Source organism: Pogoniulus pusillus, chromosome 8 (genome assembly GCF_015220805.1).
Source record: "Pogoniulus pusillus isolate bPogPus1 chromosome 8, bPogPus1.pri, whole genome shotgun sequence".
In the NCBI taxonomy this organism is placed as follows: domain Eukaryota; kingdom Metazoa; phylum Chordata; class Aves; order Piciformes; family Lybiidae; genus Pogoniulus; species Pogoniulus pusillus.
In genome coordinates, this window is record NC_087271.1 from 41429878 (window position 1) to 41500241 (window position 70364).

General features: G+C 49.6%; 2 protein-coding genes across 2 annotated transcripts; both read right to left on the reverse strand.

Moving 5' to 3' along the window:
* Positions 1 to 1280: 1280 nt before the first annotated feature.
* RXRG (retinoid X receptor gamma) lies at positions 1281 to 25999 on the reverse strand. Its single transcript, XM_064148238.1, has 10 exons — positions 25624 to 25999; positions 15624 to 15883; positions 11110 to 11254; positions 10279 to 10458; positions 6985 to 7145; positions 5794 to 5923; positions 4981 to 5113; positions 4144 to 4235; positions 3259 to 3364; positions 1281 to 1745 (listed from the first exon to the last, which is right to left on the reverse strand). Exons 1-10 carry the CDS (start codon positions 25670 to 25672, stop codon positions 1598 to 1600), a joined length of 1404 nt encoding a protein of 467 aa, XP_064004308.1. The 5' UTR covers positions 25673 to 25999; the 3' UTR covers positions 1281 to 1597.
* A 31691-nt stretch (positions 26000 to 57690) lies between these two features.
* On the reverse strand, positions 57691 to 64116 carry SELE (selectin E). The gene is made up of 11 exons (XM_064148330.1): positions 64074 to 64116; positions 63340 to 63419; positions 62541 to 62927; positions 61775 to 61882; positions 61459 to 61644; positions 60643 to 60828; positions 60350 to 60535; positions 59887 to 60072; positions 58352 to 58459; positions 57876 to 57897; positions 57691 to 57764 (listed from the first exon to the last, which is right to left on the reverse strand). The coding sequence occupies exons 2-11, from the start codon at positions 63374 to 63376 to the stop codon at positions 57707 to 57709; spliced, it is 1464 nt and encodes a 487-aa protein (XP_064004400.1). The 5' UTR covers positions 63377 to 63419; positions 64074 to 64116; the 3' UTR covers positions 57691 to 57706.
* Between the last annotated feature and the right edge of the window lie 6248 nt (positions 64117 to 70364).

A 70364-nucleotide genomic window follows, 5' to 3' on the forward strand; every position in this document is an offset into this window, starting at 1 on the left:
ACAATCTCTTGCAGCAAGTCAGACTCGAGCAAAGCTTTTACCACAAGCAGATTGAACATTTTTCTGTCTTTGCATATTTCTGTTGTAATGGGGGGAGGAGAAGGGAGGGGAGGAATTCACCTTTTCAATTAAAAACCTTGCCCACTGCTTTTCATCTCTTTTTGAAATTGTCCAGGTTTTTTCAGGGTCACCAGAAAGGGAAAAAAAAAAAAAAAAAAAAAGAAAAAAGAGAGAGAGAGAAAGAGAAAGAAAGAGAGAAAGAGAGAGAGAAAGAGAGAAAGAGATTAATTAATTTTGATTTTCATCAGTTTTTTTGTTTCCTCCTCTTTTGATTCTCTTTTTCCTTCTCACAGTGAAAGATCAGAGAATGAATCTTGTATCCCCACGTGGGAGCTTTAACAAAATGTTTCATTTTCCTCCTTCTTTCTTCCCTGTTGTCACTACTCCCTTCTCCTCCACAACTTCCCCGAGTCGCAGCACTGCAATCTGTCACATGGACAGACGAAGCACGGCTGCATCTCACTGCACTGTCTGCTGAGAGGGTCAGAAGGGGCAGATCACTTAACACTACACCTGTTTTATGAATAATAATACAGACAGTTTTGCTGGGTTCCTGGGAGGACATTTTTCCCACCAGGATAAGCTCTGCATATTGAACAAATTAACGTCTTTAACTCATTTGACTCTGGTTAGCTTGGTTGCAATGGGAAGCTCCAGCAGTGCCATTTGAGCAGGGGAAAGACTAGGCAGGCTTGTTAAGACTGTCTTCAGCTTTGCTACTCTGAAAGGTTCACCTATGGAGGTATGAGATTGTAAGTTTGGGTTAGAAGCACAGAGGGGAAAAAAATAAAGGTAATTTAATGAAGCTTCAGAAAAATGTAAATTATCACTGAGCACGCCAGGTTTGGGTTACCCCAAAAATGCTCTGCCTGGACCAAACTGAAGTACTTTGGTTCTTCCCTAAGTGTCTGGACTAAGCGTAGAGGAAGGGGAAAAAAAAACAGTCCTTGAATTACTCTAAAAATTTAAATTGTTCAAAGAGTCCAAGAGTTCCTGTTTAAGAATCAAATGCTCCAAGCAGCAAGTTTCTCTACATCTCTCCTTAGCAGGAGCAAGGAGTAACAATACAGATCAGAGGACTCTATCCGTCAGCAGGAGCAGCAGTATCCCAAGTGAAGATTCTGCCCTGATTTGTGCTGCCCAAGATTTCAGGAGGGTACTTCAGCTAGTTTCCAAGCTGGACCTGTGACCGCAGCAAAAGAGGACACTGCTCTGCCAGCTCCAATCAGTGCCTCTCTCATGTATCATTTTATTTGTTTTGTTGGCTTTTATTGAGAGTGAAAAAATAATTTAAAGCAGTTATCTGTACAGGGGAGCAGGAGAATGGTTAACTGGTCAGAGGATCTGTAACCCTCCATTGCCAGGCCAGGGAGAGTTAGAGGGGGTGATTTACAGCTGTACAAAACCACAACAATCCCACCAAGGGGGAGGGGAGGGTGAAGGACAGTTCTTGAGCTCTCACAGGCTCAGAAAATATAGGTGGGAAGTTGTGCAGGGGCATGGTGGGGCAGAGTCTGGCCAGAGAAGGGCCAGATCCTCAAGTGACCTGCAAGGGTGTCTCCAGCATCTCCATCAGGAAGGTGTCAATAGGTGTGTCCCCAATCAGCTTGAAGAAGAAGAGATGCTCCAAGCATTTCAGCCCAATGGACCTCAGTGCCGGCAGACGCAGAAGGAGTTTGGCAAACCTGGAAGACAGCAGAGTCAGAAGCACACAGGAAACAATGTCTGCCTTCTCCCACCTCTTTCCAAACCTGCCCCAGGAGTTCAGGAGCGGAGAGCCCAAGTTCTCCCAAAATGAGGAGTTTGATCACAGGATGTCAGGGGTTGGAAGGGACCCAAAGAGATTGAGTCCAACCCCCCTGCCAGAGCAGGACCATAAAATCTAGCTCAGGTCACACAGGAACACATCCAGACAGGCCTTGAAAGGCTCCAGAGAAGGAGACTCCACAGTGTCTCTGGGGAGCCTGTACCAGTGTTGTGTGTTCCTTACAGTAAGGAAGTTTCCCCTTGTGTTGAGGTGGAATCTCTTGTGCTGCAGCTTACATCCATTCCCACTTGTCCTATCCCAGGGAGCAGTGAGCAGAGCCTGCCCTTACCCTCCTGGCCCCCAGCCCTCAGATATTTATAGATGTTTATTAGATCCCCCTCTCAGTCTTCTCCAGACTAAAAAGCCCCAGGTCTTTCAGCCTCTCAACACCAGGCAGTGCTCCAGTCCCCTCATCATCCTCTCTGCTGGACTCTCTCTAGCAGATCCCTGTCCCTCTTAAACTGGGAAGCTCAAAACTGAAGGCAGTATTCAAGATGAGGTCTCACCAGGGCAGAGTAGAGGGGGAGGAGAACTTCCCTTAACCTGCTGGACACACTCTTCTTAATACGCCCCAGGATCCCACTGGCTCTCCTGGCCACCAGGGCGCTTGAATCTAGCGCATTTATAACTATTTGCTTGTTGAATAAATCCAGATTCTCCCCAAGACTTTAACTAGTGACTTCTGAATCCTTCCTGAAACTGCCTTCAAAGGGCAGTTTGTGCCTTCCTCTCGAAGGGGGTGCAGAATCCCTCAGAAGTGCCTCTCCTGCTCCGAGATGCATCTGGTCAGGCGTGCAGCAGGCTCCTCTGCCCCTTCCCCATGTCCCACATCCAGCGCTCACATCCACAAGCAGCAGAGGCTGCGGGCGCGCATCGCCCGGCTGGAGGCGATGGGGACAGACGCAGCCGGCGGCGTTTCGAGAGCTCGGCCAGCAGAGGGCAGGATTGGATCGAAAAGCGAGGCAACCGCATCCCACCGGCACCCGACAGGCCCTGGCTCAGGACCACAGAGCCATACAGAATCTCAGTACGGTGGGGTTTGGAAAGCACCTCTGAAGATCGTCTACTCTACCCACCCTGCTAGAGCAGGGTTACCCAGAGTAAATCACCCAGCAAAGCGTCCAGGTGGGTCCTGAATGCCGCCCGTGGTGGAAACTCTACAACCTCTGCGGGCAGTCTGTTCCAGTGCTCTGCCACCCTTGAAGAATATCACTTAGAACACTAAGAGGACAGACCAGTCTGCAGGGGCTCTGGGCTGCTCAGGCAGTATTGGCTAGTGTCATGCTCTTGCTTTGAGGGTGGCTCAAGTAGTAGACTTCAGCCTCAGCCTCCTCTTTCCAAGGTGGACGTTGTGCTGCCCTGAGCCACCTGCCTTGTGCAGGAACACTCACCGCCCGGGCTGCTCAGGGTACTTCTGCTTTGTGTAGGCTTCCAGCGTGGCATAGACCTTCTCCCTCAGCGATTCCACTTCCGAGGGGCTGGACAACCCCTTGGCATCTGGACAAGGAAGAGAATGCAAGTAGAATTATAAAACGTTTTGGGTTGGAAAGCACCTTTAAAGGTCTCCTATTCCAACCACCCTGAGGTGAGTAGGGGCATCAACTAGAGCAAGTTGCTCAGAGCCCTGTCCAACCTCACCTTGAATGCTCCCAGGAATGGGGCAGTCTACTCCTTCTCTGGGCAGCCTGGGCCAGTGTTTCATCACCAGCACTGCAAAAAATGTCTCCCCTCTATCTAGTCTACATCTCCCTTTTTTAGTTTTTTAGTTCAAAACCACCATTCCTTGTCCTGTCACAACAGGCCACACTAAATAGTCTGTCCTCATCTTTCTTATATGTCCCCTTTTAAGTATTAAAAGGCAAAATAAGGTCTCCCTGAGCCTTCTATTTTCCAGACTGAACAACCTCAGCTCTCTCAGCCTTTCTCCACAGGAGAGGTATTCCAGCCCTCTGATCATTTTCATGGCTTCCTTTGGATCCGCTCCAACAAGCCCATGTCTTTCTTGTGCTGAGGACTCCAGAGCTGGACACATCACTGCAGGTGGGGTCTCCTTCTTCCAGGTAGGGAAGGAATCCCTGCAGTGGAGACCTTTCCCCTCCCAGCAGAATGATCTAGTGCATGGGCAGGACAGGAGTTGGGTTTTCTTTAATCATGTGCCCAGGGGCTGGGACAAATTTGTCTGTAGTCCTGATGCTGTCCTAGTCCTCTTCCTTGTGACCTGCCATGGCCCAGATGGTGTGCATCTCACCTGGGACTGCCCCAGGCCTCATACTTACCTGGGTTAAACAGGACAATGGCTCGAAGGCATCCCAGCTCTGACTTATCCATCTGCATGTCTTTCATTTTTGACACCAGCTCTGTCAAAACCCTGCATGTGGGAGACGTGAGCAGGCAGACAGTCAGAGACAGGCACAGAGAGCAAGGCTAGGGGCTGAAAGGCATGTGGGACAGGCAATGGAAATACCCTCAAAACCTCTCTGCAGGAAGAGGCAGCTTTGAGGGACAGCCATGCCACATACTGCTCTTCCACATGTGCCATCACGAGCATTAAATGTGCTCCTGTTCTCACTTTGCTCAGCACACAGCCTCTCTGCTCAGCTGGGACTATGGAGAACAATTTGCATTCACTTGAGGAAAGCTGCATGGGTTCTTCTCCACATTTCACTGAACAAAGCTCAGGCACTGCCATGTGCCAGCTGTCTAAGAGTGGTAATGCAGCATCCTGCTAGGCAGGGAGCAGGCATGACACAGACAGTACATGTGCAGTCATTGTATGAGCAAGCTCAGCTTTAAGGCTTTGCCAGCTAAAGCTCTTGCTGATGAGTATTAGCCCTAGATCCAGTTACAGCAAACTCTTGAGAAGGCAGAGAAGCACTCCTCCTCCTGCACATCCAGCCAAAGATCTGCAACTACAAATCCCCTTCTAAAGTGCTTTCAACCTGTTCTTGGTTTCTAAGCCAGTCATGCCTCTGCTTCTCATTCTAATCTATTTCTGCCCCAATTCACCATGGGTTTGCTCTGCCTCTCTCTAAGGACACATTTCCCATGCAGAAGGGAAAGACAGAGCCAGCCTGGCCACCACCTCTAGGGGATGGCAGTAACAGGCTACGTACCTGTCAAAGATGGAGCCCACGCCAGCACTGTGAGCACTGCTGCGGTGCACATGCAAGCCTGTGGCCAGAAGGATGCCATCCTGCACCGACACAGAGCGATGGGAGAAAGAGGCGATGAGCAGCTCATTCCAACCTGTGAGAGGAGACATGCAGGACACAGGAGAGGTAACTCAGGAAAACAAAACGAAACAACCCAAAAAACCAACCAACAAACCAACCCACGCGACACCACCAACCAAACAAAACCAGCCAACCAAAAGCCATTAAGGAATGCATAAACCAATGAAGCAGGAAGCTGGTTTCTCTCTTCTGACTTCAAACTCAGCTCACAGGACAGATAGGACCCTAGATACCAACTGCAGCCTTGCCAACACTGCAGGGCTGGCAAACTGTGACCAGCAGAAAGGAAGGTGCACAAAGGGACACTTTTTTGGGGGGCAGGGGTGGAGCCAGAAGAAGAAGAAAAGAGAAAATATTTGGTTTCCTCTTAGGAAAACATATTCCTTGCATCAGCAACCCCTTTACATTATTTTGCACGTTACACACTGATGTGTCCCATGCATAGTAAGTTCTGTAGTTACAGCAATTGCATTAACAAGACATGTTTATTCCCTTTGCCCTCCTACATATCTGCGTGAAGAGGGGAACAAGCTGCAGATTACACTGCCAATGGCACATCTTGCCCTGTGACAGCAGAGAGGGTTCAACTCAGGCTCTCATATTCACCACCCAGTCTGGGTGGCATAGTACACAGGCCAGAGAAAGGACAGGGGTAATGGGAATAGCCCCAGAGGTCACAAGTGGGGACATTACCTGCCCGGAGGAGAATGACTTGATCTTCCAGGGTCAGGTCTGAGAAGTGGGGGATTCGCTTGGCCCACTCGACGAGTGTGAAGAGCTGCTTATCAGCAGCATGGCATATGTTGGTGACAGGGTCATTTGTCTAATTAAGAGCAACATCAAAATGAAAAGCACAGAGGAAAAGAGAATCTGTCACTGAAAAAAATCTTCGACAATCACTACCTGCACTGAAAACAGCATTGGATCATGTTAACTGCACTCAGAGGCACAAGGACTGCCAATAATCTCACCTGTGCACTGATGGGAAGGTAGTCATTACTAATGTCCCCTCTACAACCAGGCAAATCCACTGATTACTCAGCTTCCCTGTTTGCTTGCTGCTCTTTGCAAAGCATGCCCTGCACAGCAGGCTGCAGTCCTGCTCCCCAGGGCACATCTCAAAGCCATCAGCAGCAGTTTTATCTAAACCATTAAAACGGTAGCAGTAAACCTGTTATGTCCAGCTCCATTCTAGTCCTGGTCACTGGGGCAGACAAGCACTGTTCAGGGCTGGGCAACTACTGAAGCCAGCACAGGGCTCAGACTCAGTGGCATCCTGTTACTCTATCTGCTCAGGGAAACCAAAATGGAACTGGAAAAACCACTGTGCAAATAATCTCTGGACTACTTTCTTGTTGTCATTCAGAGGAGATTCAAAAGAAAAATTGTTGTGTCTCTTTAGTTTGGAGAAGAGGAGACTGAGAGATGACCTCAGTAATGTTTATAAATATGTAAAGAGTGAGTGCCAAGAGGCTAGAACCAGGCTCTGCTGGGTGATGCCCAATGGCAGGACAAAGGACAATGGGTGGGAGTTGAGGCATAGGAAGTTCCATGGAAACAGGAGGAAATGTTTTTTCCACTGTGAGGGTGACAGAACCCTGGAACAGGCTGCCCAGGGGCATTGTGGAGTCTCTCTCTCTGGAGATATTCGAGACCCACCTGGATGTGGGTCTATGTGATCTGCTATAGGTGATCCTGCTTTGGCAGGAGGAGTGGACTGGATGACCTTCCAAGGCCCCTTCCAGCCCCTAATATTCTGCGATTTTCAGGCAGTGCAAAGCAAAAACCCCTTGCAAAATGCTAACTGCTCACATGGGGTCTGTCTTTTCAAATCACACCTCAAGTGTTCTTGTCTCAAGCTGCAGGCAATGCAGTGCCCCTTACCGAGCTTTCTGTGGTCATGTCGCTGTATGCCTCTGTCTTGGGTTCCACTGCCAGCTCAGCTTCCAGGATCCTCTCCACGGGCATGTCCTCACTGCCATTGCTTGTGGACTCAGCCTCATTCTCATTTCGCTCCCTGCTCCTCTGCCTCTCCTCCTGCACAGCTGCAGGACAGAAATATGGCTCTTTACACCCACACCAACTCTTACCTGCCTGCAGTGGGTCCCCTTTTCTCTGGGAACAGGGATGAGAAACCTCCTTAAAAGAGGGAGAGTATGTTTCAAATGTACATGCATCCAGATGGCTCCCCCTGCTGCATCCAAGAACTTCGGTGTTGCTGTAGGCTTAGGGACATTCAAATCCGACGAAAGGTTTTGATCTTCAAGGTACTGGACTAAGTTGTCACTAGATGCTAAGAGGAGGCAGGAGTGACCCAGAACCCAGACACTGAGGTTTGCTGTGCTTATAGTGTGCTTCAGAGTTCCACAGTGGCCAGAGCACCCAGCAGAAGGGCTAGATGGTCCCTTACCCCCAACTAGATCAACACACGCTGCCCACCTCATCCCTGAGCAAAAGCTTACTCAGCCTAGCCCAGCCCTGGTGTCACCTCTCCTTCCACTTCCTCTCTTCCCAATCCTCTCCACCACAAAGCATTCCTCCAAATGCTCCAAGGCCTTCAGTCTCTTCTTATTCACATTTTCCAAAACACCTCCTCTCTGGAAGAACAGCATCTCTGACATTTTCCCCACAACACAGATATCAACTCTCAGGTCTGGTGGGTATTTGGAGGACAGACTGGTGCAGGATGTGCATGTGGCATGCCAAGACCCGTGCTCAATAGAAGACCTGGGTGCACATTTTTGTTGGAGAAATCCCAAAGGGAAATCAGAAGTTCTGCTAAACCCAGAGACCAGCAGGTACTGTATGGGGAAAAGTGTCCCAAACCTACAGTCCAAAAAGTGTCCCACAGTCCCTGTGGGACAGGTAGGCAGCTGGCCTGGCGTCAAAGAACAGCCTGTATGGAGTGACAGGCAGTTACATCTGAGATGGAAGGTTCAGTGGGAGAGAAACCATCTGCAAAGATAGTCCCTGCCATGCTGACCTTGGTGCTTCTCTATTCAACAGCTTAATGGCTTCACTACCCATTAGCCAAGCACCAGCCAGGCAGTATCCAGAGGAGTGGGAAAATCACCAAGACTGAGGGATAAAAAGTCCTTAAAGAGGTGAGCAGACCTGCATAAACACCAGCAGCCAGCAAGGAAGGGCCCAGCTCAGCAAGCCCACAGCTCAGGCAAGCCTGTGGGAGAATGTGCTCCCATTTTCTCAGTTAAGTAAGTGCTGCTGTAAGAAAGGTGTGACAGGCTTTTATGTCAAATGCTTGGATCAAGAGATTTTGTTCCCATTTGTCATTGCACCTCTCCCATTTGTCATTACACCTCTGCTGTTTGAAGTGGTGACAGGAAATAAGCCTCCATATCATCCCTGCCTCACCTGGCTTTATCTTAGAGTGTGTTCATGGGATGAGCCAAACTGTGGCAGGTTCCTCAGTACTGACATTCATGACCACTTTTCAATGCCTGCTACATCCCTGCTTTTCTCCCATCTGGGAGGATGTGCTTCCAGCACTGCCCAGCTGCTAGGGAAGTGGCAGCACCCAAGGAGATGGCTCAGTGGGGCAGCCAGTCCAGTGCTGGTGAGGGAGGGCTACATGGGATGCACATATGTGCCAGCCAGCTGGGGGAAACATTTGTTCTCCTTAGAGCAACGAACAGGAAGAAGCCAGCCAAGTGCTTCTAAAGTCATCAAAAGCTTAGTGGAAGAAAGAACGTGTCAGGAAAATATCAGTCCATCACTCAGCCCCCAAACTCATCCAGGATTCCTTATTTCAAGCTACAATCTGTCCTCTCTTCCTACAGCTCCCCTGTGATTATTACAGCCAAACCCCTGCAGGATCCACCAAGATCCTGGGGTTTGCATTTTCATGCTCTGCAAAGAGAAGCTGCTTGACACCCCGGTAGCCTGAACTACTTTGCACCCAGCTGGAAGGGAGAGCTGTGTCTGGGATTAGATTTTTGATTCAAACTTGACATGTCCCAGGCCCCCCCCACGGCCCTAAGCAGTTCAGGCAGCACAGCACTGAGGGTGGAACAGGACGAGGCTTAGCCTGTGCCCAAAGTTACAGCTCCTTTCCCAGGCTCTGCCCTGCAAGTCTGAGTTCCCGCACAGGGAAAAGCTTGTGCGGCCTCCGAAAAGGAACGGCTGCACTGCCTGCTAGCGTTCAGCTCTGGAGGCGATGCAGTTGTCCCGCCCAGGGCAAAAGCAGCTGAAATGCTGTGCTAATTGTCTCCACGCGTCAGCGCTTGCAGGCAGCTCAGCGGTCCTTGCTCCACCCAAGCGGGAGAAGCTAACCGCAGGGGGCGCCCTCGGGCAGACAAACACCTCCGGACTCGCCTTCCGCTGCAGCGGAGGCAGAAGAAACTCACTGGGCGATAGCTCATGCAAGGGCTTTCATGCTCCAGGGCTGGGTGGGAGAGCGGCGGCGCTGCAGGAGCTGCTGCAAACACACACTGCCCTTGGCAGCTCTTGGAGGCTTCCTTCAAGATAGTGCAAAGTGCCTCTAGATCCAACTATCTCAGGCCAGATCCTTGCTCCAGATCAACACCTTAGGTGGCTTAGGTCAGAAACACAGTCCTTTGGGGGCTGCGGTGAGCGAGGGTCAAGTATGGAAGAGGCTGCATGAACTGCTTCCAGACAACTGTCTCCTGCAGCATCAAAACACCACAGCTCTGGCACGGCTCACCTCCAAAGGTGAGGCTGGGTAGGAATGGCAGAGCTATACGATTAAATACGAAAATAAATAATTCACTCTTGTCTTCCAGTGCAGGAATTAGGTAATGATAAATGAAGCTGGCAAGCTGAGGCTGCTCTTCACACAGGAAACAAGCACACTGCAGGACTTCTCACTGCCAGGTGCTGTCCACAGCAGAGGTTTACAGGGGTCCAAGTAGCCCAGGTCATTAAAGGCCACTAGCTAAAGGCAAGTTTGGGTCAAAAATCACTTAACAGATGTGACAGTCACCAGTATGAGTATTTAGGTGGAATGGGAAGAAAAATACAGTGTAATAACTTCCCCATCAGCCTCGCTTCCATTATCAAATGAGATCAAAACCACCCTGAAGCTCTCAGTGTAGGTTCTAAGCATGCTCTAGCCTTGTGAGTTCACCAAGAGCCAGATTTACCCTGATGAATGTAAGGAAAATTTCTGTAAGTGCATTCCTCCCAGCAGCCCACAGGTACCTTCCCTCTTCATGCCCATCGCAAGGCACTTCTGATAGCGGCAGTACTGGCAGCGGTTGCGTTGGCGCTTGTCTATGAGGCAGTCCTTGTTGTCACGGCAGGTGTAGATCAGGTCCTTCCTGATTGTCCTCTTGAAGAAGCCTTTGCAGCCCTCACAGCTGTACACCCCATAGTGCTTCCCTGGGAAGGCAAGGGGAGGGCATCAATTGTTTGGCAGACATCTGCCCTTCCTGCCCATCTGCAGGTACCATCTTGGCAAACCTGACTGGGCTTTAGTGGATTTTCACAGGAATAGTAACCAGTGGCAAAGTAGAAGACCACTGCTTTGCTGGGGGGTCTTTATCCCAGGGGAAGGATGCGAATCCACATCTCAGCTGCAATGCAAGTGAAGAAAAGCCATAGGTAGCAAACGGGCTGCAATGATACAGAGGGGTCTGCAAGGTGCAGAAAAGGCTGCAAGAGTAGGAGAGAAAGCCCAGGCCCAGGCAAAGCCCAGCTAACACAAAGCACAGGTGAATAAGAACGCAGCAATTTTGATCTATTTTCCTTTGATAAACAAGGACGAAATGTAAAATGATGTTTTACATGTCAAGGGGAAGAGCATGGCTTTTAGGTTTGCTGTCTGTTGGGCACAGCACAAATAATCTGTAACACAGAGAGTCTGCCCTTGGGTAAGCCAGACCCACACATGAGTTTGGCCGCAACGTCAGTAAGGCTCCAGCAAGCCTCTGCACTGTTATTTCCTACACAAGCCTTGCTTCAGAGCACCAAGGGAGTTTTTATTGCACAAACCCTTCCCCAAGAAAAAACAACCATCCAAACACTCCCTACCTGAGGACCTGTCCCCACAGATGGCACAGATGTGTTTGGCTAAGGATCCTGGGCTTGTAGATGGATAATTCATGTTCCCAATCCCTGGGAGACCTGGCAAGGGCTTAACATCCTCCAAGCTGCTGACATTGTTCAGGACATTGAGCTGCAGAAGTAAAAGCCACAAGACAGGTGAGAGGGTTGAGACTTTATGGAACTACCCCCAAATTGAGCTGCCCTTGCCCTTGCTGCTCCTGCTGGGCTTGTCCACAAGCATATTCCCAGCAGCTCCATGAGGCTGCCATGGGCAGAGACATTGTCTGGTGAATCCAGATGGAGTGATTTAAGCAGATATCATGTCTTACCCTGCCCAGATGTTGTAACCAAAGCCAAGACTAAGTGGAGCTGGAGAATGGCAAGCAGCAGCCCTCAGCTGCTCAGTTACAGCCTCCAAGCAGCAAGGCTGGTGGAATCCTGCCTGCTTTAGAGGATGCTGATCACTGGCTGCTTGTGGCCTCAAACACTAACAGCTTAGTAAGGGAGGGCTTTGCAGCCAGGCTGCAATTAAACCTGCACTGCTGCATGGCTAGGGAAGCTGTGATGATGCTTTTAAAGCAAGAAAAAAAGGTGTGTTAAGTGGGTTAGCTTCCCTGTCTCAAATCTGCACAAACACACAAAAACAAGGCCAGCTTGGACACTCCCTGGCACTTTTGTTCCCAAACACTTTCTTGGGATGGAGAATGGAGCAGAGTTGGGGTTACCAGATTAAAAAACCAGAGGAGCAGGATGAGCATCTGAAAACCAGCTCCGGTGAGATGCAGGCAAATGGCCCAGAGCCCCCAGCTGAGATCTCTAGAAGCTGCTCATGGCTGCTGCGAGTTAAAGGTTACAAACCCACACTGATTAGAGACCAAAGCCTGATGTTGCCCAGGGCTTCCTTTTATTGCTGTCTGCTTTTAAGACGCTGTTGCCAGGGCAGTGAGGATTAGGGACCATGGAGAACATCTTGTCAAAAGCTGTCTGGGCAGAGCAACATCTCTCCAAAACCACTATCAAATCTTTCCCACCGCCAGGCTTTGAGGGCTGGTGATGGTTTCTCCATCTCTGAGATTGTTTTTAACAGTCCCCCCAGTCTATCACCTGAACAACTTGCCAGCAAAAGGGCGTAAACAAGGACAGAGAACAAGGCTTGGGATGAAAACCCAGCTACAGCCTTCATTACAGTCTCCATGATGTCTAAACCACTGGATTTCATGCATACCGTGGCAAGTTCTCCATTTGCTCTAATGACATGCCCATTTTCCGTGGAAAAGTGTAACATTTCCACAGGGAACTTCAGCAAACAATAGGAAGTATTCATTTTGTTGGGATTTTTTGACATCTCATTAGAAAAATTAAAAAGTGAAGCTTGTTTTCATCTCCTGTCACCACTGTCCCTTGATTTACAAAGCCTTCAAAGACCTGATGACATTGAAAATACAAATTATCCAGCAAAAACTGCCCCACATTAGGAGCCGAGTTGGTTTGCCCCTCTGTGTAGGGAAAAAAATTCCCAGAGGAACAGAGGTTTGCCCTCCCAGTCAGAGACCCAGCCCAGGCACTGGCAGCTCTAAATCCTAATGCTTCAAAATCTGAACCTAGTCCAAGGAAAGGGGAAATCAACCTCATCCTCCCCACAAGTGGTCCAGCCACCTTTTTTACTCTGGAAACTTCCTGGAAAGATGCTGAGTCAGGAGGAATCTTTTATGGCTTAAAATGTTACTCAGAGGTCAGGTGCCACCTTTTCTTTCTCTCTGGCTGCACAGTAACAGGGAGAGAGGGTGTATGGGCAGGGAACGGGCCAGTTTTAGCCATCACTGTCCTTGGAGCTGGACTCCTGTAGGTTAAGTGTAATCATGTATGATATCTGGGGCAACTCCTTGAACCCAAATCCATTAGCTGCCTCCTTGCTGAATCCCCAAGGCCCAACTGTCTCCTTGCATTAGAGGCAACACAAATGAAACCTGCTCCTTGGAGCTGGAATTTGGCACAGTGCCTGGATTAGGGAAACTGCTTCGCAGAGTATCTCCAACACCAAAGGAAAGGCCTCCATGCAGCCAGTGCTGCCACCAGCTCTACCACCACAAAGTACATAGAATCACGGCATGGTAGAGGTTGGAAGTGACCTCTGGGGGTTGTCTAGAGCAACTCCTCTGTTAATGCAGGTATGTCTAGGTCAGACTGCACAGGAATGCATCCAGGTGGGTTTCAAAAGTCTCCAAAGAAAGAGACTCCACAATCTCTCTGGGCAGCCTGCTCCAGCACGTTGGCATCCTTGGTGTAAAGAAGCTCCTCTTTAAGAAACCTCCTGTGTTCTAGTTTGTACCCAGTGCCTTTGTTCTAGTTTGTACCCAGTGCCTTTGTCCTATCACTGATTACCACCACAAAAGGCCCAGCCCCATCCTTCTGACTCCCACCCTTTAGGTATGTATATGCATTATTAAGATCCCCTCTAAGCCTGCTGTTTTCCAGGCTAGAGAGCTTCAGGTCTCTGTTCTCCTCAGGAGACAGATGCTCCAATCATCCTCATGCCCCTCCACTGGACTCTCTCCAGTAGTTCCCGGTCTTTCTTGAACTGCGAAGCCCAGAACTGGATGCACTATTCCAGGTGTGGTCTCACTAGGGCAGAGTAGAGGGAGAAGAGACCCTTCCTCAACCTACTGGCCATACTCTTCCTAACACATCCCTGAATACTGTGAATACATGCCCTGAATGCCTGAATCAATAGAACAAGGGGACACAGTCTCAAGCTGTGCTGGGGGAGGTCTAGGCTGGATGTTAGGAGGACGTTGTTCACAGAGAGAGTGATTGGCATTGGAATGGGCTGCCCAGGGAGGTGGCGGAGTCACAGTCCCTGGAGGTGTTCAAGAAAAGCCTGGCTGGGGCACTTAGTGCCATGGGCTGGGTGACTGGACAGGGCTGGGTGATAGGTTAGGCTGGATGAGCTTGGAGGTCTCTTCCAACCTGGTTGATTCTGTGAGTCTATGATTCCATAAGCACAAACATCATCAGGTTGACAGAGAACAGCTGGGTGGAGCTGAGGGAGGAAGGATGCCCAGAACACACACTGCTGACAGCTCAGACCCATGCAGGAGTTGAGGATGCTGGTGAAAGTTAAGTCAAACCTGCCACACCACCGTTATACTCAGAGCCCTTCAGGGACCCCTCCATACCACCCTCTCCCAGTCTCAGTGCCAGGTGCTAGGAAGAACTTCAGACAGCCTATGAAGTAGCAACAGGGTATGGGGCAGAGAGGGCTCAGGGATCTTCAGCAGAAGCCATGTGACTCTTGAGTACATCCTACCTTCAGGCCCCACTAATAAAACACAAAGTCTTATTAATAAAAGGCAAAATGTCCACTTATAGCTGGACTGCTAGGACGTTTCTGCACACTATCAAAAGTCCACACTGCTACCTTGGCCACAGCTGTGTCAGAGGTGGTGCCAGGCTCCTGGGGCAGCATGCCTCTGTCCCTGCTCCACAGAGCTGTCCTGCAAGGCTCATAGCTCATGGTACTGGGGGAGCACCAACTCTAATATCTGGGTATTGGAGAGGAAGCCTCAGGACCTGAGCGAGCCCAGGTAGTAGGCTGGGAGCAGTGCCTTCTCCTTCAGGCAAAGCTTCTGTGTAACAGAGTATGTGGCTGGCATTTAGCAGGAACGTTTGTCTGTCTCCTCTCCAGATAAGGACAGGAAACAGATATCCTCCTGCAGGAAGAAGGGCTGTGCCTTGCATGCTGCAGCCCTTGGCTACCTCCTTTATTTCCACGTACAGTAAAACACACTTCAGTGGTTGCAGTGGAGGGTAACTGGATTGTACCCATGGTGAGAGCAGACCTGGGAAGTGTCTTTCTGCCCTTATCACGCAAGGTATTTTGAAGCATAGACAGGTGATGTCTCTGTGTTATGGGTTAGAGAGGATTCCTCTCCCAATAACTTCTTGTAAATCCGCCCCAGAGAGCAAATTCACCACAACTCAGGATTGGGAAAGTCAGAAAACAAAATTTTGTTTTTGCAATTAGACTAAACATCGTAAATAAACTACTGCAGAACACAGCGACCTTAGATGGAGCAGAGGGGAAGCAAGCAGCATGGCAAAGCCAAGCAGTAGCCAAAGCCACAGCGGCAGGGGAGATAGCAGCGAGCAGCAGGAGCGAGCCAGACACAAGCTGTGCTTCCAGGCGAAGTTTTCAATGCTCCACGGAACCTTTTCTCTGTGGTTGCCACTTTATGGCTTGCCCCTGGCATGTTATCTTTGTCACTCGGAGCGTTGCTCTGTTCCTAACTTTATTTATGTCTGAGCTATGAATCTAGCCTGAACAGCCACACTCTGCCAGGAGGATTTCTGCAGAAAGACTCACATGCTGGAAAATGCTCTCTAGAGCTGATGTCCCTGCGAGGCCAGGTGCAGCAGCCAGCCCACTCCCTCGAGTGTTGGGACTTCACCCACTCTGAACACCACGAACTGTAGCGAAGCAAGTGTGGACATCTGCCTACCTGCGGGCTGGTGTGTGTCACAAAATTCATGCCTGGGGCTGAGGACAGAGTGACAGGATGTGAGCCCACGGAGGAGGCAATGACTCTGTAGGGCGAGCCCAGCGTGTTCACCGGAGACCCGATGGCGCTCATGGGGGACGGCAGGGCCCGGGAGGTGTTTGCAGGGGCCTCGAGGTAGTTGTGGTGCCCGTCCACCAGATTCCCCGTGGAAAGGCTTGGCGATAGGCTCACGGGTGTGGAGCTGGCATGAACAGAGGAATCTGCAAGGAGAAGCAGAAAGATTAAATATACCATGGCTGAGGCTGGCTGTGCCAGCCTAGATGCTGGCCAAGGCTTAAAACAACCAACAAATGTGCCTTATGCTACCAAGTGAAAGAGCCAAACACTGGTCACGGTTTGGAAAATGGAGCTACCTACAGCAATAAAACACATCATGGAGACAAGTACTTCATACTGAAATCTTCATTCACTGCTTCAGTTGGCTTGGAAGAAGGCAGCACTGTCTGCCTGCCTCAAGGTGGTCTTCTCTAACTTCTCTAGAGACAGAGCCATGAAATCCTCACAAAACAGGCTGGAAAGCCTAAATGCTCCCTACATCTTATGAAGCACCTTTCCCTCATGTGATGGCTCTAGCATTGCCTTCAGCAGGCTTCTTTTCCTCTTCCCATGGTTCAGTTCTTTCCATTCCCATCCACATAGCTTTCCACTGTGCTATTTCACATGTATCTGCAGTTCTCAAAACTTGATGCCAGCATCTTCAGGAGGAGCTGGAGTAGCACAGCATAGAAACTGTCCATGACATGCCAGCAATGCAGAAGACAGGATAAGGCACCCACAAACTATGTTGACCATTGCTTTTCCTCACATGGTATGTGACAGAGCAGACACTGGCCACACAGGTGTGCCTGGCAGACAGCCTCACAGCCACAAGGAAAGAGAATTTCCTCCTTACACACCAAAGAGCTCCAGTGCACATAGACAAGCTGAGCCCCACAAGTAGCCCCATGAGGTCAGCCTGCTCCTGAACTCCACTGGGGAATGAGTGGCCTAGAAAAACAATATAACCTTGGTCATTGCCACTTCAGGGCAGGCTCTGACACTGACCATCTAACCCAAGGCCTGAACAATGTCTTCTGTAAGCCAAATTTCAAATATTCAGTGGATATCTGGGCATCAAATGCCCACTTGTCCTGATGGGTTATGCATCTGGCTGTATTTTAAGGACTGATATGACCTTTTCTCCCTCCCCTAGAACTTACCAACCCCAGCTAACATTATCTGTCATTAACATTTCAATGAACCGTTGTTTCTCTGGTGTTTTTCAAACACAGGAGATCATTCCCTGGAGTAGCCAGGCAAAGATGTTATGTGGGAAGGTGACACCGTTGGTTTTCCATGGCTGGCACAAAGGATGGTTGTTTCCATTGCATTTGCAAGCACAGCAGCGCTTGGGTGTTTTGTTTGTTTTTCCTTCTCCTTTTAGCATTATGGTAAAGTTATTTACGTGACAGTGTTTGTTATTTTACCTGAAGTAACAATCAAGTCTGATTCAAAGGGAAGATGCACAATAAAGACAGGAAAAGGTCAGCTTGCTGAATAACATTAAAGACATTTGTCAGAGTCAAGGAGGACTCGATCTGCTGTTATCAACCCACTTCAGACTTAATTCTGTAGAGGGAGGGGGAGAAAAGGTCTTTGTCAATTCTTGCTTTGGCTTTTTGGATCAATTCTCCCAGTGGGAAAGCGATGTGCAGCAAGAGGAATTCGGCTCAATGACAACAGCAGAAGCCTTGGAGGCATCAAGGTGATCTGGAGGCAGAGCCAGGGCTCCTGCATGCCGCTCGATAGTCACCCCACATACCCCTGCCACCATCATGGAGACACACAGGTTCTTTCCTGTTAGTCAACAGCAAAATGCCTACCTTGTAGCGGCTTCCAAGTGCAAAAACCTTTCACCCCAGAGACAGCTGCCAGGAGAGCCTTGAGCAGTGGGAAGATGTGCCACTTGCCTGGCCTCAGTGTTGAGCTCACAGAGGCACCTCAGTTGTTTCCTGGGACTTAAAAGGACCATCCTGACTTGTGCCATTATCAGCTTCAGAGAAAAATAAATGCATATTTCATCACCTGTGAGCAGCCTGGTACCATAGTACACAGGTCTCTCCAGCATCTGTAGCACAGACTTGAAAGGAAATTGGTTTTATGCCTCTTTAAACAACTAGAGAAACAACACTGCCTTTGAGGATTCTTCAGCTTGCAAAATAAGCCACTGAATGGGAGACTGGGCATAAGTCTATCACACTAGGACAGCTAAGAAGAAGAAAGATTCTTCATTCTACTCCATGAACAGAGAAAACGGCATTCTTTGAAAGTATCACACAGGAGATTCCAACCAGTGAGACTCCCAGGAGAGCTATTTAGCTGTTTGCATTTATACCTGGCTTCACAGAAACAGTCAACACTACGATTCTCCATCAGAAGGGCTCCAGGTTTCATAAGGACCCAGAGCAAGGCTTTCACACAAGGAAACTGCTATGCAGGGCAAGCCTCATGGCAGGCTTGCACCCATGCCAAGAGCTGACTGTCTGCCAGGGGAATCCCCTGCATCCCCAGGATAGGATTGAACGTGGAGGCCAGGAAACATGAAACGCTTGTGCTTGCCTCTTACCCCAAGAATGAGACACCAAAGAGGCAGCACAAATGCATGAAGGAGTGTTTGCTAGTGCAGACGGATGGACAGATGAAAATGTCCACTGGAGAGCATGCAGGTGTAAATCGGGGCTCTCTCAAGGCTTGACGGCAGAGCTGAGCTAACAAGCATGTTTCCACAGTACCTGTCCATGTGCCTAGGCTGTGACAAACAAAGCCATCAGCACTAACTTTTCATTTACCAATGAACAATTTTAAACTGCAATACAAACTCCACTCAGAAAAGCAAAACCAAAACAAAAATATCAAAAGCAAAGCACTCCTGCAAGGGTCTGCAGACTCTGACTTCTAGACCCTCCCTGGGATACGTTTGCCAAACTGATTCTTGAAGGAGCAGAAATGCAATCCCCCACACCTGAGGAAACGCTCCTCAGCTTCTCATTTTCAGTCCGAGAGGGATAGAAGACGTGACAGCTACCAGTTTATCAGATCGTGTGAGGGATAATTTGGATGGCTGGCAGAAGGGGTGTGTAGGAACAGCCACGTCAAAGCACCCTTGATACCAGCATTAACTCTTCCCTAGCTGAGTATCCTCAGAGCTGTTTCAGTCCAAAGAAGTCAGCGTACAAAGTCAACAGCAGAGATTGCAAGTCTGATTAATTGTGGTTAAAAACTAGTAAATGAAATTATCTGCAGGAAAATACTGTTGGTCCCACGTCTCTCAGCAGAAAGCAACCAGAAAGGCCTTGGGTTCACCGGGATGGTATAGCTTTCCTAGAGGCGTTTTCTCCCAGCATTTGGGGCCCAACAGAAACAGCAGGGGCATCAGGGAGCTGCTCTGCAGCAGGGCTGCAGCTCTAGCACAGAGCGGGGAGGACTGGGAAGATGACACTCGGTCCTGCATGCCAGCTACAGCTGGCCACCTCTGCCTCTCCACCGGCATTCGGCACAGGTGACATTTACGGAGGCCAAAGCGGGCCAGAGCCTGTCCATCAGGTAATGCGAGGTGACAAGCGATGCCGGCACTCCGCCCGCTGCGGCGGGGCCCCGCGGAGCAGAGGGCGCCCTGCGTCAGGAGGCGAGGGCTCTGCGGCTGGCGCAGCCCCTGCCTGCAGGCTCCACACACGGCTCTCAGACTGGCCGGGTCCCCCAGATCTGCGGGCAAGGGCCAGCTGAAACTCGCCATCAAGCACCAGTGCTTGCTACTGCTTTTACCCACTGCTGCAGACTCCAGACTAGCTGATTTTTGATCCACAAGCGGGGCTGTTTGTGGCTTTATCCCACTTTCCTCCTCCTCATAATGCTTGGATGGGTACTTTCCTGAAGAAAGGTCCAGGAAATCCTAATATCGGATTTACTTTTCTCCTGGAGGAGAAGAGGAAGAGGGGACAGGAGGGAACAGTCCTGTGTGAATTAGAATCATAGAACTGTTGAAGTTGCAAAAGACTTTTGAGATCTTAAAGTCCAACTGCTTGCCTTAAGCTCACAGTCCCACCACTGCTTCTAAGCCACTACCACTGAACCACATCGCTAAGTGCCACATCCACCCATCTTTTAAATACCTCCAGGGATGTTGACTACACCACCTCCCTGGGCACCCTGTTCCAATGCCTGATAATCTTTCCTGTGAGTCCTCTGCTGTGTCCACTGCAAACATGCAGTGTCCAGAGAGCCCAGTGTCTCGGTGAAGCTTTCTTACACAGAAACACTCACACTCCAGTCTTCTCCTTGGAGAAAGCAAAGTTTAAAAACAGGACATTTCCTTCTGGGTGCTTCACTGTTCCAAGCTGCCTCTGCTAAGAGCCACTCTGTTCCCCACATGTCAAAAAGAGTGCCCTTGAAGACTGACCAGCCACCAGACCCACCACCCACTGAAGCTGAGCAAGCACAGAAAGCTTCCACCTTTATTTTACTTTCTCTTGAGCAAAATCCTAGTCCACGGACAGGAAATTTGAACAGCCTCACAAAATCAGGGATAGAAAAACACTGCCTACATTAGAGTAAACGTGCAGGTGTGGAACCGATGCACTTGCAGAGCACAGAAATCCAGGTCCACCGCACCGATGCTAAACAGACAGGTCTGGGCTAACACAGATAAACTGGTCCAGGTTCAATGCTAGCTCCATTAAGCCAGCTTGGATACCTTTGTGGTTCATAAGTAAAACCAAGGCAGGCATGGAAGCAAAGACCACCTGCAAGAGTGTGCAAGTGACTCCAAATGCCTTATCAAAGGCAGTAAGGAGAGAAGTGTCCAGGCTGCAGCCAGTAGAGTTGTCTTGATTTTCACCTAAGAAGCGGCAGAAAGCAGCAGTCTTAGCAACTGCATTTGAATATAAAGTGGAGTGAGAATACAGAGACCAGAAGCATCCAAGTCTTACACAAGCTCTTTAACCAAGATGGGTTGCAAGTTTGTTTTGATTGAGGCTCCTTCAGCCCTAACACCAAGCGAAGCCCCCAGAAGAAATGTGTCTGTGTTAAACACTGGACTCATCCTTCAACTAAGCCCTGAAGCAATCCTACCTTCTGAGACCTGCAGATCTCTGGCAAACCCAGAGATGATGATACTTCCAACCTTCACATCAGAGAGAATCAAAAGCTGGAACTCTTCAAGTACTGAAAACCACATTTGCTCTTTTGAGGGCTCAGATACACACAGAAAGGGTTCATTCAGCATGAACACCTCAAGGTGCAAGCTGACCTGCCTGACATGCCTAGCAAAAGCTTTACAGGTATTTCATCCTCCGCAGATCAGAGAGCACCAAGAAGTGGGAAGAGACATGCAGAGAAGGACTGATTTCAGCAGAGGAGCATGGGTGTGCGTGGGAGGCACAGCTTGGCAGGTGGCTTGTCCTTTGGGACGACCTTCAAGGGCAGATACCTGTGAGAAATGCTCTTGAAACTGGATGCATTATGTAGCCCACGTTAACTGGAATCAAACAAAGTTTTGTTGCTATGACTGCAGAAGTAGTTTTTGTTTAATACATGGAAACTAAACTGGAAAGCTGTTCCCCTTCTGATGATATTTTTAACTGTCCAAGCAGATTTCCACAGGCAGTACAGACTACCATTCTAATATCCTACAGAAAGGTTATTGGTCCTGCTTTGCTTTGAAGGCCCAATAACCTTTGTGCTTCCATCTTCCTGCCCAGCTCCAAGTCAATAAATAATGTGGTCTTCCCCTGACAGCTAACATTATGGAGGAACAAAACCCCCGGAGGTATGTTGGCACATATATGAGCAGGGGCTTCAGCAACAGGGATCTGCACAGAGAAGGAGAAATATTCCCTCAGTTCTCCAGGTGGTGGGCAAAGCTGCTCCCTCTCCTCTCGGGTAATGCTCTCATGCCACCCTTGCAAATATGGGACACTCATAAGAAGCCATGGACTGGAAGCAAAGGAGTTTCACCTGCCCTGGTGCACACTTATCATCAGATGCTATTTTGAGATCTTGGTCTAATTTGACTGAAATTGGATGGTGAGTCAATAGCTTAATATGTCCAAGGACATCTGGACAAACACATCTGCAGTATAACCACATACTCTCCTCTCCAGGAAGAAAGGAGCAAGAGGGAAGGAAGAAGCAAAATCTACAGAAACTACACAAGCTTTGCCGTGCCTTTGAAAGGAGCCATGCATTATAGGGGAACTCAGGCACTGGAATGAGCTGCCCAGGGAGGCGGTTGAGTCGCCAACCCCTGGGTGTGTTTAAAAGTCATTTGGATGCGGTGCTTGGGGATATGGTTTAGGGCAAATCTTACAGAATAGGCTTATTGGCTGGACTTGGTGATCCTGAGGGTCTTTTCCAACCAGAATGTTTCCGTGATTCTGTAACTCTATGACAATGATGATCTTGCTAACCAAAGATCTTGGCAACTGCTTGTCAGAAAATGAGAACCACAAACCAAATTTACTCTAGAAGGTATCACATCCCCATGGTGACCACAGTAACACACCTGAGCTGGATAGTTTCTCATCTCCACAGAAAGCAAAACTGTAGGGTTTAAGGCCTGAAGGGGTTTTCCCATGATTGCCTGGTCAGATTCCCTACCAGACCAGTGGGATTTCCAGCACATCATCCACCAGGAAAAAACATGCACAAGTTCCTACAGTGGTCTTATACTCCTGCAGAGGCCACAGGTCCCCATCAGGACGGAACCCAACAGGTGCAGGGTTTGTGGCTGCCCCAGACAATTGAGGGCAAGTGTCTCCTGTAACACTACTACGAATAATATACTTTACATATCTGCATTTACGTAGCTGCAGGAGTTACCCAGTCGCTGGACTTTCTAGTTCAAAGAGCCCTCTTCCATCTTCATGTACACAGTTACAGGTCCAGACCAGGAAAGCTGTGACATAACATCCTGCATGTCACAAAACCAGAGACCATCACAGGTGAAAAAGGTACCAGGCAGCAGCTCCCCTCCAGGCACAACCCAGATTTTCTTCTTCCTACCCCCTAAATGACCTGGCCTAACCCCGCTTTGCTTGGGAGAGCTGACAAGATTGCTGCCAGAGGTGGCGTGGCCACAGGCCAGATTACATGAGTACTAATAAAAGAGACTTTGTGGAGCAGCCAAGTTAGTTCTTGTCCCCAACTAACTGTGCCAGAGAGTGCTCAGAGAGAGAGGACAGCCAGCACAGCATCTTTCCTTGCCCTGCAAGATGGGTCCTGGATGAAATGCATCCTTCTGGAGCATAAAAAACATTCTGAAGCCCTTTCCTTACTCCTACAGCCCAGGCTGTGAAGACAAATCCATTTGCTTTTAGCACACCTCCTGCTTTAGATGTCTAAGGGTGACTCACCTGAACACTCTCTCTTCTGCTCTAGAAACTCATTTGAAACACTCTACAGTGGGATTGCCCTTTTGTCATCACAAACCATGTGCTTATGACCAGTTTGTGTGGGAACATTCTCGGACAAATATGATGGTGTTCTATTTGGACATTTAAGACCAGAGTGACAGCCATACACACCATCGAACACCTCAACCTGATTTCTAACATGACTGCGCAGAATCATAGAATCAGTCAGAGTTGGAAGGGACCACAAGGATCAGCCAGTTCCAACCCCCCTGCCATGAGCAGGGACACCCTACCCTAGAGCAGCCTGGCCGGAGCCACATCCATCCTGGCCTTAAACACCTCCAGGGACAGAGCCTCAACCTGGGCAACCCACTCCAGCCTCTCACCACTCTCACGCTCAACAACTTCCTCTTCACAGCCACTCTGAATCTCCCCACCTGCAGCTAAAGCTGTCTGGACAGAGAAGCAATTTCCTTCTCAAATGGCTAAAAGTCCCTCTCTGCAGATGAAACAACACAAAGAGGGGCAGCACCAGGCACCACTCACAGGCCCCAAGCCACATCAAAATGCCTCAGGTGCAGAGAAACCCTCTGGCTTTGAGGAGACTGTAGATGTGAATGGCAGCCTGCAGGCTTGATGCATTTGGGGAGCACAAGACAGGCCAGAGCAACTGCTTCAAAGCAGCCCAAACAAAAGTTGGCCAGTGTTTTTGCATCTCCACCAGCAGCCAGAAAACACCTCTGTTAGCAAGTTAGCAGCAGGTTAAATTACCAGCTAAACACACTTTCAAAGTTAAAAGTGTATTTACACTTTACCTTTGGGACAGTTAAAATCCCAAAATGCTGTTGGTGGGCTGGAGAACAGTCACGCTGCCTTTGCTGGTGAAGCAGAAGTACCTCTGCTCTGACTACCAACTTCCTCTCAGAAATCTCCTGGAGGCTCTGCTGACTGCCTGACCCCTGTCTCTACAGGGATCTGTGCCTGCTTCCTATGAAGATCAGTACAAATGGCATCTCATTTTCTCTTCCTTGCAGATTTTTAATTCTCATACACAACACTTTCAGTGTTTCACTCTCATTGCAGCAATAGGAGAGGGTTTGGCTCCTCTAAAACGCTGGCAAGCATGAGATTCTTTACTGCATAAACTGCTTTAAAATGCATTTGGAAAGTCAAGGACTTGTGAAACTTGGGGATGACTTGATGCAATAACAATGACTTTTCTGGAGCTGAAGAATTACCAGAGGTGAGCATCTGGTAAAAGAGGGAGGAAAAAAAAGCCCCAAAACTACACATATAGCAGGAACATCCCATGTGCAATTCAATGTCTGCACTAAACCTCTTCTAGAGAAGAGAAATAACAGGCTGGTGTACAGTTCCTGGGGGCCTCCAGAGTGAGTCTTGGAGACATTTACTGACCCTAAAGGGCTGGCAGCAACTTGAGGAGTTTTCCAGAGGTACTAAGTCTTTGCACATCCCTAACCAACAATGCACTTCAGCTTCCTTGGAGAAGCGTGGCTATTTTGTCAGTAACTGATACATGGGCCCTCTCAGCCCACCACAGCCAAGCATCCCAACCTGCCTGCTCCCTGCCGGGGCTGAGTAGCACCCTACAGCTCCTCAACCCGTTCTCCATATTAAGGCAAAAGGAATAACTTCAGATAAAAATAACAAGTGGGCATAGCAATTGCAAAGCCTGTTTCCCAAGCGCTGTTCTGGTTTCCATGACCAAAGCTCACTCGTGGCTGGCATGCATGGGGACATTGCAGCTGCAGCCCTTCACAGCCTGGCCATGGCTGTCTCACCATGTAGCCTCATTTGGCTAATCGGACACAGCTCCACACACAATTGTGGTGCTATCTGTGTCAGAAGGGCAGTAGGCAGCCACTGGGCAAGGAAAGAGCCCTCTTCAAATTTCCTTGGTGGCTGGGTTATAAATAAAGTTTGTTTTTCCTTCAACAACTTGACAAAAATGCACTTGGAAAGATATCTACTTGTTTTGGTCCTGTTCTTTCAATGAACAGACTCAGCCCACTGCACACAAACACACATCTCTCAAATGCCATAGACTAAACTTCAGGGCAAGGAGTCATCGTTTGACTCAAGGCTGCATCACTTCAGGGCGCTTAGTTTGGCTCTGCTGAAGTTCGCAGCACATGCAATCACAGGGCAACGTCACACATACCACGGGAGGCTTAGGCTGGATATTAGAAGAAACTTCTTCACAGAAAAGGTTCTCAAACACTGGAATAGACTCCCCGGGGAGGTTGCTGAATCCACGCTCCTGGAGGTGTTTAAAAGACAAAGGTACGTGGTGCTGAAGAACATGGTTTAGCACCAGACTTGGCAGAGTTACATATGATCTTGAAGGTCTTTTCCAACCAAAATGATTGCATGATCCTGTAAGCACACAGGCACCACATGTTATAGCCTCATAGGAGTTAGGTTAAACGTGGTTTTAAATCGTCATTACTGCCCCCCTTACACCTACTGTGAGATCAGCTCCTCCACCTAACCTAGAAGGCACAGACTGCAAACACAAGTGAAATACTTACTGCCAAAGCCCGCAGGAAACTTAATGAAGTGAGGATAATTCCCATACATGTTTAATCTTCAGTTCATCTCTTGCCTTTCTAAACACAACTGCCTCCTCTAACTTCAAGGCTGCCCGGAGCGCAGCGCAGCCCGCCGGGGTCGGCACATGGCTCCGCAGGAGCAGGGGCTCTCGGAGGGTGCCGGGGCAGCTGCCGTCTCCCATGGGCTCATCCTCGCTTCGCGCCGGCAGCAGCCGCCGGCCAGGCTGAGACGTGCTCTCGTCCCGCAGCGCTCAGGGCTGGCCGCCGCGCTCAGCTGCCTCAGCTCCCCGCGCACCCGCGGCCGACAGCCCCAGCGGCATAATCGCCCGGGTAGGCAGCCGCTCAAGGCGCAGCGGCTCCGGTATGGATCAGAAATCGGGAGGAGGTGGGGAGGGTAAGTTGTTTAGGGGAGGAGCATCGCGGGGAAGGAGGGGGCTGCTTTGCTTTTCCACCAGTGAAGGCTCGGTGCAGTTTACTGAGTTATCCGAGCCCCAGCCATGTGCGGGGGGTTTATGGAGACGCGAGGGACCAGCCCTGGTGACGGGCTGGCTGGCACGCAGGGCGGGAGCACGCGTGCGACCATCCCACCATTCTGGGGCTAAGGAGCTCCGTGCTCCCATCCCACACCAAGCCTTGCCTCAGCTGCACTCTGTCATGGTCCCTGCAGTGTCCATGACACCTCATAGCATCAACTGATGGTCCCTGTGGTGACAGACTTCAGGCATTCCTAGGAAATGCCAAGACTGAGATGGACTGGGACCTTCCTGGTGCTCATGGAGTTGGAATTCAACTCTCCTCTCCAGCCACATCCAAACGAGTCGAAAAAACACCCAAGCCACCTCAGATCATCATCATTAGCTGTCTGCTAAAACTATGTGGAATGAGAAGAGATGAGGACACAGGAGAGAGCCCAGGGGGCTGAATCTGTGCCACGTGCAGTTGGTAAAATGGTCACAGCCACGGCAGCAGAATGCAGGAGACTTCACAAACAGCTCCATACCTATATCCACAATTTCTCACTCTGACAGTGAGGTACTGCAGGAAATAGGCAGAAGCAAGCAGACAGTTGCCAGACTGGGGCAAAGCTGCATGGAGTCTCCGTCACTGCCTCCCTCCAGTGACTGGTACTCTGAAGTGGCAGCAGTCCCAGTTCCCTGCCCAGGTAGGGACATGTTTACTGTAATTTTGGGAAGAAGCAGAGATGCAGACAGTAGCATAACCCACTGCTTCTGGTTTCTGCTCTGGGTGACCTTGGATTAAGTCATCTCAAAGGAATGGAGGAAAGACGAATTTTGCCTGAGGTCGTAAATTGAGCAGAGACTGAGGTCTGCACTGACTTACTTGTGTGTTGGAGGGGGTGGGTTGCAGTCCTGCCCTTGGCAACAGCCACATGGCAGAAAAAGGGGACACGGGGCTAGCAAGGGGCATTGCCTTCACAGGGAGACCATAAACCACCCCCATGGATGGGGAGCGTGCCATGTAAGTAGCAAGACAAAACAATAGAAGAGCAGCATCCTTGAAGGGCCTGTTGGTTTCTAATCCCCTCCAGGTCACCTGAGAAGCCATGGTACCCCTTGGCACTAAGTATGCTACAAGGGAAAGGCATGCAATGTGCAGCATGGAGTTGTGCGTAGCATCCAGCTACGGCTCAGGTGGGTGCTGACTGAGGTGCTGTAAGCCCTGACGTGTCATCTATGCAGGAAAGGAAAGGTTACCCTTGTTAGCTCTGTTTCTTCCTTCCCTTCCAGACATTGCCATACCTATTTCTCTCTAGCTTTTCCCTCCCTCATATTAACAAATTTTAAGTTCTTTTTAAAAGGTGGTGTAGTACTGTGATTTTTTACTGACCACACAGGATGGCAGAGGTTTTCATTCCACACTAATGACGTTTTAGTGGGGAATTACCTGTTCAGAGCAAAGACCCTGATTTTAGTTCACTTCCTTGGCTGTCTCATTTCTACTCTGCATCTGTGCACAAGGACCTGGCAATGTACAATATCAGGACAATACCACAACATGGACACGCAGCATTTCATGTGTGGAAGATACGTAGAATCATAGAATCAACCAGGTTGGAAGAGACCTCCAAGATCATCCAGTCCAACCTAGCACCCAGCCCTATCCAGTCAACCAGACCATGGCACCGAGTGCCTCATCCAGTCTTTTCTTGAAGACCTCAAGGGACGGTGACTCCACCACCTCCCTGGGCAGCCCATTCCAATGCCAATCACTCTCTCTGACAACAACTTCCTCCTAACATCCAGCCTAGACCTACCCCAGCACAACTTGAGACTGTGTCCCCTTGTTCTGTTGCTGGTTGCCTGGGAGAAGAGGCCACCCCCCCACCTGGCTACAGCCTCCCTTCAGGTAGTTGTAGCCAGCAATGAGCTCTGCCCTGAGCCTCCTCTTCTGCAGGCTGCACACCTCCAGCTCCCTCAGCCTCGCCTCATAGGGTTTGTGTTCCAGGCCCTTCACCAGCTTTGTTGCCCAGGACATGGAGTTTGCCTGGGCATAGTAACCTACCATTTGAGAGAGTATCTCCATGTAGCTGAGCAAATAGATAACCAGACTGCTGACAGGAGCCAGGAGGTTTGCAGGCAATAGTATCAGCACTCTGCACAGCCCATTAGCTGAAGTCCAGGTATATATGTGCTGGCTTTTCTCACATTGAAAGAAAACCCAAAAGATCAGTATTCAGAGAAGGTTCTACTGAGGCAAAAAAAATGCCCAAGTAACTGCAGTCTTGTTGGGGGAACACAAGGAGAAGAGGTTGCCCGTGTATTTTCTATCTGGCCACCTTTCACATCCCATTTGTTTTATTGCACAGACAGAAATGGCACTGCAGAACTATTTCAGAGGAGGAGAGGAATGGAGCAGCATCCTCACACACCCTGCTCAGTGGCCACAGATTTTGAACTCCAGGGAAGTGAGACCAGAGGGGCTGAGAACCAGCACAAGAACATAACACAGCATCATCTGACTGTGGTGCTACGTCCCTTCCCCCTCTCTCTGTTCAGCTGAGCTTGTGTGTTCCCCTGCTACCAATACAACATATGAGGACATCCCAAATGAATGTCCTCGGCCAGGGTCAGTCCTCCTCCAAATGCTCACAGCTACCACCAGATGCAGGAGCCATAGGCACAGCTCCTGGAGCACAGCAGCCACGCTCTCACACCCCCACAGGACGTTCCAAATCCACCTCTCCCCTGTGCTAGTGCAAGTGCTATCAAGTCATTGGCAACCGTAGGGATTTCTAACCTGGAGGCAAAGTTTACTGTTTGAGGATAACGCTGCCTTTGCCTCTGGTGTTGTCCCTTAACAGCCACACTGGGGATTCTTGTTAGGGGCAGGATGCAAGAGCAAGGTATGGAGCAGGATGCCCCAGGGCCCCACAGGCAGAGACCCAGAGTACTGCAGAGGATCCAGCTGCAAGATGGATTTTTTACAGTCTTTGGATAGAAAATTGGATTTCTCAGCAGGGCAATTTTTTTTCCACTGTGACAAGACTGAAAGAAATAGTTTTCAATCAAAAACCCCAGCAAACAATCTGCTTCCAAAAGGAGTGATTTCCACATTCAAACCCTCAGTACAATCCAATACTTCCACAGAAGAGAGGGACTTGCTGCAGCCCCACACACCACACAACCTGCCAGAAAGATGCTTCTCTGATCCAGGGTCAGTTCTGGCATGATGGGAATTCTGCCTGTCCAGCACCTCCCTCTGAGATCTTTCCCATCATCTCCCCATCACCCTGCAGAGATGCATTGAGGCCACTTACCCTGAGTGTCCAAATGCCCACCAGCACTCAGAACTGAGCTGCTCTCTTGAGACAAGCCCACTCTTGCGTAACAGTTTTGCTTCCACCTGCTTGAGCCGCACCTCACTGCCATTCCAGCCCGGCTTGTCCCTGGCCCTCAGGCTGGATAAAAGGGTTGTGGCCTCGACAAGCAGCCATGGGGCAAAGTAGGAGCAAGGCCAGTTCAGCCCCAGCAGCACTGGCACAGGAAGGTGTGGGCAACGAAGCAGCTTTGTGTTTTAAACATCAGCCATGCTGAGATTTACTAGTACCATTAAGTCTTACTGACCACACAGGATCTCAGAAGCTTTAATTCCATGCTAATGATATTTTAGTGAGGAATTATTTTTACTGGTCTGTTCAGAGCAAAGGGCCTGATTTTAGTTCAGCTCTGCCAGCACCCCGTTTTTCCTCCCTCTTTTCTTCCTTCCAGCTTAGAAGAAAGGATAGAGGAAAGAAGACAAAATAGCTCTGAGCTCCTTCCAAAAGGTTTGCAGTCCCAGGCAGTAAGTGGATTACTTTATTGATTTTTAGCAGATCTGGGTTAGTGAGTGCTTAGTGCTGCAGAACACATGCATGCACTGAGCAACTCCGAGGACACCTCTCCAGGCCCTCTCCTCAGGCAAAGCAAGCACCAGGCAATTGATTTAGGGGATCACCACAGGTTTTGGTGTATGGAGAGGCTCTAGCCTCTGTACCCAAATCAGTCTGTGACAGACCTCAGGAATCAGCCTGGTCTCTCTTAAGTTCTGCCACAGGCTCACAGGATATTAGGGGCTGGAAGGGACCCAAGGAGATCATCAAGTCCAGCCCCCTGCCAGAGCAGGACCATACAATCTAGCTCAGGTCACACAGGAACACATCCAGACAGGCCTTGAGAGTCTCCAGAGAAGGAGACTCCACAACCTCTCTGGGGAACTTGTTCCAGTGCTCTGTGACCCTTACAGTAAAGAAGTTCCCCCTTGTGTTGAGGTGGAACCTCCTGTGCTGCAGCTAACACCCATTGCTCCTTGGCCTATTTCAGGGAGCAGTGAGCAGAGCCTGTCCCCCCCCTCCTGACCCCCAGCCCTCAGATGTTTGTAAACATTGATTAAAAATCCCCTCTCAGTCTTCACTTCTCCAGACTAAACAGCCCCAGGTCCCTCAGCCTCTCCTCATAAGCCATGCCCTCCAGTCCTTTCGTCATCCTTGTAGCTCTCTGCTGGACCCTCTCCAGCAGATCCCTGTCCTTCTTCAACTGGGGAGCCCAACACTGAACACAGTATTCAAGATGAGGTCTCACCAGGACAGAGTAGAGGGGGAGGAGAACCTCCCCTGATCTGCTGGACACACTCTTCTTAATACACCCATTGGATCCCATTGGCCCTCTTGGCCACCAGGGCACTTGCCAGACCATACAGAGGCAGCCCTCCAATTTTTATTACAAAGTAGCACAAGTTGCTGCTTCAAATTTTTGGATGCTTTTTACCCCATCACCCTTGCCATGTTAAAGAAGAGTGACACTAAAGGGAAACTATTGCCATGCTGCACCCAGATGGGACTTGATGCTGACTCCAACAGACACATCTTGGAAGCATCAGTCAGAACAGGAGTCTTGAGCAAGCATCTGATTTGAGCCAAGTGAGATGCTCACATTGTTGTGGGGTTCCTGACTTGATGACATCCCAGTTAGCTTCCCACAGACATTCTACTGCAGCCAATATCTCAGCAAAGTGCTGGAACAGACCTCCCAGTATTACCCTACCAAGCCTTTTGTCATGCTGGTCTCTGGAGCCAGATCCTAAACATGTAAAGGCCGAAAGTAGAATAATCTTATCCCATCCATCCCAGAACCAGGAAAACTAGAGATTAAATATGGTCCCTTTTCCTTGCACATTGGACTGATCCAGGTAAATCCCAAACATTACACCAAGAATCCCATCAGTCTCCCATTCCATCTCTGTTTAAATGCAGAAGCACTCTATGGTCATGCATGTGGCAACAGCATATGCAAAATGAAAAGGTTGCAGCCCTTGTAACCTCATAGCTGTAAGTGCATCTTCCTTCTGATGCACTGCTTCAGAGCTGCAGAGTCTGAGAGAAACCCCCACTGTCCACAGGGTGCTGGCATTAGAGCTCCTAGTGCCCCAGGAGCCAAAATGCTCATTCCTCTCCCTTCTTGCCTCCAAGGGAGACATACGGACAATATGCTCAGGGCTAAAGAGCAGAGACTTGAAACTGGCTTGATGGACAAATCCAACCTTATCTATCTGCTGTACTGGTTGGCACTGTCCTGGGACAGGCAAAAGTCACCAGAAGCAAGGTGCATCCACTGGAAATGGCAAAGAAGAGAGCTAGGGCATCAGCCCTTCCCCATCCAGCCTTGCCCTTTCTCACCACTGTCTCCTGTACAGCAATAACCACAGACACCAAGTTAATGAAATTAGCCCCAGAGCCCCACCGAGCTAATGCAATTACCAGCAGCAGCACATTCGAACAGCAGCACCACAAACACACCTGCAGTAACACAGCCTGCCGTCTCCTTCCCAGGTCTTCCCCATCCCTCACTGAGCCCCATAGCTGCCACCCAATGTGGGTCCCCTCCCCAGGGTTTGGAGGGCACAGGTCACAGGCAAGCCCAGCATGAGGCTTCTCCAAGGAGGGCACTGCCTACCTTGCAGAAAGCACCGTCCCATGCAGACAAGAGCAGCCTCTGAGGACAGATAATTCCCAGCCCGTTTAAATCTTGGGAGACCTTCAATTACCAGCACAGTAATGAGGTCCTCAACACTAATCAGCAGTGTCATTGAATCCTCTTACGCCTGCCTAAGCACCTCCAGCAGCTTTGCTGTTTGTTGGGCCCAGCTGCCCACTCCTCCTGGGAATTACCTCCTCAGGCAGGGACCAGTGGTGGTGCAAGCACAGGTTGTCACCGATGCAGGTAAGATGCTCCCAGGCACCAGAGCCAGAAGGCAGGGCAACAGAGATACCTGAGCAAGACCTCAAAAGAAAAAAGTTACTAGAGGAGGTGTTTCAGTGCTAATGGTTCCTGTTTGAGATGCAAAGGGCTGGTTTGCATCTGTCCATTTCTGAATATGAAGTGTCACCTCTATCATCAGGCCAAACTCATTCCCTGGGATGCTCCCAGCAACTTTTCCTCCCCTAAGTGTGGATGGCAGGTGACCCCATCCCATCTGGCTCCTCTGCTCTGGCACTCATTCATAGGGTGGCAGGCAGCTCCCTCCGCACATCCGTTCTGACTCACGCTTTTTGCTCCAACAATGCACTTTTTAGTATCATTCAAGGAGCAAAAACAACAGGTCCACTATAATGCCGAGATATCCTGAGGCAGAAAATCCATTTGGAGCCCAGCTAGAGAGAATCAAGTCAATTAGACACTTTCTGGGGCGTCAAGCTGCCAACAATCCCAGCCTTTGTAACAGCAAAGAATCGCTGCCTATGTGCTTCCCCACCACTCCCCCTCGCTGAGCAGAAAGGTCAGCAGCAGTAGCGTCATGGAAAACCATGCAGCAAAGTATTCCTGGGAAGGTGGATCCGAAAGAATAGCCATCTAGACCCTCTGGAGAATACTTTTGCCCAAAGCATATGTTGGTTTAGGTTGGCTTTGCAGGGGAGTAAGCAAGCCCTTAGTACAGGAGAGTCATGCTACACCACGTAGGGGTCTGGAAACACATCCTATTGGGAAGGAACAATTGGGCCAATATGCCACTAGCCCAGGGTTTGGGAGACTGTCAGACAAGTTGCTCCTCCACTTTTTTGGCTTTGGAATAAAGATCACAGATAAAAAGGCAACTACAATACTGCAGCTGGGAGATCCACACAGCCCTCTGCACTTCCAGGTAAGCACAAGACTTCTCTGGTCAGTGGTGCCAGGCAGCAGAGTGGGCTGTAAGGCCAGAATTCCAGGTTGGATGAGGGCCAAATGGAGCCATTATTTCTACTGCTAAGTGCTACAGTCACTCAGATCCAAAGGCAGGTCTCTGACCTAAAGGCTGCCATGTCCAGAGAAGATTTTGGTTAGAAATGAACAGTCAGCTCTTACAGTCCACTTTGATGTGTCATTTGGTGTCCAGCAAAGGGTTTTCAAAAGCAAAGGAAAATTTTACTCAACACTTTCTTCATACCACCCTGCAAGCAATCTTTCCAATCAGAGTGATAGAGGACTCATTTAAGTGCAAGCCCCTCTTTAGCCCTGCTGTACAGGGATATGAAGCTGGGGTTTCTGCAAAACACCTGAAAACAGCTAGATGACCTTCCTTCAAAGAAAGCTACATCCTGGGGACTGAGATGTCCTCACCTGAAAACAGTTCTCAGAGACACAGCCCATGCAACCTCTGCAATGTTGCTGCTTTCCCACAGCAATCATTTCCCAGAGGAAGCAATTCAAAAGCAGATGGTTCCTTGCCCGGGTTAAACCCTCCGCTGCTGCTTGACTCTGAAAACCAAAGCACTCTCAGTAAGGAAAACCCTGCAGATCTCAGGACTTCTCCAACCGCCTGGAAACAAACCACTTAAGAGGAACTCAGTCCCCTCACCTGTCTCTGTGAAACTCCCAGAAAACTTGCCAACATCTATTTTTCTGCAGGGTTTTGGCTGGTTGGTTTTGGGGGCTTGGTTGGTTGGTTCATTTAGTTTGGTTTCCTGGATCCTGCTCCATTATTTATTCTCATTTGCTAGCAATCCTGGATTTTTGTGAGCAACTGTGTTCCTCTCCTTGGCAAGGGCCTGAGCTGGGTGGCATGCATCTGGCAGGGAACAGCCCAACCACGCAAGGTATCCACTAGACCTTACGTGTGTTGATGGAGCTCAGCATAGGGTGAGGAGGGTCTTGTCACTGCACTGCCCTGCACCAGGCCACAAAGGACTCCCACCTGCATCCTTCACGGCAGGTGCCACAGCCTGCTGTGTTGCTGGGAGCTTTGCTTGCTGCTCTCGCTCTGTGCATCCTCACATTCATGCATTTAACATTTCCTCCTGCTTCACCAAGTGCAAAACTCCAGAGACAACCTGTCAATTTCTATCACATCTGGCTGCCTCAGATGGTTTATTTATACCAGACAGGCAAATGTGGATATCTTGGAGTTCGATGTTATAGGGGTTACTTCTGCTCTGAGAAACACCTTTCTCAGGGGAGGAAAGCTTGAAGGCATTCAAGAGGAACAGCTTCACATCAGGAACCTTCATGGCTGAAGGCACAGCAGCCATCACCAGCCACAGCTCATTCCCCAAGGCCCCAGCCACAGCAGCCAGGCTCTGAAAGCCCAGAGGGTTGATATCTATCCCAAGATGCCTCATCCCAGGCCCCTCTGTGTTTCACCATGGCAGAGGAGAAATCAGCACATGCCTTTGGATTTCTAACTCGTGCTGTGTCTGAGACAGCAAGTCCACAGCTTCAAGGTTGCTCACATTGGGTTTCTCCTGAGCACTGCCTGGACCAGGTGCAAGCATCTGACCACACTGCCACATTAATGCCACCATGAGGGCTCCAGCTTTCTCTGAATCTCTCCTGTGCTTATATGTCTACAATACAATCTGCTCTCTGGCAGCCAGTGCTTCTGCTCCAGGATCAAGCCTGCCTTATCAAGTTGGCCCATTACTATAGCTTAAAAAGATCTGAAGAAGGAGAAGGCATTTACACCAGATTAGCACTTTGCGTCACACAGCTACAGAGCTTCTGATGTGGATCAAGGGTCCAAAAGCCACATCTACTGATGTCTGCACTTCTCAGCCAGCTGTCTTTGTAGTTCAGTCCTTGCTCCAGTCAAGAAGGTGTTTTCTGTAAGCCATGATGGGATGGCAGCTGCTGCCCCCTTCACAGGATCACAGTATCACAGTATTATTAGGATTGGAAGAGACCTCACAGATCATCAAGTCCAACCCTTTACCACAGAGCTCAAGGCCAGACCATGGCACCAAGTGCCACGTCCAATCCTGCCTTGAACAGCTCCAGGGACAGCGACTCCACCACCTCCCCGGGCAGCCCATTCCAGTGTCCAATGACTCTCTCAGTGAAGAACTTTCTCCTCACCTCCAGCCTAAATCTCCCCTGGCGCAGCCTGAGGCTGTGTCCTCTTGTTCTGGTGCTGGCCACCTGAGAGAAGAGAGCAACCTCCTCCTGGCCACAACCTCCCCTCAGGTAGTTGTAGACAGCAATAAGGTCACCCCTGAGCCTCCTCTTCTCCAGGCTAACCAATCCCAGCTCCCTCAGCCTCTCCTCGTAGGGCTGTGCTCAAGGCCTCTCCCCAGCCTCGTTGCCCTTCTCTGGACACGCTCAAGCATCTCAATGTCCCTTCTAAACTGGGGGGCCCAGAACTGAACACAGTACTCAAGGTGTGGTCTAAGCAGTGCAGAGTACAGGGGCAGAATGACCTCCCTGCTCCTGCTGGCCACACCATTCCTGATGCAGGCCAGGATGCCACTGGCTCTCTTGGCCACCTGGGCACACTGCTGGCTCATGTTCAGGCGGGTATCAATCAGCACCCCCAGATCCCTCTCTGTCTGGCTGCTCTCAGCCACTCCAACCCCAGCCTGTATCTCGGCATGGGGTTGTTGTGGCCAAAGTGCAGCACCCGGATACTTGCTGCTCTGCAGGAGCCAGGCAGCTCACCTGGATCCCATCTTCACTTCACTTCTGCAGGTGCCACTGGCCTGTTAACCCTTTTCCAAGTAGATTTCAGCCTGCTTTGTGGGTGCCCTGGGAAGAGGGAAGGAAATCAAATGCTGCTAACCCCCAGGTGTATCTGCACGAAAGAGGGAGAGGCAGGTTTCTCAGTGCTTTGATGTCTTCTCTAATGCACAAAGATTTCATCTGTTTCTGTAATGACAAAAGCTTCCTAGGGAGAGCTCTCAGTTCCACTGAGCTTCAAGGAACTCGGAACAAGTTTCCATGGTTCCAAATACTGACCTAGCAGCCCCAGCCTAGTACTGTTAGCACAGCAACTCTGCACACTGCAAGCCCCTGGCTCACATCTCTAATGCCTCCAAGTCACCAAGGAAAAAAAAAACAACATAGAACCAGCCCCCAAACAATAAGCCAGACCACATCTTTATTCAGAGACACACTCTGGTTGAAGCTGTGCTGCAGAGAGATGCCTGTGCAGCCTCTCCACACATGCCAGATCGAGAGACACAGCCTAAGCATGGCAAGTAGAAGAAATGAAGCACAACCAAGTCTTGCTGCCCAAGCACATGAGACACAAAATGCATTTCAGATGAGCTGAAACGCAAAGACATCCTTCATTAATTGGCAGTAAAAGGGCATACAGAGACCTGCCTCCACTGGTGGCTGCAATAGCTGCACTACTGATGGCCTGGATCTGTTCCCTAAGTCATGTGGACTTCCACTCCCCGGGAAAACCAATGGGCTCATTTTGCAACCATCTCTGTATAGATCCAACTAACATCAGTTCAAGACTCTGTCAGTCTGGTCTGTTTGGCACGAAGAGGATTGAGCTATCTCTTTGCCTTGCCTGGACAGATGCAGACATCGCTCATCTGTCCTAGGAGCTCTTCTTCCCCTGGGACTCACCTTCCAGTGGCAGTCAAGGGGAGACAAGCACAACATGAAACTCAGCCAAAGTGTTCTCCCACGAGATCCATTCCTCTCAATGTTTCCATGCAGAAACTGTTTAAAGCTCTTCACCTCCCTGTGCAGCCAAGGGACAGGTAAGGAGTCAGCTACAGCGAGCATCCCTTTCCTCATCAATGCTCTCCACTGCCTTTCAAACATATTCTCCTTTTAAAAGCCACCTGCTCCCCTGCACCAAACGGAAAATCCACTGGTGTTCAAAGCCATAGGAACGCCACAACGTTCCCTGTGCCTCAAAGAGGGGAATGGCCTTGAATTGAGCCAAGCAGGGACCACACCACACAGAGCCAAGACAGCAGAGCAGCAAAAAGCAAGCACATGAAGAATCTGCAGAGAACTGGAATGACGTTTGCTGGCACAGTCAGATACCTGCTCTGTTCCCTGACCTCTTCTCAGTAGAGAGGTAAAGAAATGAACACCTGCCCACAGCCATGGGTTTTGGCCCTGTTCTTTGTTCTTTCAAGCTTCTAAACCAAAGGAGCAGCCTCTGCACAGTAGAACTGAAGGACCTGGGATGATGTGAACACAGCAATTCATGATGGAGTGCCAGCACTGTGCTGATGTGCACTGGCTTGAGTCAGCTTATTTATGCAAGGCCTGAAGATAGTAGAGTAGCTTCTCCAACACAGAGCTGTCTCCTCTGCTGCTCAGGCATATCCCAGTTGCAAAAATCTGGAGCCCAGTGTCTTTTGAAGTCTTAAGCTTTCCAACCTGGCAGCACAGCCTTAAAAGATAATCCATACCAGCAAATTCATAGGTCTCAGGGCGTAGTTCCAGGGTCTGTCATGCTTGTTGTAAACAGGCTCTAGTACTTTCCATCAGATTGTTCCCAAGAAGCTTGGGGGTCAGTACAGGCCAAGGGTTGTTCCACAGGGACACTTAAAAGCCAAGCCATACCCACATAAATCAGTCTCACTTGGTTCATTTCGTTAATGAGGCCTTTTAACCAGACCTATCCACTAAATAGTCCAGTCCTGGAGCCTAAAATCCAGGACAGCAAAGACTTCAAGCATCTCAGAAACTGTGCAAGCCACATCTCACAGTGCCCTGATTGCTTTTCTGAGTGGCCCTGGGCACCTGCATCAGGTGGGAAGCTTTCTGGGAGTGTTGCTGCCCCAGGACGTGAGCTGCTTCAAGCTCCTGCAGCAGAGTGGCTCTAGGAAACATATCTCCATTACATGATTTCACACACACAACCTCTAACCTAGAATGACACAGCAGCAAGGGAAGATGACTGCTGAGGAACTCTTGCTCGGGTGAAACAAAAGCGCTAAAGCAGTGGAGGGCGCCAGCTGACACCAGGGGACAGACCTCTCTGACAAATCAAGCCATCCCATTTGCCATGCCCAGGAGCAGCCCTAGGGCCACTTCCTGGCTGGAAACTGCATGGTTGGTGCAGGCAGACTCCCAGGACCTCAAGCAATCAGATCCAAAAGGAGAATCTCTGTCAGAGTTCGCCACCTCTCCTAGTCCTGTAGCAAGGTGCACCTTTCTGTGCATTGCCGTCACCTCCAGGGAAGAATCTCCCAAAACCTCCCCCATTATCTGTAACCCTCCTTGGAGAACAACCATGCTCTTGTCTCTGCTGAGCACCTTGCACAGCTGCTCCCTCAAAGCAGCCATGTTCCTGGCCTTCGCACAAGCCAGCAATAAGAAAAAGGTTATTTATGTCCATCATTATGTATGTGGCAGTGAGAGGGGCCAGGGTTGCTGGAGAACGTTCCAATCCCAGCATCACTCTTCTGGCCTGATGAGAAAGGCAATGAGCATTCAAGGCCACTTGATACGAGATGTGATCACTCCCTGCCATCCCAGGCTCTAAAGGGCGCCTGGCTCCACAGCCACCTGCTCCACCCTCAGCTGAGCAGGCACTGCCACCCCTGGGGCACCAGCAGCCCTGTGCGTGCAGCCAGAGATGATGGCTTCCCATCCAGCACATCAGCACTCCTCACCGGCTGGCTCTCCGCAGGAGCTATCTGTCAGGGGCTGGAATCATTGCCCAACACAGAAAGAGGGCTGAGCTCCCCCCAGCTCCCTCTGTCCCACAGGTCAGCAGGACTCAACCCCTTGTGTGTGATGTGGAGGCAAGGCTGGTCAGGGCTGGCTGGTGGGACAGGCAGTTTTGCATCTTGAGTGCTCAAGGTGCTGGTGCAACTACAGGAGAGCCTGTGCTGCCCAGGCAGTGCCTTGCCAGGGGATGGGTCCACAAATGTACTCATTTTGCCCCAGCAGGACTCAGTGCCCACCCAGAGCATTTGGAGAAGGAATGAGTCACTCTTTGCTTCCACAGCCATATATCCCTAAGGGACGTGGCAGGAACGGACTGCTTATGAGCTGCCATTGCCCAGGTGCAGCCCCATTGCCTGGCTTTAAAACCTACCCCGCACAGCCTGCTGTACCCCTCCTTGCCTCCTGTGTGTCTTTAACAGTTTGTTGGAGTACCCATTGCAACTAAAATAACAAAGCTACAAAAGAAGAGGGCAAACAAATGTGATATTCTGCAGCAATTAGGACTAAAGAGGGGAAAGGGGAGCAGGGAATGAATGGACAATGAGGAGAGCAGGGACGTGGCAGCCCAGGCTCTGACAAGCTGGGCACAAACTGTCCTCGGGAGGCCGGGTCTGAGCCAGGGAGCAGCGAGCAGTATGTAAGGAAATGCAGGGAGATGAAAAGGGTTATTTAAACAAGCACTGGGCAGTCCCCACAAGGGCTCTCTGTCCCCTCAACTTCATCACAGAGCGTCCAGAGAAGAGCAGCTCCTGCTTTCCCCCCTCACTGAGTCCTTTCAGGTGGCGAGGGGACGCTGGCAAGCTGTGGTGGGGTCTGCTTAGGAAGGAAGGAATCCATTAATCTCCCTGGTAATTACTGGCACATATGGATTTGCACAATTACACTCCATTAATTGGTTATTACAGGCAAGCCAGACTGATTGGGCAGAACGGCTGGGCTGGGCTTTAACCCCTCCACTGCCCCCAGGGCCAGCTGGATACCCAGGCAGCCTTCCTCCCAAAACACTGCTGTATCCTTTTGTAACCTTACTAGATCTTGTGCCGCATCCAGCCAGAGGCATCTCTGCTCTGATGCTTTCCTTTTAGCTGGAGACCCCAAGCAGACAGACCCAAAAGGAAGGAGTAAGCCTGCACCTCAAAACAGCCAAACTCCCCAGCTGATTTCATCTGCACTGGGTTTGCAGCAGATGCACTGCATGCTCCCCAGGGTGCTTAGGGGATGCAAACACAGATCTTGTTTGTTTTGAGGAGACTCAGATTCCCTGTGCACTTTGACTTTGTGCTCTTAAACCCAGCAGGGCAAGTGCCAGTGAGAAGAGAGCCCAACCCTAAGTCTGTCTCTGAAGACAGCTTCTCTGACTAGATTTGCAGTGTAACTCTTCTTTTCCTAAAAGCACTTAAAACAGAGACTTGACTCTTGTAATAAATAAATATATATAACCACAGTAATATAAGCTATGCCAAAAAGTACAGATAAGACCCTTGTAAGGTTCCAGACAGCCTAAGACTGCTGCCAGTGGAGTGTGGAGGCACTGTGGCCTCTCCAGACTGCATCCACAGAATCACAGAACCTTAGAGGTTGGAAGGCACCTCCAGAGATCAAGTCCAACCCCTCCTGCCAAAGCCACCACCTCCAAAACTCCTCACAGGTAATGGTCTGTCCAAGACCTGGCCCCAGGACATCTCACTCAGAACCCAATAATGTTTCTGGAGAACACTCAGAAGCTACAGGCCAAGGTGAGAGCAATTTCTGCCAGAACCAAGTTAAAGGCTTCCTGTTAAAAAGCTGTAACAAGAAAACAAACCGGAACGTTACAGAGAACCGGCAGGGCAGCAAGGCCCAGCTGAGGAGAGCTGTGTTCAGCAGCTACCAGCATCAAGGCTAGAGAAGGCATCAGCATCCTGGCCCATCACAGTCACTACACTGCTGCTTGTCTTTCTCAAGCCCATGTCTATGTGATCTTCCTTGGTGGGGGAGAGTAGAGAGAAGCCTACTCCAGACGGCTGACGTTACCCAGACAGAGAAAAGCTTACTTTTGCTTGTAGGGCACAGCAGCACATTACTGCTCCACACTGTGCCTCCCTGCCCAGCACATTCAGTTCTCCTCTCACTTGTTCCCTTTTTGCCATTGCCCAGAGATTTCCTCTCTGCCTTCATCATCACACATGTGGATGAGCCTTGAGACAGCATCCTGCTGCCTCATCCTCTCCCTTTCCCAAGGGCAACCCAGCACCCTCCCAGGGCACACAGCACCTGTTTGACAGTAGGGTATTGCTCAGCACAGCAAGAGACTTCCACAGAGCAGATCCAGGCATCAGACAAGGCACACGGTGAGAACTTTGAGCTCAACTGCTGAATCACCCCAGGAAGCTACTGCAGAAAGATCAAGGAGACAAACTAAGCAGAATCACATCAAAATAAGGCAAATCCAACTCCAAACCGCTCTCTACCCTCCTCATCTGGGTAAAAAAAAGTCCTTAGGCAGCTCCCCCTTGGGTTTTCAAACGAAGCAGATCGAGAGGAGACCCAAAACACCTGTAACAAATGAATACCCACCCTTTCCTCTATATTGCTCTCCTGCAGTAATGCCTGCTACAAGGCAATAGCTAGAGCCTAGGAGGAACCTCTTTCTCAGCAGCTAAGAGCTTTCACTGTGTCTTCCCAGCTGCAAGGAGTACACCCAGCAATAAAAGTCTTCTCCCTAGAAGGTTACTGGAGTCACATGAAAGCTGCAGTAGACTTGTTCCTGTTGTTTCAAGCATCTGTGATTTACCAGCTCCCTGACTTCAGTGCAGAAATTTCTTTCTTGTCAAAAAGCCAGCTCCAAGATCACTGTCTGAAGGGGACCATCTTGTCTCCCAGCTCCCCACCAGTATTTACAGCCATGCGTGCACTTGTCTTTGAGGAAGACCACGGGAGATTGTTGATCCCTCCTGCAAACCAATTGCCTCCGCAAAGTTCGGAATGAATCTTCAGAGCTGTCAAAGGGAAGGCCAGGCAGAACCTGCAACCGTGCTTAAAAAGGTCAGCTGGGAAAAGCCAGGATGGGAAGGATGCTCGCTTTATTGACAGATGCAGAGTGGAAGGGGTAACCCATGAGTAGCTCCAAGCTGGTTTTGGCAGCACACGCTAAGCATCAGCACCGAGCTTCATCGGCTGCAGCTGGTGACAAATCCTGTGTGGATCACTCCCAGACAAGAGAGTCTGGGGACTAAGCCTAGAACTGCAGCTTTCTTTTGTCCTGAGGGTTGAGAGCAGGCTGGTGGGATGGATGTCTTTCTATAACTCTTGAGACCCAGAGCAGCTTTTTAGGTTGTGGAATCCAGACCATCATTTTCCCTGTCCTTTTTCTATGTGCACATTTGTTTGTCCAGTTTCTGAAGGAAATGCAGTTGTCAGCACCCAGGCATTTACTGACAGTGTCTCATGTTGTGAAGAGAATCACCCTAATAAAAAGCCAGGGAATCACAGCATCACAGAGTTGGAAGGGTCCAGAGCAGAACCATAGAACCTAGCTCAGGTTGCACAGGAACACATCCAGACAGGTCTTGAAAGTCTCCAGAGAAGGAGACTCCACAACTTCTTCCAAAGACACCAGTTTTGGAATCTTCCAAAACTGATGGAATTTGATCCAAATTCCCTTCACCCTGGGAGTGCTTTGGGGTTCAGATATGTTGAGAGTTTGGAGTACTTGTAGAGAATCAATAGAAATATTGTACAACATTGCGCCGACTCCTCGGTGCCCCAGGTGGTTACCGTAGGGATTCTGCTCACACAGCAAGGTACCAGGGATGTCTTCCAGCCCCACATTGCCTCCCCATTTGTGTGGCACTACAGACACCCCACTAGAATCACAGAGGGTTCATGTGGGGTCTGCATGTCAGCTCTATCAGCAGGAACAAACCTCAGTGGATTTTCAAGTTCCTGCCTAGCTCACAGTCCTGCCTTTTGCCAAAGTTTCCTTTCCTTTGGCCTGTCTCAGGGGAAGGATTTATACCCATGGACTCTTGGTGTGCCTCACAGGTGGTCTGAGCCTAGGTCATGAGAGGGATTGCCAGCCCCTTGCTGTGCTCGGAGCTAGTATCAGCTCAGTGAGTCCTGCACACCAGCAAGTATGCCTTTGGAGCAGCCGTTAGCAATAGTAGGTGATAATGGGCCCAGTTGTGCCAGCATACAGTAAGGACAGCTGTGGTCTGGGCAGCTGAGGGAAGGGAAGCAGAAAGGGAAAGCAACTTCACTGCAAGACTAAGCCACAGGCAGGGAATCACAGAATTGTCAGGGCTGGGAGGGACCTCAAAGATCATCCAGTTCCAACCCGCTGCCATGGGCAAGGGACACCTCACACTCGATCAGGCTGTTTAGAGTGCCATCCATCCTGGCCTTGAAAACTTCCAGGGACAGGGCTCCCACCACCTTGCTGGACAGCCTGCCCTACCCGCTGCCTGCCACCCTGTCATCTCGGCATGCTGCTTGCCTGTCTGCACTCAGTTAATACCTCCTGGCCTTTGGGGAGCAACCCTTGCCATCTCTGCAGTCCCTCCAGCCCTCTGATCTGCCCAAGACACTCGGGTTTCCATTCCCATGTTTTAGACCCCAGCACAAAGGTTAGTTTGCATCTGACTGGATCAACACCAGCATTGTGTCACTGGCTTACCCAGCACGCAGAAATCACACACACAGTGCATCTGTTGGTGCCAACTAAACTGGGTAGTGATACAAACCTGTGACATAGTTAAGTAAGAGGCAGATGCTGGTTTAAATTTTATGCAGCTTGGAAATGCACAAAGGCAAGCAAAGATATTCCTTTTGGTCACAATATTGTTGGAGCTCAAGTGCAGCAGAGTAGTGAAACACATTGGGTCAGGTCAAAACACAAATCAGGTTCAAAGGGATCTGAAATTAACTAGACCACTACAGCATTTTCCTGGTGGAATTCTCTCTCTGCACACACACACACATATTAAATACATTTGACAAAACCAGTATTCATCTCCAGAGAGCTTCTGTCTCTGGAGAAACGTCACTTTGTTCAAAGTGCTGTTCTCATTGCAGATTCTGGACTAGCTTCTGCCTGTCTTTTATTAACCGTTATGAGCTGATCCCCACAACTCCTTTAGTACAGCCCGTGGTAGCCCTCACTCATGAACACAGCACACCCTTCCACACCCCAAACACTTTTCTCTCCCTCCATTGCAAGAGAGAAGCACAGGCTCACAGAAAACACTTTTTGGAAGAGGCCTGGCACTCCCATCTCACCCACCTTCCTGCCGGGGATCAGACCAGAGACTTATGCGGACAGAGCTGCCACCTGCTTCCCCAGTCCGTCTATCTCATCACATGTCCACTACTCCTGTTAAACAGCTTTTCCTGGTGTCCAAACTGAGCCTTCCTTCCCGCGATGGAGGGCACAGCACAGAGCTACATGGGTTTCTCTCCAAAACCTGTGCCTGCATTAAAGCCTCATGAAGGCTGTTCAGACAGCACCTCCTGCTGTAGCAGTAGTATGCCCGGGAGACTGGGCAAGCCCCATGGTTCTTGGCAGTGGCCACAGGGGTGTTCCACCACCCCTCTACATGGCTGCCCAACCCACAGCTGAGCCCATGCTGCTGCTCAGCACAGCCAACGGGTGTGGGGTCAGGACAAAGACTTACAGAAGTGAGGGAAGGAGCCAGTCTCCAAGGAATAGGGAGCCTGCATGGCTGGCTGCATTTCCAACCTGTGTCCTGTCTCTTCAGCAGACTCAACCATGAAGAGAGGTTTGGGATCAGCTCTCTCAGCTGTGCTGGGCTGTTTGAGAAAGAAAGGAGCATTTACATACTACGGAGCGGCATCCTCAGGATCTATCCTGAGTTACAAATTTACTTCCCAGACCTTGACCGGGGCTGGGGTTTCCTGTGTTTGCTCTTTGGGCTCCTGCCTCTTTGGAAAGCAGGAGGTGTTGCAATGCCAGGGGGAGGGCTGGCTGCACAGGCTGCCTGGGAGAGAGCCTGCAAGGCAGAGCAGTTGGTCTGAAGTGTCTCTGCTGAGAAACTGTCTCCTGGAAGTAATTTCTTTGCTATCTCCAGCTCTTAAAGGAATGAACCCATGCAAAGAGCTGCCATCCTGTCTGAGCATGTCTCAGTTCTGCTTTCCTTGTCTTTGCCAGTTGGCCTTTTCTCTCCCATCTGCAAGCCTAGCCACTCTCTCTGCTAATAATTTTTGTCATTGAGAAGGTGGTGGTGACCACATCACCACTGGACCCCAGTGGAGACCAGACATAGCTGGCTTTTGCCGTACTGAAACTATTGGAGGACCACAGGGGCAGGTGACAAGGGATCACTGCCCTGTATGCACACCTGGGCAGCATCACTGGCTGCTTGCAGGTGACTTGGATAGAACCTTGTCTCTAGAAGGCTTTCAGAAGACAGCTGTCCTGTACAGTGACCAGTTTTTCTTGTGCAGAAGTTAAAGCCCCTGGCTTGCTTATCTCTCTTGCACTCTCAAGTCATGCATGGGCGTCTACTTGCATCTTCCCTCCGTGTCTGGATTTTGCCAATCCTGATGGAGGAGAGCAAACAACATTCCTCTGCCCTGTCTGCACCAATAATCTCAGCATCTCATCTGCTCTGTGCTCCCCTTCAGGCTGTGTCAACTTTACTGGGCTTGTGCAGGGCAGGACTGCTCTGACTTCACTGCCCCATCCCATACACTGTGTGCCCGATGCAGCATAACCACACAATGAATATTCCTCTGGGATGTGAGTCAGACCCGCTGGGGGGGTTTAAAACCACCTCCTTCTCCTAGATTTCTCCACATTTACAGCAACAAAACATGCAGGTCCCAGAGTGTAAAGTGATCTCTAGGCTTCTTTCAGAGAGTTTCAGAAGCTGGAGCCTCTGTGTTGTTGTAACCCATGAGGATCAGAGGATCAGAGATGCACTGTTGCAGCCAAGGTGGGCCACACAGTTCCTTCCACATCAGTGCCATTCACTGGGACACCTTCCGCAGGAGAAGTAGCTGCAGGGAGTACAGGCAGGCAGAGCTATCATGGACACTGAATAAGTGGTTTAACTTTACTTGCACATTCAGGAAATTCTTTGCCTGAAATTGCAACAAATTCCTCAAATTCAAGTTCTCATGAAACTGAAGCCCTGCAGAGTAGTCTGGATTGGAGCCAGAGGGTGAGAAAGAAGATGTGGAAAGATAAATTACACTGTGGCTCTGAGTCTGTTTAGGAGCCACAGAAATACAGGGTGTTCTATCTGCTGTCTCTTCTGCCTTTTTTACATCCTTATCTGCTGTAAGATGGAGCTAAACTCCTTCCTTGAAGTCCCATCACTAGTCAGAGACTCCAGATCCTCTCAAACCTGCCACTGACCTTTAACATCCACTCAGGCTGGCCTCCCCAGTTCCCACAGGGAGCAAGATTTCCGTGCCTTGACCTGCTGCAGTGCTTGGATCCCTTTTGCTGTCCCTTTCCCTTTCTCAGAACAAACACATCGCAGCGGATGCCAGAGCATGGAGCCACTCCAGAAACAAATCTGCTTTAGGTGGCACAGCTCTAATTACACGGCAGGAGCAAGAAAAGAGAGACTCAGGAGCAGTGCTCTCCCCAGATTTTAAACCTGCACTCGAAGCACTCCGTGTGGCTGCGAGCAGAAGTGGCAGGACACGAACTCTGCAAGCACAGAAAGGAGCCGAATCAGTGTCCTGTTGATAGAGCCCAGCACAATAAGCTACCGATGGGCAGACTGCAGGCTTTCGGGGGGGGAGGATTTACAGTGATACCACAGGAATTGTTCCAGCCCGCAGCGACGATCCCCACCCGCTTCCTTATTACAGTGTATTGATCTTGTCCTAAATGCATGCGGCTGGAGGAAGTGATGCACAAATTACTAACGAGTTAATTTCTTGCTCTGACACACACTCACAACAGTCTTTTGAAGGGGAACCAGGGAAGACAACGTGTGAAAGGATAAAGGCAATGAGACAGGCTTGGATGTAATAATCCCATGTGAATGATTATTGCTGCAACTAGTGTAATCTAATAATGGAGACTTTACACCAGATGTCCCCCAGAATATGCCAGGCAGACTCAGGATTCAGCACTGGATCCATTTCTAAGGAAACCTGGTTAGGAGGGGGGGAAATGCTGCTGTCTGTTCATCAGATGAGAGGCTATGAACCTTTATAGTCAGAGTCACCACAAAAGCATGCCTTGCAAAGCTTCTTGGGAGTGTGTGCATTAGGCCTGGCTGACAATTTGGTTTTAGGTGAAGTTTAAGATGTTAGGTTTGGCCTATAAAGCTCTTAACAGTCTAGGACCAGCTCATTTCAGAAGCTGCCACCAGGATTTCCCCTGTGTCCCCCTGGGACAGAGCGGGAGCTGCTGGAAGAGCAGGCTCCAGGACAGGAGAGTGAAGAGTGGAGCATCACCTCCCTTTGTTCATTTTGAACTTGCATCCTTTCAACTCCCACAAGGATAGTCTTAGCCAGAGCTCAGTCCCTGTTCTGGGGCATTGCACACCCCATACATCCACTTCCTTCTCACAATCTGCTGCATAGGAGGACACCATGTAACATGGAAAAGGAAAACAGAGAGCTCTGCACCAGATGAGTGTCACAGCTGTACCCATGCTGCTGCAAAATGAGATCAGCTTCACCTTGGCTTGTGACATTTAAAAGCCCACTCTGCAGCAGGCAGGTTGAGCATGAACCTGGTAGAGAGTTGCTGGTCATCCAAGTCTTCATGAAGACCAAATTTGTTGCCCAAAGAGCAGATCAGAGTTGGAATGACTTGTTTTTTCAGATTCAGCACCAAACGAATGATCTAAGCCAGGTATGAGGACAGCACTACCAATGGGCACTGATTTCTGTGGCGTGTTAGGCCATCAGCCAAAACAGAGATCTGACATCAACACATTCAAAAACCCACAAGAGCTAAGTGCAAAATAGGTTCAAACCATTCTTTTTGCTTTGCCTCCTTGCCTCTGCTGCTTATTCATCACCTCTTTGAAGGTGTTTCATACAGCCATTCCAAACAGCTATTCTGGTCACACTTTGGCGTTTGAACTGGTGCTGTGCGTAACTCCTTCCTATTAGCCACTGTTATTTGAGTAGCTCTGATGGGAAGAAGGGGGAGGGGTAGCTTTAGCCAGATGCAGGTCCACTAAAACACAAACCACTACATTCAACCTGAAGGATTCATTTAAGCCTCATTAACTTAATTGGGACTTAACATCTTGTTCGTTTGTTGCTTATGCAGAAGGTGCAGCGATCTCCAGGGTGAACCTGTGTGACTCCAGCACTGAGTCATGGGGCCTGTACCAGCATAGCTTGATTCTGCCAAAACTAGGCACAGTGCTTCTCCTGTGACCCCCTTTGCCAGCCAACTTGACAGCACAGGCTGCTTGCCTATGGTGAGGTCTGTTGTAGAGGGGCTCTTTGGTCTGCACTGGTGTGCTGCTGTTCTGCTCTAGCAGGCACACAGCTGTTCCAAAGGACTTTGCAAACAATAATACAAACATAGCTGCACTTAGGACTTGCAAACCCTGATTTTAGCCACTTTGCATGTCAGATGTCACCATGCCTGGAAACAACTTACAAACAGGACCAAAGATCAGACCTAATTTTAGTAGAACTCTGGGCTTTGCATCCCCTGACTGTGCTTGCTTTGATAAAACATGATCAGAGGAAGAAAAAAAGAACAAAATCCCAGCTGGCACCTGCTGTGAGGGCAGGGAAAGAGAATCTGGCAGACAGAAGGTTCCTACAGAGATTGCCAACACTACTACATGTCTGTTTTGCTTTTTGGGCAGTGTGGTGAATCCAAAGGTGATAAACATTTGGCTTGGCTGCCTAGGCAAGATGTGCCCACATCAGATGCTTCACTCGTCCTCTTCACCCACTTGCATATCTGCACCTAGGCAGCTCCTTCTGCTGTGCTTCACATGTCCAGCCCCTTGACTTCAGAGAGAATCCCGACTCTGATGGAGGGAAACACATAGATGGGAATAGCTGCTCCTTTACAAAGGACAGGCTGACTTGATGGACTGCTCTATACCAGACATCTGGACAACTGACTTCAAATTTCTGTTTGCAGCACAACAGGAAAAAAATGTTGTTAGAGGACAATTTTGAACCTCAGGAAACCTTCAGGTATCTGTACTGTGTCCAGCAGGTCTGGGGAGGTTCTTCTCCCCCTCGACTCTGCCCTGGTGAGACCACACCTGGAATACTGTGTCCAGTTTTGGGCTCCCCAGTTCAGAAGAGACAGGGAGCTGCTGGAAAGAGTCCAGCAGAGAGCCACGAGGGTGACTGGAGGGCTTGAGCATCTCCCCTAGGAAGAGAGACTGAGAGCCCTGGGGCTGTTTAGTCTGGAGAAGAGAAGACTGAGAGGAGATCTGATCTATGTGTACAAACACCTGAGGGGTGGGGGTCAAGTGGCTGAAGCCAAGCTCTTTTCTGTGGTCCACAGTAATAAGACAAACAGCAACAGCTACAAACTGGAACAGAGAAGGTTTCACCTCAACAAGAGGAGAAACTTCTTTACAATGGGGGTGACAGAGCCCTGGAGCAGGCTGCCCAGAGAGGTTGTGGAGTCTCCTTCTCTGGAGACTTTCAAAGCCCACCCGGATGCATTCCTGTGTGCACGGCCCTGGGTGGCTCTGCCTTGGCAGGGAGGTTGGACTGGATGGTATCTGGAGGTGCCTTCCAAGCTCTAAGGCTCTCTGGTTTTGTGTAGTACCTTTAGGCCTACAGGTTTGTTTACAACTCGGTGCCTTGCAAAGACAAGTGTTTAGCTAACCAGGGCACCACTTGTTCTCCAGACACTCTCAGCCAGGAAGTGGCTTTGAAGTGAAAGAATCTGGCTGTTGTTTGAGGACCAAACAGAGTCTTCACTACCCTTTCTCTTGAAGTTGTGAAGACAGGACTACAGCCCAGGTGTGCTCTGGACAGTCTGTTCCAGTGTCCTGTCACCCTGGCAATGAAAAAATTCCTCCTCACGTTTACCTGAGACTTAGTATGCCTCAAAATGCAGCCCAAGAGAATGAAGTGCAGCCTGGAGAAAAGGTCGGTCTGTGTCTGACTCCTTTGCAGCACTTCAGTTCGGAGGGCCAGATGCTGATTTGTGAGTAATTACTTCTTTAAAAACCCAGACTTAAATGCAATCTTAGGAAAGGTAGGAAATTTATTTCAGTGCTCTCCTCCTGGCACATCAGTTGGGATTTTACCCCACAAACAAACCCCTCTACTCAGGCAGGGCAAATTAACAGGACACTGAATAATCCTGCAGAAAAAGCTAATAGAAGGAAAAGAAAACTAACCAGCTGGATCTGTGCTGACCTCAGGAGGAGGATCCGGCCGCCTCGGCTCAAAGGGGCAGGGTGACAAAGGCGTGCAGGTGAACGGCTGGCCTCTCCTTCCTGCAGACACAGCTCCGGCCAGAGCGAACTGCCTGTCTGAGCAGCGCCTGCACAACTCGCCGTGGCTTTACCCGCCGCCCACGCAGCGCAAACCGCCGCTCTTCCCTCCCACGGCACACGGCTGAGGTTCTCCAACCTCTACTGCAAGCCCTGAACCCAGAGAAAACAAAAACAATCAAACAAACAGGGAGGGGAGCACAAGTGGCAGGTGAGAATGGTCTTGCAAAACAGGTGGAGCTGTTCTCTCCAGAAAAGGAGCAAGAGCAATGCAGACCGTGGGCTGCCTCCCTGCTCCCTCCTGCATGACTCCTTGATGACTATTTCATCGCTGTCAAGTGCTTCAACCAAATCCTCTGCCTTTAGTTCCAAAAGGTGACTGACACTGGTGAATTTTTCTTCAAAGGTGCCTCTGACAGAGCAGAGGAAGCTCTGCTGTGTCAGGTTGCTTTCAGGTGCTGTGTTGCTCAAATTGATTAGCTTTTATAGCAAAGACCTTTTCCATTGTCTGAGAATGACCCAGAAGTTGCTAAGTCATTTGCAGAGTTTTCCTCTGCTGCCTTCAGGAGCCACACAGATCAGACTCCAGTCTGAGAACAGACCCATGACACAAGCAGCATAACCTGCTGTCTACCCAGCGACTAACCTGGGGTCCTTGGTACCAACTGAGGTGAGAGAGAAGAAGAAAAGAGAGTGAGGACTGGGAAGAGCCCTTTTCCTCCATGCAGGAGAGGGCCATGTAGGACTATTCCCACTGTCTTTCTGGATCAAACTGTATTATTTCCATGTGGGATATCTTGGTGGTTCATGTAGAGCCAGCATTTCACTGGGTGTGGATTTTATGCTATCTGGATTGTTCAAGCTGATGTGAGGTAAGGTGAAGCAGGGACATCCCTGGGTTTTTGTAGTATGGGCTGTGCTATAGTTTCCTCTATGTTTAGGCCAGGTTCCCGAAGTGAATACATCCTGCCTGATTGCAGCCCCTCCTTTCCCAGAAATTGCCCTATGGGATAAGCCCTGAATGGTTTCCTCTTTCCCCTTTAACCCTTTTCCTTTCACCCATGAGCTCTACAACCCAAGACCTGCTCCAGAAGGCATGGATTCGGTGCAATTCCCTCTTCCTGCCCACTCAGAGGCTGTCAAAAGCCCAAAATGACAGCACTGGTGTGCCAGAAACAAGTAAGTCACCTGCAATTTCACACCTGCCATTGCTGCTTTCATGGCAGCTGGCAAGGCGAGAAACTGATGAAGGTCCCGCTTGGCCCAGGCTGAAAGTCAAAGCAACTGTTGGGCTTTTCAGGGAATGTCCTTCCCTGAAATAGGAATGCAGGTAGAAAACCTGCTGGCAGCTGCCTGGGGGCATCTGCTGCATTGCCAAGGAGGCATTTGTGCTCTTTGCATGCTGTCCTGCTCTTGGCAGCAGCTTTCCTGAGCTGGGAGAAGCACTGGCCATCAGCAGCTGTGGAAACACTTTCTGGGCTGTGGATTTCTTTCTCACCACTGGAGCCGGTGCTGAACTGTGTTGGCCAAGTCTGCCCCCCTTTGAGGTGAGACACCATAGTGCTGGGTGAGTAGCAGCAACCATCCCGCAGGTTTTGGCTCCACTGGCCAAATCCAGCCTGCAGTTCTGCTTGAGGGCTGCCATAGACCAGACCAGGGAGCTCCACAGTACAACTGTGCAAATGCCATGACAGGCTGGGCCCTGATGCCTGCTTTTCTGCCCTTCAGCAAGCTTCTGCTGCCACTGCCCACAGAAGGATGCCCTGCCAGTCCATGAGCTAACCTCTGCGGTGTCTCTCATTGACGTGAGTTGTGGCTCCCAGGGAGTGGTGGTCTGGTGGAACCTTTCTGCTCACCACAGCAGTTTGCTCCTCTAGGTCTAAGGGCTGAAGACCTTTCGTCAAATATCCGCCACCAGCCACACGTTAGCAGCATGCTCCAGCAAAAAGGAGGGAGCCAGCCAGCTCTCTGCAATGAGCAGAGGAATCCAAGCAGGAACAAGGCTCAGGACAAAAAGCAGACTCACAGAGGCTTAAGTTGCACTGCACAGACATTGTATGTTGCAGTCTGGCCTCCTGGCCTTAATATCCTCTGACAGCTCCCAGAACAGGAGCTGAGCACATCAGTGATTTGATCACAACACCAACTCCTACGGGAGCTGCTGCTTCAGAGTCCCTGCTGCCAGCCCTCAGCAAAGCACACAAGGAGCTGCAAAGCTGTGCCGTCTCCAGAACCTGTAGCAGGGACTTATCTCTGCAAGTGAAGAACTGCTGGCCAAGTGCTGGATCTAGGCCAGCCTAGGAGCTCTGGAAGGCAACTTCAGCCAGGCCCTGGTAAATGACTGCTTGTTTGATGGCTACTTATGAAAACAGAAGACACAAACTCAGTTTGGTAGTGTCCACATCACCAAGGGCCACAGGAGCACCCACCCCAACTCAAGCACTGCCCACCTGTTTGAGGCTCAAGCACAACTTTGTTGCTAAGCCTCCTCTTGTCAGTCTGCAGATGTAAAAAGCCAAAGCCCCCTGGGCAGCTCGGTTCCCCAGGAAGGTGCTATGTTACATCACCAAACCCATCCCTTCGCCAAGCAGCAAGCACACAGAGCTGTGACAGGACATGCCTGCCTCCCAGCTAATGTCCCCTTCACAGCTTCCATAGGCCACGGCACAAGCAGACAGCCGCTCCAAAATAAGATGCCAGGCGAAACACAGATCCCCTTCCAAACAATGCCACAGGCCCAGGGAGAGCTGGGGAATTCCAGGGAAATTGAACAACAGGCAATAAGGAAAGTCCCTCCAGCAAAGCCCCTGTGGCCTTTGGGTTGCCACACAGTGCTGCACCAGGTAAGGGAGTGATGCAGTGGAGTGACTGAATGGCCTCCAAGCAGCAAGCACTCCCATAGCCGTTCTCACCAGCACAGGAACTATGCAGGTAGTAAACAACAGCAGAGCTGTGCTGCAAGGGAAATAGCCTCCTGAAGAACCTCGAGGCCTGGACACACTGTGCCCTTGTTACTGGCAATTCATATCCTGAGGCAACAAGAAACAGTGCCAGGAGAGGACCAAGAATGGAGCAACCCAGAGGAGTACAGGCTGGAGTTTTGCCTGTGTCCTGGGCTAGCATTAATTAGGAGGATAGGTAGAACCTCAAAGTCACTGCAAGGAAGAAGATCCCCTTCAAGAAGTCTTTGTCTGGTCTAGGCAATAGATGGGGGAGAGAGAGAGGACTAATCCTACTCAAATGTGGTCTTACTCCTGCTGCCTGTAGAAGTCACAAGGAATGGAGGGTTGGAGAAAGAGAAGGGATAATGGTACAGCCTTTTTACTGGCAGCAAACCCCTACTAAGATCCCAGGGAAAGCTGCTAGAAGCACTAGCTCTGGTCAGGAAAGAAGCTGGGCTGCCCAGATTGCAGCAGAGTGGGAACCATGCTGCTCTGAGTTGCTCTCTCCAGAGGATGCTACAGTGACATATATGCAGAGGATAACAACAAGGACAGGCTGGAGGAGCCATGTGGGGGTTTAGCTCTCAAAACAGCTCCTGCAGGCATTCAGAGCAGGGCGTTTCGGGCTAATCTCTGCGTCCCCTCAGGGAACCTGAAGGATTACTGCTCTGCATCTGCTCACATGGTTGGGCCCCACCTTGTCACGGCAGGGGAGCACTGGCAGCCGCTCTCAGGTCTTTAACCGCTTCTGGATGAACAGCAATGGGCCCTGGCCACTGTGGCACAGCACCTCTTAGCTGACTCTCTTGCTCACAGGGAGTTGAGAGGCCTGATGACTTCTCTCCAGCCTTGCCCAGGCAGGAATGAACCTCATGGTTTAACATCAAGGGTTGACTCCTGGCAGAAGCTACAGAGAGCATCAGTGGAGCTTTCTGGCCTAGGCCAGGGGCTGGGAAAGCATGGCCACTGGAGTGTGTGGCCATCTCTGGTCCTTAGCCAGCACTAGTCCATGCCAGAGTCTGTGGCTACAGCCCAAGCCACAGTGGGTGTGGAGGTCCCTAGAGAGCAGTCACCACTACTCATGCAGCCCATGGTGTCCTGCACTCAGCTAACTTGCCTGAAGAAAGGGCTGCAGAAAGACTTGCATGGGCTGAGAGGTTTGTGCTGTTACCCATGCACCGAGCTCAACTACTTGCTTCCCTTTTTCTGCTCCCCTGCCTTCCGAGTGTGCCCTTTGCTAAGGTCGCGGCTGGTGCAGGCACCTGCTCTGCAGGACACAGTCCTCCTTCCTCCCGGGACAGGCAGTGCTGGCTTGGGGTCCTGCTCTGGCTGTGCTAGCTGCCAGCTAGCTGCTCACAGGCACTCAGTGCCATCTGCTGGCTTCTCTTTCCTCGACTGCTACAGAAACAAGGGAAGCTAAACAAGGCTGTGCAGACGTCCAACGGCTCTGGGCAGCCTGCAGTGCTGGACGGAGCTCACCACATGCAGTTCAGTTCAGGACAAGTGCAGGAGCCTGCATCTGCGGAGCAATAACAACAGGCACCAGTGCAGGCTGGGGGCTGCCCTGCTGGAGAGCACCTCCGCGGAGAAAGACTTTGGAGTACTGGTGGACAGCAAATTCTGCATGGGACAGCAATGTGCCCTTGTGGCCAAGAGAGCCAACGGCAGCCTGGGGTGCCTTACGAAAGCGTGTCTAGCAGGGCGAGGGAGGTTCTTCTCCCCCTCGACTCTGCCCTGGTGAGACCACACCTGGAATACTGTGTCCAGTTTTGGGCTCCCCAGTTCAGAAGAGACTGGGAGCTGCTGGAAAGAGTCCAGCAGAGAGCCACGAGGGTGACTGGAGGGCTTGAGCATCTCCCCTAGGAAGAGAGACTGAGAGCCCTGGGGCTGTTAAGTCTGGAGAAGAGAAGACTGAGTGGGGATCTGATCAATCTGAGGGGTGGGGGTCAAGTGTCTGCAGCCAATCTCTTTTCGGTGGTCCATGGCAAGGAGCAATAGCTACAAACTGGAACAGAGCAGGTTTCACCTCAACACGAGGAGAAACTTCTTTACAATGGGGGTTGCAGAGGCCTGGAGCAGGCTGCCCAGAGAGGCTGTGGAATCTCCTTCTCTGGCGACTTTCAAAGCCCACCTGGATGCATTCCTGTGCCAGTTCCCCTGGGTAATCCTGCTTTGGCACAGGGGTTGGACTTGATGATCTCTAGAGGTCCCTTCCAACCTCAAATGTGCTGTGGTTCTGTAAATAAGGAACAGCTTTGCTATTTAGTCAACCTTTCCCCAGCCCCTCACAATGGGCTGCTGAAGCCACATCCACAGGACTGATCCAGACCATTTAAAGAGCCACACTTCCAAAAAGGGAGCATTATATACAGTGTATTTTATTGAACGTTACAAACAGGGTAGTACAGATCAGATTTTAAGTCAGAGGGTTTTAATTTATTATTATTATAACTTAAATATATCTTAAAAAAAACCTCTTGTTCGAAGTCTTTCAACAGAGTAATAAAACAGACTTCCATTTTATTTATAAATAATATGCAGGCATGAAACACACTCACACACCTCTCAACTACCTTACATTTACCTGGGCCCAGATAACTGCCACAGACCTACTCAGGAACCAGTCTTTTACAACACACTTACAGTCAGTGGCACAAACACGTCCACAGTGAAAACTGCAGACTAAAACTTTTATGTATTCACCTCCATTGCAGTGCACAGTCCCACAGGGGTGAGGTTGTTTCAGATCTATTTACTGGATTCAGAAACCAGAGTACCTCACATGAGCACTATGATTCCTAGTGCTATTACCATTAAAGAAGAGTTTAAAGTCCCTAAGCTTTCTGGGACATGCAGCAGAAACCCAAACAACTGTCCATAGCATTAGAGGCACATTTATTGCCTGGGACGTACTCTTCAAATAAACTGACTGTGACAACAGATGGATGCTTTCCAAGCTGCTCAGTGAGTATCTTTTCATCCTGCTTATTCCATTTCTGCAGTTCCAGCCCATATTGCCTCCAGAGAGCACATCTCTGGCAGCGTAGTAAGTGATGTGAATTCATGCACGTCTTCACCTCACTTAGGTACCTTTGAGTAGATCAGAGGAGAAACCAGCCTCCTCTTTGGGCAGCAGCTTACTATTTGCTCACCATCTGGACAAGAGATGGCAAGATCCCAGCTGTGATAACTACATGACTGAATGTAGACAGTGTTTTGCCAGAAGAGCAGAGTCTTACTGTCTGCTTGTGTCCAAGGGCAATACTAGACAGCTTGAGCTCAACTTTTGTGAACAATACAGAAGGTCAATCATCTTGTCAGCAAGAGGTAGAAACATCTGGCCAGCTGCTGATTTGCACATAGTTTCATTCTCTGGAAACTTGAGATGTAAGAAAAGATGGCTTCAGTTCTGGCAAAGAGAAGGAAACCCTCTGTGAGTGGGAGAATCAGCACAGATTGTATCTGCTGTCATTTCAGGCGAGTTTTGTATGCAGTAGGTAGCAAAACTACCCAAAAGTGTTTTAAATACTGCACATGGCTGGACAGAGTGCTAAGGACAATTATCCTAAAGGGGCTGAGTAGCCATTTCTACAGCAGTCTTGTTAGGAACTCTTGTCCCATGCCAAGATGCATGTGCCAGAGCACATCCCTGCTGTTTCGGCCATGGCACAGCAGTTACAGGCTCACAGGATGTTAGGGGTTGGAAGGGACTTCTGGAGATCACTGAGTCCAATGCCCCCGACAGAGCAGGACCATAATGCAGTGCAGGTCGCAGAGGGATGCATCCAGACAGGTCTTGAAAGTCTCCAGAGAAGGAGCCTGCACAACCTCCCTGAGCAGCCTGTTCCAGTGTTCTGTGACCCTTATAGTTAAGATGTTCCTCCTCATGTTGAGGTGGAACTTCCTCTGCTGTAGTTTATACCCATTGTCCCTTGTCCTGTCACAGGGCAGAGCCTGTCCTCTCTCTCGTGAGCCCCAACCCTCATGTATTTGTTAGATCCCCACTAAGTCTTCACCAGACCAAACAGCCCCAAATCCCTCAGCCTCTCCTCACAGGGCAGTGCTCCATCTCCTTAATCATCCTCAGAGATCTCCCTTGGACTCTGTCAAGCAGATCCCTGTCCCTCCTGAACTGTGGAGCACAAAGCTGAATGCAGTATTCCAAATGAGGCCTCAGCAGGGCAGAGCAGAGGGGGAGGAGAACCTCTGCTGGCCACTCTCCTCTTAATGCACCTCAGTTAGCAGCAATGATTGCTTTGTGTGATTAAAAGGGAGAGAATCTTTGAGTGCAGCCATCTCCTGTGCTCACCTGAAACACCTGGAGTCAGACATTCTGGACAGCACTTTGGAAGCTGCCTTCAGTGGTTAGGCTCTGGCAGCTGCTATAAAAAAACAACAATAAAAAGTACTTTAATGACAACCAGCTTATAGCAAATGGAGTTTAGCAAAGTGATTGCAGTGCTCTTCATGCTGCTTTTTGAGACACAACTCACCTGGAAGGAGTAAATTTCTTCACTGCAAAAAGAGCAAGAAAAGGTATTAGCATTTCAAGATGAAAGTCCCCCTTTTTTCTGCTTAAACTCTCCTTCTTATTTCTGAATGTATTATAAAAACACATTACCTAGCAACAAACCTCACAGACAGTTATTACTGTGCTGCCATTAGCCTCATCTCAAATGCCCATTGGCTGTCCCTGGTGGTAATTACAAGTACATTACATGTTGCTTTTTTTCCCTTCTAATCCTTGTTTGCTGAACATTTGGGCTTTGCTGTTTTCTATTTTCCAGTGGTCAGCCAAAAGCCAAACATGGCATGCATGCAGGCTTCTTGAAAATGCTTCTGCAATGTAAGTATCAGAACTTTCACATTTCTGCCAAACAAAGGAGTTTGGAGGTTTTAGGGTTTTTTTCTCCACTGAAAGTTTCTCAGGCAGGTAAACAAAATCAGTGGTCCCAGCCCAGTTGCTCACCTTTTCTTCGGAAACGCCTTGCAAGCCACAGGAGGAATGATGCTGTGGACACCAGAGAGGCACTGGTGGCTGCTATGCCCACAGAGATGTAGCTGGCTTGTTCAGAAGCTGCAAGAGTAAAAAGGGTTCACAGTGAGACCCAGAGGCATATGTGGTCTTTTGAAGCCCTCTCTACCTCTTCTTTTTCAAGAGCCAGAATTGTAGCTTGCAAGGCTTAGGTTTTCTCTTGCTCACAGAGGGCACATCCTGCACACACGAGGTAAAAAGCTGTGTACTAAACATCACCTGACTCGTTGGCAAAGCAATGGCAAGGCAACACGCTGGCTATGCCAGGCTCTGTCCAACCTCCAGCCTCACATGGCAATTTATGCTCACAGCTTTCATGGTGCAGATCATCGTTTAAACTCCCACTGTGCTGTCTTCCTCTTTGAGCAATCCAGTTGAGTTCAATGACATTATTCAGCAATCCAAATTCTGCTCAAGCAAAGAAAGTGCAGCCAAGCTTTTGGGATCTGAGTTGAGTAACAGAGCTCTTGCTGCATGGAATGGGAATGCAAGGCTCAGACTTCTGTCCTGAAAAATTCCAGCTTTTGACAGAAAAGCTCTGTGAGAACTTTTGGTGGAGGAGGTCACCCAAGAAACTATGGAAATTGTTTCCATAAATGTCTCCCTACAAACTTTTCCACCAGACTCATGAACACAGATTTCTTCACAAGAGTTTGTTCCTTTAGAAAAGCTTTTCATAGAATCACAGAGTGTCAGAGCTGGAAGGGACCTTGAAAGCTCATCTGGTCCAAACCCTCTGCCAAAGCAGGATCACCTATACCCGACAACACAGGAACGAGTCCAGGGAGGGAGATTTCACAACCCCCCTGGGCAGCCTGTGCCAGGGCTCTGTCACCCTCGCAGTGAAAAAATTCCTCCTCATGTTTACATGAAACTTTCTATGCCTCAAGTTCCACCCACTGCCCCTTGTGCTGTCACAGGACATCACCCAGCAGAGCCGGGCCCCAGCCTCCTGGCACTCATCCTTTACATATTGATAACCATTGCTGAGGTCACCTCTCAGTCTCCTCCAAGCTAAAGAGTCTCAGCTCCCTCAGGCTCTCCTCAAAAGAGAGATGTTCCATTCCCTTAATCGTCTTTGTGGCTCTGTGCTGGACTCTCTCAAGCAGTTCTATGTCCCTCTTATGTGGAGGGCCCAGAACTAAACACAGATGTGGCCTCACCAGGGCAGAGTAAAGTTTATTCGTATGGAAAAAGCTCAGCATGGAAAATATTTTCATTAGAAACCAAACCAATCTGAAATCAGGTTGAAGTGAAGATAAGAAGTCAATATTTTTTCACCAAGGCCTTTTAGAAATCTTCCCCTCTTCTATTTTCAGAAAACATACTGAGAGACTTGGGGCTTCCCAAGCCCAGGACTTCACTAAAAGTTCCAGCTCATTGGATGGAGTTACCTCCTCCAGCCTTCCACACCTTATTTGACTAGAAAACCAGTGCCACTTCTCTAGGGGCAGTCACAGGTAAAATACCTTCACATGTAGGCAGACGGGCACTCCAGTTTCCTGACTGGCTGCACTCAAGAACACGAGAGCCACTGAGCTTCCATCCTTCCAGACAGCTGAAGAGGCAGGCTGTGTTGTAGGTGAAGTTCCCAGCACCGTGTGAGCAATCCACAGAGCCCTTCTCAGGAGTCCTCAGTGGTTCACACTGCACAACTGAAATGCAGACAGAATTCGTTGTGAGTCACTGAGGACTTATCTTTGGCCCCGGTTTTGCATTGCCAGATGTACTCTCTGCTTTCAAATTCATTTGAGTTTGGGGTGGAAGCAGTTCAGAGAGCCACAATCAGGCAATATTAAGGCAAGGCAAGTCACAGCTGACAAGATGAGGCAGCAGAGAGTTTAGTTTGCAGTTAGGACCAAAAAGGAACACAGATTTCTCTGTGGTGTCCAGTGACAAGTAACTTGTACTTGCCAACCTAGTAAATGTTACCTGTGCATTTTGGTGCTGGCTCTGACCACCGTCCCTGTGCTGTGCACTCCGTGCTGGAGGGGCCGTCCAGAACATAGCCCTCCTTGCAGCGGAAATCACAACGTGAACCAGAGCTGAGATCTGCAGCAGCGTGGTCACAGGTCACAAAGCCTCCTTCTAGCCTGCCTACAGCCTCACATCTCACAGCTGCAACAAACAGACCACAGCAGACATCAGCAGAAACGCCTCAGGAATGCAATATGCCAGTGCCGACAGCCCCAGCGCCCAGGCGGAGCAGGGCTAAGGAAAGATACCTGCACAGGATGGCTGCTGCTTGTCCCAGGCCCCAGTAGACCCACACTGCAGTGTGGCTGCTCCTGTCAGGGTGAACCCTTCCTCGCAAGTGAACTCACAGGTGGCACCCCAGGTCAGCTCCGCAGAGGGGTGGGAGCAGTTCACAGCTCCATTAGCAGGCTTTCCCAAGGCAGGACAGGTCACAGCTGGAAAGCAACGCAGACAGCACACAGCTCAGCCTGGAACCAGCCATTAATAGGGGAGTAATTTTTTCCTGAAAATTAGCAACATATTCACTAAATAGCAGCAGCTTTAGCAAGGAGAGCTCTGTGCTGCCATTTCAGACAGCAGACAGGTGTGCAAATAACTCAAAATAGAAGCCTGACTCTTCAGGCAAAGCTGAAAGTTCATCTGCAACTCATGGCAGTTACTACTTACAAGGAAATATTTCCCCATTTTGACTGCTGCTTGGTGGAGTTTGATGCTTTTAATCACTTAAACCAGGATCTGGTACTAAGCAGAATATTTTTTAAAGCAATCCTATGGCCACAAGTAACTTGCCTGTTGTGAGCAGCCTCACAGCCAGATTATCTGCACTCCCTGCTCCCCACTAAGAAGTAGAAAAGTCTTTCCCTACAAGGAAATCTGGAGCAGGACTAGAGCACTCACCCTGCCCATTTAATCTCTTCAGGGAGAAAAAGACTTGTGCACTTCAGTAAAAAGCACCTTCACCATGTCATTAATCACAGAGGAACAGGGCAGAACTTCAGCTTACAGCTACCAGCAGAGTAACACCTAACGTGGAAAGCTCATCTGTCACTGCTTGAGAAGCTCACCTTGGCATGCTGCCAGGCGGGCAGACCAGACTCCAGAAGAGGTACAGTATACAGATGCCAATGCAGTCAGTTCATATCCTTCCTCACACTGCACTGTGCAGGATGAGTTGTAGCTGAAGCTCTCCAATGGATGGCTGCACTGCAGGCTCCCATGATCAGGTTTCCTCAGCGGATCACAGGTCTCAACTTCAAAGAAACAGAAGAAGATTCACAGTCAGTCTCATTTGCCGAGCAGGCAACGCAACAAGGCAGACAAACTGCCTGCTAGCTGGCGTGAACATGGCCCTGGCTGATAAGCTGGGTGGAGAAATCTTACCAAACTCACAGTCAGGCCCATAGAATCCAGGGTGACAGTGGCAGCTGTGGTTGTTAATAGTCTCTATGCACTCACCATGGCCACTGCAGAGAGATGGGTTACAGGAAGCTGGAAAAAATTAAAAAAACTTCTATCAAATGATACAAGATTTACCAATGGCTGCTACTGAAGCCTGGCTGGCACTTGGCTTTGCAGGCACTACACAAGCAACACCTCTGATGGACCAGCTCACAGTGAGAGGATTCCACTGGCTGGGAACTGCATGACCACTTGTGTTCAAGCAGATGCTAGCAATATGCAAAATGCACAAGGAGCACCCTGCTATGAGGTAGGCAGAAACCCTCAGCAGGTGTACTCTGCAGTAACTCACCACAGCTCTAATTTGGCTGATAAATATTTGACTTGCTTGGGTTTCTGTGGTCATTACCTAGCCTTAGCCACCTCAAAGTGTCTAATCTAATCCAGTGGTCAGACAGACGCCTCCAAAAGGGTACTTCTTATCTAGCTGAGACACCCACTGGAGAGTGGGATGAAAATCACCATCTGGAAGAGCCTGTTTCTCCCCACTGATTCTAGAGAGGCTCTGGTAATTTGCTCACAAAATATGTACAAAGTTTGGGAGCTAAGAAGTGAGATCAGTGCAGTTCTTAGAACAAGAACTTGGGACAAGCATACAAGTGCTCACAGGGTCAGTATGCGATACCAGCCTGAACAACTCATCCCACCCCCAGAGGTGCACATCAGAATAGGTCTTAGCACTCCATACCTGTGTAGCACAAGGCAACCTTCTTTTTCTCACACTTCTCGTCATTCCATTTGCCATCATCCTTTCCTCTTCTGATGTAGATTTCAACACAGTCCTCATTGTTCCCTTTGCCATTTGGCTCACCAGAAGCCCAGTTTTCTGCCTCTTCTGTCAGTTCTTTGTTAGTTCCAATCCAGGTCCACACCTCATGAATTTTTCTGATCCCAATCCAGTAGTAACCCGGATTGAAGGGTAAGAAGTTATTGAGATAGTTGATTTCCTCCTTATTCTGAATAGCAACCATGTTAGTATACCTCTCTTTGCACCACAGCTCTGCTTCACTGTAGGTCATGTTTGTGTCTGAATAATGGTACGTCCAACAATGCACCCCCTGCAGTCTTATCAGGCCTAGAATGAAAAGAGGTCCAAAAGTTGGTGTCTGGCTTTTCCCCCCTTCTCTCTCTCCAGAAGAGCAAGCTCTGCAAAGCCCTATAAACACTGCAAACTTGTCAACATCTGAAACTGCAGAAGTAGTAGTGGCAATTATTTTATAAACAAGCACCTCAGCATCAAGTGCAGAGACTTCAGCCTGAGGAACTGTCTGACCACAGAAAGCTTTGCAGACTTCAGAGCACACTACAGGAGCCAACTGTGCATCTGCCAGGGAAGCAGGCCACTGCAGCTAGAGGTTGTTCTGTGTGGAGCTAGTCTCAGGTTGATCAGGGCAGGTTTCAAACTTGTTTGCTTCTGAGCTGGAACACAACAGTCACACTAATGTTACCATCTAACTACTTTTCTAGGCAGAGAAATGCACACTTACCATAAGTAAGAAGGGGTAAGAACCACAAGTCAACCATGTTACTGAGAGTTGTCTCTTCTCTGTAGCTTCTAAACAGATGGCTATGAGAGATGAAAGGAGCACATTTGTAAAGAACAATACTGACTTTTACCATGCAGTATCAAATGCTGTCCCCATAAGCTTTTTCACATACACTGTTACTCTAAAGACTTGAAAACAATTTCCATTTTAAGAGAGCTCTTAGTATTGAAAGAGCTTTTACATGTAAACAGCTTTTGAGGAACACCAACACAGGATTCCATCTGTCCAGTTTTCCTTTACCTGAGGAATGAAACAGAATCACACTCTCCATCTATACTCACAGGTTGTAAGCTGTGGTGGCCAAGTGGCAAAGTCTTCTGTGATACCTCTCAGTGACTGCTCTCTGTTGCTGAATATGGACCTGAAGTTTAAGTTCAGCTCCAAGTGTCTGGTCTGTGCAATCTCCTGCCGTTGCTACAGCCTTTTATACCCCCAACTGGGAAATCCCGTGTGGAAAAAAATTTCCTGGAAAACCCCAGGATCTGTCTCTCCCCACACATTGAGTTTGATGTTTCCCCTCGCTGAATCAACCCTCCCACAAATTCACACTGTGCTGCCAAGCTGCCAAGTACTACACTGCCTCGCTTTACTGACAGGCAGACAATTCCAGGATAGCAGGAAGGAAGAAGACAGTTAAACTTAGTTGCATGAATAAGCAGATTCCAACTTCTCACCCAGCATAATGTTTTGCAGCAAGGAGTTGTTGGTTCTTCTGGGATCTCATCAAGAAAGGCACCAATACTCAAGGCTGATTAACTGAGTTTGAATAAAAGAAACTGCAGCACTGGACAAGCTCTACCTTGTGGATCACAGCACACTGTGCAGAGTTCTCTTCTGTGGTAAGGTTTGCTGGTACTCTTCTGGGGTCTTGCTCACAATACAGATTCATCAGTCACTTGTAGCAGACAAGCTTGCAATGTAGACAGGTTTGAAGAGTTCCTAGGGCCGTGTGCTCCAACAGCACAGGAATGCAGGCAATGTGAGGATCAGTGTGGCACAACTGTCTCCTGGCTGCACCACTACACTCTGCTTCTTGACCCTCATGAGTTCTTTCACGCACAGCCACTTCAATGATAAGGCAGGGGGCTTGAATGATATATACAGAAGGACTTCTGAGTAGTCTCACTTAAGTATCCACCAAGGACAGCCCTTGTTCCATGTCCACTCAGGCACTTAAGAAGCTCCATCAGGCAGTTCAGCTGCCAAACTGGTATCCAGGCATGAAGTTCACCATTATGGGTAAGGTTTAATGAGGCTTGACACATTGACAGTCCTTGCTGAGTGCTCGCAACAGAAGCATGCAGAGTAGCACCCGTCCGTATCTATAAAGCATAACCAGAATTCATGCAGTGCATGTTGGAGCTCTTATTTTTGAGCCAGTCTAAGCCTGGATTCCAAGCTAAAAAGCTCAGCTGGCATGAATTTCCTTTTTTTTCCACCACAAAAGTTGTCAGGTTTCCATACTTTAATAGATCTCTGGCCATCAAAGTGACCTACCACAGAAAAGAAGATAGGATAAAGATCACATGTTGAACTAGTCTCAATTACTATCAAAGCATGAGCATCTACTACAGATTGAAGCAGTCTTAGAAAGCACGGCAAAGTCAGCTACTGACCACAGGGAGCATTAAAAACAACATACTGAGTATTTGCTGGGAGAAGAACACATTCTGGAAGGTATGAATTAGCAAAGTTAGAAACACAACCAAGCCATCAGAACCTCTGGAACGCTTAAGTTGACTCTCAGCTATGTCGCAGACTCACTCTGCAAGCCCAGGCCTTGCTTAGAACAACCAGACTTCCAGAGGCTTACAGGTAGCATCGGGTCAGGACCATTACTTCTTCAGACTCAGCTGCTCATCCATAAATCAAGAATGAAAACATTTCCTGTCTGCCAACCTTTCTGTCTGTGTGCTTCAGATTGTGAACCCCCCCTAACCGGGGCTGGTACTTTTAACATACATTATGTACATCAAGCAGCAGGGCCTAATTTCACAGAGGTTCTGTAAATCACATCCCAGTAGAAATAATGATGCTGAGTGTGGATAGATTTCCTATTTTGTTCCCTAAAACACTGATCAGCAGCTCTAATTGTAGATACAGCAAAAATAGAGACAACTCCATAAACAGTTTAAATCCCCTCTGAAGCTAGGAGGTAGAGAATCTTACATCTCTTCCTGGAGATTCACTTTTCCAAGTCACTTTATGAGCTTCCTGCTGGTAAGCCTCATCCTTGTCCTGGCAGAAGCTCTGAGGCTGAGTGGAGCAAACTTCGTCAGAAGTGCTTTGCCAGTGGAATCTCCGGAGGAAGGAAGAGAACGGTTCGCAGCTTGCAGCACCCTTCCTTCCCAGGGGCTGTCCCAGACCTCTTGTCTGCAGGAGATCATAATGATTAAAAAAACACCAAAGTAATTTCTTTGTAAAAACCCCAGCCCCAAAAAAGGCTGCCTCTTTTTGTTGGCAGTGCTCCCTTATGCATTACTGGTGTGGGGCTCTTCTTGTTTCTCCCCAGGGAATTCTGCCATTGACTAATTATATTTTTATCTCCCTATAATGTAATGGAAAATGAACATGAATGCAGCATTTTCAGGAGGAGAGAGAAGGGGAGAGAGAAAAGGGGAGAAAAGGGAAGAGAGAAAAGGGGAGAGAAAAGAAAAAATAGAAAGAAAAAAGAAAATAAAGACTAGGGGAGGGAAAGAAAGAAAACAGGCGTGACCTCATTGCTGTCTACAACTACCTGAAGGGAGGTTGTAGCCAGGTGGGGGTTGGCCTCTTCTCCCAGGCAACCAGCAACAGAACAAGGGGACACAGTCTCAAGTTGTGCCACGGAAAGTATAAGCTGGATGTTAGGAGGAAGTTGTTGTCAGAGAGAGTGATTGGCATTGGAATGGGCTGCCCAGGGAGGTGGTGGAGGCACCGTCCCTGGAGGTGTTCAAGAAGAGACTGGATGAGGCACTTAGTGCCATGGTGTGGCTGACTGGATAGGGCTGGGTGTTAGGTTGGACTGGATGAGCTTGGAGGTCTCTTCCAACCTGCTTGCTTCTATGATTCTATGATTCAAAGAAAGCAGCCCTGGAAAACATTTTCAGAATCACAAAACTAAGGTCAAAATGTCTTCATTAAACTTTCAGAAAGACTGGGATTCCTGTGAGCTAAAGCCTGCACTGCTTCCTAAGTCACACAGGTATTGCAAGACACAACTCTGATAAAGTCACTTCGGTTGAACTGAGGCTGTACAAGTGAGAACTGCCTCCTAGCTGGCTTCCATGTGACTAATTCATTCTCTTCTCACTATCATTGTTATTTCACATTTCTGCCTTTTTTTCCCCCTCCTCTTGCCAATTAATTTGAGGAAGTAAATATCTGATTTTGTGTGACCCTCAGCTAGGTGCTGTTGTCCACTCTCATCTGAACACAAGACAGAATTATTTCAAATGAATCTAATTCCTCTGCGCCAGAAAAGCAGGAGACTAAAAAAAGTCACATTTTGTTGAACAATTCTTCTTGTTCCTATATACTTCAGACTCTCATTTCCACAAGTCTAAGTCCAGCAGTTTTGCTGGTTTGGGTTTTTTAAAGAATGAATGAGAATACCCCAGATCACCTCCTTTTCCTTACAGAGGTGGCTGACAAGGATCACCTAGTTCTCCCATTGGAAGGCTTACACAATAGGCCATTATGACACACAACAGGTAAGAAAAGGCTGCATAAATATAGTAAGAGTAAGAACACCAAAATCCAGGTCTACTCTTTAAAGAGGGACAGCAATGACAGAGGACATGTCAAATACAACCTCTTTCTAGACAAAGTCACTGCATAGAGATATGGATTGGGAAGAGAGAACACATCAGAGTACAGAAGGACTGAAGACTATTTAGATTACTTACACCAAATCGAGTTGCTGTTTAAGGACGCAGACCCTCAGTAATTACCTTTGAGAGTGTGAGGAAAGGTGTCAGAGGGATGACAAAATGCAAATACTGCAAATCTATCTAGGAAAGGAAGATCAAAATAATTAGAGGCCAGGCCTTCCATGCCAAGAGCTAGAAAATATGCTATAGAATCACAGAATCAGGCAGAGTTGGAAGGGAACACAAGGAGCAGCCAGTTCCAACCCCCCTGCCATGCCCAGGGGCATCCTACCTTAGAGCAGCCTGCACACAGCCTCAGCCATCCTGGCCTGAAACACCTCCAGCCATGGGGCCTCAACCACCTCCCTGGGCAACCCATTCCAGCCTCTCACCACTCTCCTGCTCAACAACTTCCTCCTCACCTCCAGCCTCACTCTCCCCACCTCCAGCTTTGCTCCATTCCCCCCACTCCTGGCACTCCCTCACACCCTCAAAAGTCCCTCCCTAGCATTTTTGTAGCCCCCTTCAGATGCTGGAAGGCCACAAGAAGGTCACCTGGGAGCCTCCTCTGCTCCAGCCTGCACAGCCCCAACTCTTTCAGTCTGTGCTCACAGCAGAGCTGCTGCAGCCCTCTGAGCATCCTCCTGGACCTGCTCTGGACACTCTCCAGCATCTCCACAGCCCTCTTGGCCCAGGGGCTCCAGAGCTGGATGCAGTACTCCAGGTGGAGTCTCAGCAGAGTGCACTAGAGGGGCAGAATCACCTTCCTGGTCCTGCTGGCCACACTGCTGCTGCTGCAGCCCAGGCTTTGCTTGGCTTTCTGGGCTGCAAGTGCACACTGCTGGCTCCTGTTGAGCTTCTCCTCCAGCAGCACCCCCAAGTCCCTCTCCTCAGGGCTGCTCTCCAGCCACTCACTGCCCAGCCTGGATTGGTGCTTGGCATTGCCTCGACCCAGCTGCAGGACCTTGCCCTTGCTCTTGTTGAACCTCCTGATCTTGGCTTGTGCCCACCTCTGCAGCCTGTCCAGGTCCCTCTGGATGGATCCCTGCCCTCCAGCCTGGCTGCTGCACCACACAGCTTGGTGTGGTCAGCAAACCTGCTGAGGCTGCACTCAGTGCCTCTGTCCATGGCACCCACAAAGATGTTGAACAAGACTGGTGCCAGGACTGATCCCTGAGGGACTCCACTTGTCACTGGCCTCGACGTGGTCATGGAGCCATTGACAGCCACTCTTTGGGTGCAGCCATCAAGCCAGTTCTGTATCCATCCAGTGCTCCACCCACCAAACCCGTGTTTCAGGCCACCAGGTTTGTCAGGCAGCATGTGCCCTTGGTGCAGCCATGCTGATGGTACCCAGTCACCTCTTCACTGTTCTCCTGTCTCAGTAGTGCCTCCAGGAGGATCTGCTCCATGACCTCACTGGGCACAGAGGTGAGACTGACTGGCCTGGAGCTCCCTGGCTCCTCCTTCCTACCCTGTTTGAAAATGGGAGTTTTGTTTCCTCTTTTCCAGTCAGTGGAGACTGCACCAGACTGCCATGAGTTTTGGAACAGAGAGGGGTTTAGCAACCTCACCCAGCAGTTCTTTCAGTGCTAGGTGATTAAAAGATACTTCAACCATGTTAAAGAAAACCACTGAGAAAAGAGCAGAAGGCTACTAAACTGTCAAGAATGGCTGCCACTGATGGGAGTGATTTCTTCTGGGCAGAACAATCTAGTTTGTACTTCAAGGCTGAGTGAGTAACAAAGAAACAATAGCTTGATAGAGTTTGCTGTAATTAAGGCTGTTAATACTGTTCCATGAGATGTTCTTATATGCAAACAAATGCAATAGCACTTCACTGGAATCACCATTAAATGAGCACAGGAGAGGCACAACCACTGCTCAGTGTAGCTGTTCAAAGATCACTGTCAGCCTGAAAGGACTACATAGATGAGCCCTCCTGGGGTTTCTCCTGAACTAACCTGAGCTAATTTAAGGCAAAACACTGGAACAGGTTTCCCAGGGATGTGGTGAGGGCTCCATCCCTGGAGAGATGTTGAGGTGCTGGAAGGTGTCCAGAGAAGGGCAATGAGGCTGGTGAGAGGCCTGGAGCACAGCCCTGTGAGGAGAGGCTGAGGGAGCTGGGGGTGTGCAGCCTGCAGCAGAGGAGGCTCAGGGCAGAGCTCATTGCTGGCTGCAACTACCTGCAGGGAGGCTGTAGCCAGGTGGGGTTGGGCTCTGCTGCCAGGCAACCAGCAACAGAACAAGGGGACACAGTCTGGAGTTGTGCCAGGGGAGGTCTAGGCTGGCTGTTAGGAGGAAGTTGTTGTCAGAGAGAGTGATTGGCATTGGAATGGGCTGCCCAGGGAGGTGGTGGAGTCGCTGTGTGTTGCGGAGAGCAGAATTAATACGTGGCCGAGTCGGGAATTTATCAAAAATAGTTATTTTTTATTTCCCCAAAAACCCGCCCCCACAACTAGATATACAAAGATTAATTTAGTTTGATAAGCAGATTCAGTTGCTTGAGAATTAACCTACACGGATACCATCAATAATCTGACTATATTGGAAGTCAGAAGTTGGAAAAGGCCTCAGCTATTAATTAATAGCAGTTTCTTACTAAATTAAGCTAAGCCAAATAACTCACCCAGGCTGGCTCATGCGCTCTGTGTTCCTCCTCCTTTCCAGCGGCTGCAGGAGTCGTTAAGGGTTGTTAAGGGTCGTTAGGCACACAAAGGTGTTAACAGGAAAGCGAATCCTTGGTCTCTCTGCAGTCCAGGCACAGGGGAGTGTGTGAGCTCAGGCAGACACATACGTCCAGGCACAGGCAAACTCCAAAGCAGGAACCCCAAAGGCAGGAAGACCCCCAATAGTTATAACCTTGGCTAGACAAAGGGCAGAGTTACCACACCTTAGGCGCGAAAGCGCACGGCCAATCCCAGCCTGGCTCCAGCGCGGGAACTCACGGGGCAGCCCTCCCCCCCTTCACGGGGCACTCCTCACCCCCTTCACGGGGCAGCCCTCCCCCCCTTCACGGGGCACTCCTCCCCCCCTTCACGGGGCAGTCCCCCCCCCCCTTCACGGGGCAGTCCCCCCCCCCTTCACGGGGCAGTCCCCCCCCCTTCACGGGGC

What these genes read in the sequence shown, in the direction of transcription:
- SELE (XM_064148330.1), bottom strand. Translation starts at nt 63,376, where the DNA reads ATGGTTGACTTGTGGTTCTTACCCCTTCTTACTTATG. An exon ending in CTTACCCCTTCTTACTTATG is followed by an intron (nt 62,928 to 63,339) that starts GTAAGTGTGCAT and finishes TTTTCATTCTAG; the next exon opens with GCCTGATAAGACTGCAGGGG. An exon ending in TGGGCCTGACTGTGAGTTTG is followed by an intron (nt 61,645 to 61,774) that starts GTAAGATTTCTC and finishes GTTTCTTTGAAG; the next exon opens with TTGAGACCTGTGATCCGCTG.
- RXRG (XM_064148238.1), bottom strand. Translation starts at nt 25,672, where the DNA reads ATGTATGGGAATTATCCTCACTTCATTAAGTTTCCTGCGGGCTTTGGC. An exon ending in GTTTCCTGCGGGCTTTGGCA is followed by an intron (nt 15,884 to 25,623) that starts GTAAGTATTTCA and finishes TTCTCCTTGCAG; the next exon opens with ATTCCTCTGTTCATGCCAGC. An exon ending in TGACACACACCAGCCCGCAG is followed by an intron (nt 11,255 to 15,623) that starts GTAGGCAGATGT and finishes TTACTTCTGCAG; the next exon opens with CTCAATGTCCTGAACAATGT.